This window comes from Euleptes europaea, chromosome 18 (assembly GCF_029931775.1).
Source record: "Euleptes europaea isolate rEulEur1 chromosome 18, rEulEur1.hap1, whole genome shotgun sequence".
In the NCBI taxonomy this organism is placed as follows: Eukaryota; Metazoa; Chordata; class Lepidosauria; order Squamata; family Sphaerodactylidae; genus Euleptes; species Euleptes europaea.
This window is the reverse complement of record NC_079329.1, coordinates 11,438,286-11,509,272: the sequence shown is the minus strand read 5'-3', so window position 1 is coordinate 11,509,272 and position 70,987 is coordinate 11,438,286. Positions and strand designations below refer to the sequence as shown.

Genomic DNA, 70,987 nt, shown 5'->3' with positions numbered 1-70,987 from the left:
AGTTGCCGATCTCTAGATGCACGTTTTCCCCATCCAAATTCTCAAAACTCTTCATGGGCTCTTATTTTTGATTGTTTAATTCAAGACCTTTATTGGCATACAATACAGTAAGTGATCCATACAAATGATGAATAGCTATAGGAAAACAAGGAATATTGGACCCCATCAATCATTAATCTTATCCAATCTCTTTTTGATTACTGAACTTAAAAAAAACCAGCTACTTTTTCAGTTCTGTTGGTTGACAAGTCATTGAGAAGACAATAAACTTTCAGGGCCTCCGAGTGTCCTGACATATTAGTTAAAATAGGATCGAGTAGATTGTGACGAATAACATCAAACTGAGGACAATAAAGAAAGATATGGGAAACCGACTCAATTGAATTTGAGTTGCCGGGACAGCCTCGCCGAATGACTGGTTTGGTTATATCGTCCAAAGTAACAGCTTTTGATTGTTGAGAATTCGGATGGGGAAAATGTGCATCTAGAGAGCAGCAAATCCAAGGCAAAACCTGCCATGCACAAATGTCCTACCTTTACTCTTTTAAAACGTCTGCTTGGATTTGAGTCTTTCCAAAGGGAAGGAGCTCCCGACGTGTAAAATGGTCACTGAAAACAGCGGTGACTGTAGGTACCATTATTCCTAATTTCTCTTAACAGTAAGTGTACATAAGAATATAAGAAATTCCCTGGTGGATCAGACCAAGGTCCATCAAGTCCAGCAGTCTGATCACACAGTGGCCAACCAGGGGCCTCCAGGAAGCCCCCAAACAAGACAACTGCAGCAGCAGCATCCTGCCTGTGCTCGACAGCACCTAATATAATAGGCCTGATCCTGGAGAGAATAGGTCTGCATCACAACTAGTATCCATTTTTACTAGTAGCCATGAATAGCCCATGAATGTAATGATCTGGGACCTTTCAGCAGGATGGTAGCACCTGGGTTCTCACAAAAGAGATTTCTCCATACTTGATAGGACTTCTAAGTAGGGTTGCCAGCTCTGGGTTGGGAAATACCTAGAGATTTTGGGGCTGGAGCCTGAAGAGTAGGGTTACCAGGTCCCTCTTTGCCACCGGCGGGAGGTTTTTGGGATGCAGCCTGAGGAGGGCGGGGTTTGGGGAGGGGAGGGACTTCAATGCCATAGAGTCCAATCGCCAAAGCAGTCATTTTCTCCAGGTGAACTGATCTCTATTGTCTGGAGGTCAGTTGTAATAGCAGGAGATCCCCAGCTAGTACCTGGAGGTTGGCAACCCTACTGAGGAGGGAGGGGTTTGGGGAGGGGAGGGACTTCAATGGGGTGTAATGCCATAGAGATCACCTTCGAAAGCGGCCATTTTCTCCAGGTGAACTGATCTCTGTCACCTGGAGACCAGTTGTAATAATAGGAGATCTCCGCACACAGAAGGAAAGGGAGGGTATAAATAGTTTAATAAATAGGTTGAGATGGTTGAGGCCTTCTTTTCAACATGCACCTTGGGTCTTAGGCCTCGACCATCTCTCTCTTCCCAATTAGTTGGTGTTACTCATCCCTGGACTCCCCAAAGGTGTAAGGGCTCGTTCTTCCTGTTCAGATTATTCCTTTCTGTACCTGTGATGGTTCACGTTGCTGTAGAAGAAGTGGGAGGAGGACTCAACCCCCCTTTCTGCTCCCCCCTCCCTGTGAAACATCAGAAGAGCTCTCCAAGATGCGCATTTTATTGCAGCTTTTTTTGCCCAGAGATGTTCTCTGCCTCTTAATTGAAACTATCACTGTCCCTTGCTCCCTGAGAACAAAGCAGGTGTGGTGCATAGCGGGACATTGTTCTGTATGCACACCTTCACCTGCCCGCCTAAGACGTAGTGGGTTCCTTCCTTCCCCCATCACCTGATACCTTACTTTGCAACACAGCATACGCACCCCATTTGTTTTCTTCATTTCCTCAGGACTGGGTGATTTATTTCTTGGCCTTTGCAACTTTTGTTCTGCTTTCTTGATTAGTTTTTTTTTTTAATGTCACCTTGAGCCTGGCCGTTTCCCGCTCCCTCCCAGTAATCTTTCACACCTCCTCAACTGCTTCTCCTGCGTCTCCCTCGATCCCCCACGTCGTTCCCTCTTCCATGTAACTCTTCCACACTGTAATTTATGTTTTTTTTAAAAAACATTTCTGGATGCGTCCCCCTCATAACTCTCCTCTGAACTAATTTCGCACTTCCCTTTGCAAATGCTCGTCCTGCAAATTGGTTTGCTTGTTTGGTCTGTTTGTTCTCTAGGACGTTGGCCTAAAGCAAACTTGTTACATCTGTGGGCCCATTTGGGATTCTGAAAACGGAGTGGGTGGTGTAGCAAAATGGCTAATGTGGTGGAGGGGGTAGGGTTGCCAACCTCCAGGTACGTAGCAAAAAAGAATGGCACTTATGGCTAATAAATACAGAGCACTGCTCAAGATATAACCATCAATCTTTGTACTAGTAATATAAGAACATCAAAGAATATATTTCAAGAGCAACAACAATGGAGCATCGTTACTGTTACAAAATCAATAGAATTGTCCAAGAATGCCAAGAATAAGATAGGTTTCCGGTAGTAAATCCTATTTCGCCCAGGCTTTTTCAATTCCGGCAGTCCCGCGACGATCAACGTGCATTCCTCAGAACATGTGTTCTGTAAAGTACACATGTCCGTATATTGTGATTAAAATCAACAAACAAACATACCCGGGGGATACCTATACAAGTCAAACATAGCAAGCCCATAAGTAAATTAACAATATGCATACATGCCTAGGTATGTATGCATATTGTTTGTTGATTTGTTGACAGACAACAGGGTTGCCAGCTCTGGGTTTGGAAATACCTGGAGATTTAAGGGTAGAGATTAAGGGAAGGGAGGGACCTTGGGATGGTGTAATGCCATACAGTCCACCTTCCAAAGCAGCCATTTTCTCCAGGAGAAGTGGGATAAATGTTTTAAATAATAAATAAGCAATGTATCCTGCAGATCAGCTGTAGCTCTTGGAGATCTCTAGCCCCACCTGGAAGCTGGCAACCCCAAGAGACAAAGATGATGTTCCCCGTGCTTTTCCTGTTCCAGTTAAGTGGAGGATATCCAGATTTGGCTCATTGCTTTGAGGAAGAGATACTTTTTTTGTGGGGCGGGGAGAAGCAATTGGGCAGCAGGAAACAGTGTGGTGGATTCCAGTAGCACCCATGGGCACCACATGGGGGACCACTGGCTTGGTTGTCACACGTCCAATATTTAGGCCCTGAACACTGGACATGTGACGACCAGATGCTTTTGCTGCAACAAATTTTGCTTTGTTCTGCTGATACCTGCCGAAGGGAGACTTGGTGCCCTTCTCCTTCCTTGGGTCCCTCTGGAGCACCACTGGTCATATAGGGGAGGGGGAAAATAGGTGTGTAGCTGTAGTCCTTGCAGGACTCTGTCTAGGGTATTTGAAATATTTATGTACTGCTTTTCTGACAAGCACGTTGCCACTCTCTGGCCGTTACCGCACTAGGTATTCCCAGCGATGTATCAAGAGTTTGGAAATGTTATAAAAAACATCGCTTTAAAAGGGTTTTTGGATGCCACGGCTAAAAAATGGTTGGAAGACGTCTTCACAGCTAAAGGGGCCAAACAAAGTGTGAATAGTATTTTTTTTTATAACAGTTTCAAACTCTTAATACATCGCTGGGAATACCTAGTGTGGTAACAGCCAAGTCCCTTAACCGTGGACTTCCATCAGCCTATGTTTCTGAGTTCTCAGGGGCCAGGATAGCCTGTGTGCTGGCTAGCTGCCAATGCTCAGGTCTCCACTTGCATTGTCTCTGAGATACTGCTCCAGGCGGTTGGCAACAGCAGGGAGAGGGTAAAGCAGAGTCCAAAGAACAAGTCCGTTTGTCAAAGCCAGAAATCAGAGTCCAGTACTTGCCAAATCAGAGTTACAGTTCGTAGTCCAGGTAGCCGGTCCAAGGTTGAGGGTCACGGAGAGTCAGAGGTCCAAATAGCCAGTCCAAGGTCTAAAGGCACAGAGAGTTGTTCCAGCGTGGGAGGTAGCGGGTTGCTCAGGTATGCACTGTGTTGCTTCCTCGACCCTGGGCTGTTCAGCTGAGGCTTTTCTGGCACCTGACTTTTCTTCCAGCCGGGCACTATGTCTTTTAGCCACCAGTGCCTTTCTCTGCTGCTGCCTCCACCGGTCAGCCTTTGCTGCCTTAGTAGCTTGAGGCTCCCAGCTGGGCCACTGGGTCCAGGCTCTGAGCAGGACGGGATTAGTTCTGCCATGGCTTCTGACTGTAAGTCTTGCGCCTGCTCTGGAGAGCCACCAGCTTCAGGGCTGTCAGCCTCCTCTCCAGGTTGTGCTGAACCAGGCTCCACTTCAGGCTGCGAGGTCAGAGGCAGCTCCGTTGGGGCTGAATTCTCCTGGTAGAGTTCCTCCGAGGAGGAGGACCCGTTCTCCAGGGACTGCCCCATGGCAGCCTGTCCGTTTTTCTGATTGTGGGTCAGTAAGCACGGACGTCATTAACAAGCGATCGATCGCCCAAGCGGATGGATCGATTTGGCAGGGAAAGCAGGCTGCGCTGGGCACGCGCCCTCAGAGTGAGGACTGTCAAAAGGGTGCGATGCAAATGGCGTTGATTTTGTGCCTGCTGCTGTCCCTTTTCTGGGGCCAGGGGCGGCCCTTCGAGCTGCAGGAGGCGATCCAGGAGTTGCAGGTGGAGAACACGCAACTGCAGGGGAAAATTGAGAACCTCACAGAGGCCCTGAGCGAACTCCAGGTCTTCGTATGGAACCAGTCGCAGGGTGAGGCCCCCTATATCTCGATCCCACCTCAGTCCTCAACCCCCACCCTCCGGCTCTCGTCCCTAATTCCTGACCCCAGCCCCCCTGTTTATAAAGCAGGCTGGTTTTGTAGCTTTAACAGCATTATAGGTTCTTGTAGGTTATCCGGGCTGTGTGACCGTGGTCTTGGTATTTTCTTCCCTGACGTTTCGCCAGCAGCTGTAGCCGGCATCTTCAGAGGAGTAACACCAGTGTGTTAGGGCATCCTCTGAAGATGCCTGCCACAGCTGCTGGCGAAACGTCAGGGAAGAACATACCAAGACCACGGTCACACAGCCCGGATAACCTACAAGAACCAATGAACTCTGACCGTGAAAGCCTTCGACAATATTTAGTTGTCAGTGTTATTTGCTTATATTTTACTGAAGCTTTTATACCCCACCTTTCCTTGCGGTTCAAGGTGGCTTGGAATAATACTTTAAAACATTTTCAGTTAAAAACAATAAAATAGCAAGCCCCAGTCTCTCCCCCCGCCCTTAAAAGATGCATGTAGGGCAGCCAGTAGGGTTGCCAGGTCCCTCTTCACCACCGGCGGGAGGTTTTTGGGGCAGAGCCTGAGGTGGGCGGGGTTTGGGGAAGGACTTCAATGCCATAGAGTCCAATTGCCAAAGCAGCCATTTTCGCCAGGTGAACTGATTTATATCAGTTGTAATAGCAGGAGATCTCCAGCTAGTACCTGGAGGTTGGCAACCTTAGCTGCCAGCTCCAGGTTGGGAAATCCCTGGAGGTTTTGGGGTTGGAGCCTGAGGAGGGCAGGGTTTGGAAAGGGGAGGGACTTCAATGGGGTATAATGCCATAGAGTCCACCTTCCAAAGCGGCCATTTTCTCCAGGTGATCTGATCTCTGTCAACAATTTTTTTTCAGACAGTCACTAAGTAGATTACAAGATGTGATAACCTTTGAATCTAACCATTAAGATTTCCAATGAAACAAAATAATGAAGGTGGCCAAAGTTGTAGGCAATACTGGGTAAAATATAATGAGCAGGGGCAGAGGGAGCACAAGAAGATACCCAGGGATTGGAATGGCAAAGACAGAATTTCATCTGTTGCTTCTTCCCGTGATTAGCTGATGAAAAAATGATCTATGGGTTTTTTTAAACATACGCACACACATATTATGGTACTACCTTCTGTGTGTAAATGTATACGTTCCCTCATCTAAAGATACTAACAGTGCAAACCAGATATTATGGTACTATTATGTTTGCATGTGTGTGAAAATGTGCTTGTTATGTATAGTTTAGATGTGCTGCAGAATTCTGATAACCTTGGGACAATTTTACCCCGGAACATCTCCCCTATTAATGTCCCCATGAGAATGAGCACCATTTTCTCGCTCTCTTCGCACAGCATTCCATAGCATGGTACAACATGCTTACCCATCCATTCTGCCTGTCGAGATGAGGACGGGGACATCTTGCAAAGATTATAGGGTGTACCAGGATTTCGAAATCCTGAAAATGTTCCTGTTTCCAGGAGTGGTGTGTGTGATAATAAACAGACTCATTTTAGATATGAAAATACAGATGGATAAGGAAGAAATAGCTGTCATGTTACTGTACCCATGCAACCTCTAATATTTTGCAGGTGGGTTTGCTAAGCAAAATAAGAGGACTTATGGATAAGCAGTAGCCGGATTCCGAGGAACTTCTGTTGTGCCCAAACAACATTTGATTCAAAATATACCTTTTCCTTCAGGTTCTGAGTCTGCTGCGGAACACCTTCATCCTGAGCATCTGCAGTGCCCCCCAAATGCCCACTGGCGCAATGCTGCTGCTGCCACTATCTTGGCACCCTCTGTGATATGGCTCCTTGCTCTGATGTCCTTGATGGCGATGTTGACAAATGGTTGAGAAACGCACCCTCCGTTGTGGATGTGGTGGGATCATGGTTCAATACTTCTCTTCCTCTGCAGGGGAAGCTCTGACATTTGCAAGGCCTCCTTGTGGATCCTACCCCATGCGCCATGAAAACCTCCCGGTGGCATCTTGTGGCATCTGTTCCTCTTTCCTGCTCCGCCGCAGATTCTGATGGGCTCATTTCCGCTAATAGCGAAGGATCACGAGTTCAAATTCTTTTTATGCTAGCTTGCCTCCTAATTCTGGATTGCCTTTTATCTAAGGAGTAGGTTTTGGCTTTAGCATGTTTTGGTACTAAAAGAACAGAATCAGATGTTAACAATCTATGAAAGAAGGGCTGGCATGGGGATAGTATACATTCCACATGCATTCCTCAGGTATATCCATCAATTGCATTTTTATCACCCACCCCGCCCCCGTTTCCCAAGAAGCTCTGGACCATGTACATGATTATAATCTTCCTTCACTTCACAACGACCTTGTGAGGCAGGTTGAGCTGAGAGAGTGGTTGAAGTCCAGCACTCTACACTGTACTAGCACACGGGTCGCTTATAAAGTGGCCAGATTTCTAATTTTTTTTTAAAAATCTTGTTTAATTTAGCCAACGGACAAATTAACTGCCACAAACATGTAATTGAATATATGCAAATATGTAATGGCTGTTGGCTATTTCACAAGCTCTCCTCATTTTATGTGTGTGTATGGCAGGGAAGGTTTAGCAGTCTCTCGACTGAGAAACTTCAAGAGAGGAGTTTGAATGAAGTCTCTGAGAAGAACTCTGCCTCCGTGCGTTCTTATTAAATCTTATTAAATAATAAATAATGATTAATTATAATACTGAGCATTTTTAAAGCGCTGGGTTGAGGCTTCAAAGCACTTTGCTTACATTATCCTAGTCATTATTTAACAGAAAGGGAGCTGTCGCTAATCACAATTTTTTTTTATCTCGGGGAAGGTGACTGAGGTGTAGATCAAGATCTCTTAGCAATTATGGATCCACTTTTTATCCAATTATGAATCCACTTTCCCCCTCTCTGCTAGTTCTTGGGATATGTATTTGAATCTCTCTCAAAGCTCTTCCGAAATTTAACAGACACAAATGCCTGTTTCTGGATCCTTCAGCGTGGAGGGGAAGAGAATTTTTCACAGATTCTTAATTTGTCAGATCCACGCATTACCTAAAAGGCGAGGATCTAGCATGGGTTGACTTGTAGGGTTGCCAGATTTTTGCTAGCACTGCTTATGTGCCTTTGTTTCCTATTACAGTTTTATCCTATTCTCCTACCAAGTAGCCCACCATTTCATCCTCAAAACAACCCTGTGAGGTACTTCAGTCTGAGAGAGAATGACCATTCCCATGCCATCTAGTAAGCTTTATGGCTGGCTAGAGATTCGAATTCAGGTTGTCCCAATCCAAGTAGAATCCTAGTAGTAGGCGCTGATATCAGCGCCTTAAAATAAATATATTTCTATACATAATTGAGTCTTTTTTCCACCCAACCTTTGGGTACCCAGCTTCGGTTTTAGGTTGGGTCTTTCCTTCCCCTTTTTGTTTGTTTTTTGTCAGTTTTTTTCTCCTCCACTTCAGAAACAGCCGCATCTCAGCACCAATTAAAGGGAGATCTCTGTAGGATCAGTCTTTTGTCCCTCCATCACCCCCCCCCACACACACACACACTGACCTGTCCTTGAAACAGCTACTGCCCATGAGTTTTTCAAAGCGGCTGTGGGTGATAGCGGCAATGAGGCAAATGTGGGTCGCTCAATGGTCTTTTTTTTCCATCACGTAGGCCCTGCCCCCAAACTGTTTGTCCTTGCAGGCCACACCACAACCTCCTCCAGTGGTGGTGTAGTGGTTAAGAGCGGTTTGGAGCGGTGGACTCTGATCTGGAGAACCTAGTTCAATTCCCTGCTCCTCCACATGAACGGCGGAGGCTAATCTGGTGAACTGGATTTGTTTCCCCGCTCCTACACTTGAAGCCAGTTGGGTGACCTTGGGCAAGTCACAGTTCTATTAAGAGCTCTCTCAGCCCCACCTACCTCACAGGGTGTCTGTTGAGGGGAGGGGAAGGGAAAGGTGATTGTAAGCCGGTTTGAGTCTCCCTTAAGTTGGAGAGAAAGTTGGCATATAAAAACCAACTCTTCTTCTCCCCACGCAAGCCCTGGGACAGGTCGTCCCCAAAACAGCTGGAAAAGAGAAAGAGACGGAGTGACCCGTAAGTCACAATGAATATACTATGGATATTTGTAACAGCATGGTGTGATGAGAGAACACCAATCGGCTGTCTGGAGTCTGGACTCCCAGACCCTCCCTGTTCTAAACCATTTGATGACCCAAGAATCCTGGGTTATGTAGAAGAGGGGATTTTGGCAGAGGTTGCTTCTCTGGCCCCTGCGGCACTGTGATATGACACGCTACGCCTCAAAAGAGCCATCTTGCGTGACACTATGGCTGCTGCACCAAGCCCTCTGACTTGTTGTTCCATGGATCCTCTGGCCGGATCCTTCTCTCCCTTCACAGATTCCAAGAGACACCCCCCCCCATTTTAGAGCTGAGGCTCCCATCCCATCCCATCCTGCAAGATCTTATGTTCTAATTCCTTTGTGGTGTTTAAGACTGTGGCAGCTATCCTCTAACATCAGCGAAAGGAATACACCCAAAAAAGGTCACCTTGGTGCCAGTTGGTTGTTAACCCCAAGAGGTGCGGGTCCCGACAGTGAGGTCTGCAAACCCCCAAAGGGGGGGGTGTGTGCACGAGGGATGTGGAGTCACATCCAGAGTTAACATCTGTAAGGACCCAGAACATAGCATGTGCGAGAAGAGAAAACCGCGTCAGACGGATGTAAATAATTCATCTCTCCATGCTGTCCGCCTGCCATCCCGCAATCCACACTTCCATCTCCATGTCTTCTTTTGCTGGGGGAGGGGGGGGAGGAAATGGTGGTGAAAACAAACCGGCAAAAGGCTACAGCCCTTGCCAAACCTCCCAACTTGTTGCTGTCTTTGGTAATGTCATCACTGCCGACCCCAGAAACAGCAAGCTGAGGCATCTGAGGAAGCATCCCTATGGGGAAGCATTTTTGGGAGGTGGCGATGATCGATCCTCCCGTCCTTTGTCTCTCCCACTGGCTGTCTAGCAATCTCCCATGATCTAGCCTCAGTTATCTGTCACTCCGTCCCCTCGGCCGTTTCTCTTTTCTGCCTCTCCATCCCTTCCTCTCTCCCTCTTCTCAGCCCTCTGCCTCGGCCCACTCCATCCCCTCTGACCCCAGCTGCTCCCTCGCCTCTGCCTCCAATCCCTCTTCCTCTCCTGGGAGCCAGCCGACCGCCAAGGGAAACCCAGCAGCAGCTCCCTGGTGCTCTCCCCCTCCCCTTCATTAGATGCTAATCCTCCACAGCGCTTGGCACCGGTGCCCCCTTGGCACTAATGAAGAAGGGCTTTTTTTAATCAGCGGCAGCCGTGCATCTGCGCCTGATGCCTCTCCCCCAGGGACCGTGCTGGGCTGGAGGGTGCCGGAGCTCTCTGCCGCCTGATCATTTATCGCACAGCGTCTGCCACCTTTCCGCTCCGCACAGCCGGCTTTGAGGAAAGCGCCTGATTCTCCGGCTGTGCAGCGGCGGTGGAGCATTGCTGCGGTGCGCACAGTTTAGCCCTTGGGGAGTGGCTCTTTTCCTTTGCGGCTCCCTGCAGAAGGATCCCTGGCGCTTCTCCGAAACCTCGGCAAAGGCATCTGGTAACATTTTAACTACCAGTTTGTCACTGGGAATAGACTTCGGGCCCATTCGTATCGGGATGGTTGTGAGTCCAGATGTTTTTGGGTGGTCTCCATCCATCTGATGGACTGAGGGGCTTGGAACAGCAGCTGTGGTGCGAATGTTTGAGAAGTCTTCTGGGATCTGTTGGGCAACTCATCATTCAAAGACATGGAATTAAAACTTCCTAGGTGTTGAATATTTGACGTGGGCAAATTGGAACTGAATTGGACACATGTTGTGATTGGATGCACGTTTCAAACTCTTCTCCGAATTTGCTCTTCTCTCAAGTAACAAGTCAAAAGGCCCGCCCATTCTGTAGGAACGTCAACTTGTTTTTGAAGAATTGCTGGACTACTTTGGCAAAATACTCAACCTCCAATAATAATTCCGTTCTCTATCTCGGCTTTTAAAGCACTCTCGTTTTTCATCTCGGCGCAAACTTTGCATTTTGTTGGTCCTTTTCGGGGAGCTGTTTGAGACTCCATAGATCCAAAGCCGCTAAAGAGATCTGACACGACAAACTGCATACTTGTCAAAAACAGTTGTGCAGTTTTTAATTCTGTGACTCGGTGGGAAAGAGTCGAGGTAATCTGTGACGGGGAAGCAGCGATGGATTTGGGACAGAAGGGGAGAGTTTGGATTCCTTCGCAGCAGGGAAAGTGGATCAGAATATAATTCTTAAAGGAGGACAAAGGAACAGCTTTCTGAGCCGTCTGATCCCGAAGGACCACAGCTGTGTGGGTCAGTCATGACCCCACTGAGAGAGGCTGACACTGAAGACCATTTCTAGTAGCATCGGTGGGTCAACATCGGTGGGTCTTTAGCCCCAATCCCAACAGAAGTGACAATGTTGTTTGAAAGGAAATTGAGGAGCCCTGCTTAGAGTGAACAGCACCTAGAACTATCTCTGCCCCAAGGGACGAAAGCCTTGTGGATGATTAGAAGGCATTCAGGATCAGCAACTGGAGGACCCTTGGCCAAATCTGGCCTATGAAGGAGCCATTCTAGAGGCAAAGGAGGGGTGTGGTCCTTGCCGCAAAGCAAGGAGATTTTGGGGCCTCGGCTTCCTGCAATCTCCAAGAAAAATAGTTGCTGACCAGGGTTGTATACAACAGAATTCTTCTGGAGAATGGGGCCCTTGAAATATCCCTGAGGCCTTCCTTTCAGCACAAGGGCCGAATTGACATACCCCCCAAATCATGCGTGGCGGCCAACTCTGAGTATTTCACTCAGCCCTTTCAACCGCAGGACCATGCTACCTTCCATGTTTTCAAAAAGAATATTTGAGAACATGTAAAAAGCAGTTGGAACTATTTTGACTCTCTTGCTTCCGACAAACTCCCTTCAGGGTCTCTTTTGCTTTTTGGTGAGAGGGATGGATTTCAAGGGAGGGGTCGTGTCAAAATGTTAGTTCGAAATAGATGTTGCTGGTCGAGAAGATGAACTAAAGAAATCGCAAGGGTTTGTGACTAGCTGGGGATTCGGAAAGACTTTTTTTTACATCTGCTTTCGACTGGCTGCCGCTCTTAAAATCTTCAGGGATTTAGGGTTTTAATTAGAAAGATTGCTTAGCGTGGGCAAATGACTTGTAACTGTGCGCAAACAAGACTTTGAAAGATTTCTTTTGCAGTAATATAGCTGTGAAAGGGGAAAGGATTAAGGATTAGAGGGTGTGTCTAAAAAGACCTCTTGAAAGCACACAGAAGATATATTGCCCATCAGCAATTTTTATCTCCGGTGGTATCCAGGAGAGCCTGGCTGTAGCTCTCTAGCTCTTCCTCTTTCTACCTTTCCCAGAGAACCTGATTCCCTTAGTCTTAAACTTCACTCCTTTCTAGGGTTGCCAACTCCAGCTGGGAAAATTCCTGGCGCAGTATCTGAGGAGAAGTACCAGAGGTGGGTGAAATTTGGGGAGGGAGCTTGGTGGGGATGCAACGCCACAGAGTCTGGTCTCCGAAGCTGCCAATTTCCTCCAGGGAAAGGAATTTCCGGTGCCCAGAGACCAGTTGTAACCCTGGAAAACCTGCAGGCCCCACCAGGAGATTGGCAACCCTATTCCTTTCCTAAGGAAAGTTTCTGTGAGACAGGTAAATAGGTAAAGTAAGTAGATAAATAATACCTTAAGTTCCCACCTCCTTGCAGTCCCATGTAAAAAGTCACTAATAAGAACAGTACCCCAGCAGAATTTAAGTTCAAATACAATTTTCCTTTCCTTTTGTGCTTTGTTGCTTTTGAGAAGCAGCGGCCGTACTCGATGGATGGCCCACAGCTTATTAGCAAGAAAGAGAAAACAATTGCCAGAAGAGAGACATTCTTTATAAGCGGAGGTTTGTTCAGAACTGGTTTCTATCTGCCGAAAGAAGAAAACACCAGAATTATCCTTCAGAACATCAGTTTCTGAAACTTTGGGGGAATCCGGACACGTGAATCGGTTTCTGGCACCGAAACCCCCCCCCCGCCCCCACCTTTCTTGGCAAACTGGGACCATGATTAAACTGAGCCGAAAGGGCCGCTCGATGCTCTCCTTGGGCCTCAATTCTCTCGCTCTCTGCTTTTCGGTGTCTGCCTTCTGCACCAGCTACTGGTGCGAGGGGACCCACAAGGTGGTGAAGCCCCCCTGCCTCTCGGCAGTCAAGAAAGGGAACTGCGTCCCCATCAACAGCAATGAGACGATGGATGGAAACGTGACCATGGACCCGCACGTAGTCCAGTACATCTGGGAGACGGGAGAAGACAAGTACGCTTTTCGATATTTCCACACGGGCTTCTGGCTGTCCTGTGAGGAACATCATGGAGGTATGTAATTGGAACAAGTTTCAGAGTTAGGTGCTAGTACAGAGGGCCAGGTCCTTCTCCAGGAGTTTCACAGTCTTGTTAGGTCTTTTATGCATGGCTGTTTCGCTCACGGTCACCCCTCCGATGACTAGGGTTGCCAGCTCCGGGTGGGGAAACCCCTAGAGATTTTGGGGGTGGAGCCTGAGGAGGGCGGGGTTTGGAGAGGGGAGGGACTTCAATGCCGTAGAGTCCAATTGCCAAAGCGGCCATTTTCTCCAGGGGAACTGATCTCTGTGGCCTGGAGATCAGTTGTAATAGCGGGAGCTCTCCAGCCACCACCTGGAGGTTGGCAACCCTACCTATGACTTCACGTGTCTTTGTGTTGATTATGCATGCCATTTCCAACCGTCAGAGGTCGCCTCGCTCTCCCCCTGCGTTTCCCCATGTTTTGCCCTCGTTTTCAGAGACCTGTTTTATTTCGAATTTTAAAACCCAGGGAAACGCAGGGGGAGAGCCAGGTGACCTCTGACAGTTGGAAACGGCATGCATAATCAACACAAAGACCCGAAGTCGTGGGAGGTGTGACGGTGAGGGAAACAAACCTGCATAAAAGACCTTAGAGGCACAAGACAGAGATGGGGAAGAGGTTGGGGGACTAGCAAGGAGCAACGAGATAGGGAAGAGGAAAGTCCAAGAGCAGCACAGGAGCAGAGTAAGAGGAGGCTACCGTTTAGGGCCAGTCCATATGCTGTGGCCATCACATGTAAGACCCTGCTGTCATCAGGTCTGGCTTCAGCGTACCTTGAGGTGGGGCATCTGCCAGTGCCCAGGGTTTCTGGCAGGGCCTACTGACCCTGACCTAGGGTTGCCAGGCCCCTCTTCGCCACCGGCGGGAGGTTTTTGGGGAGGAGCCTGAGGAGGGCAGGGTTTGGGGAGGGGAGGGACTTCAATGCCATAATTGTCAAAGCAGCCATTTTCTCCAGGTGAACTGCTCTCTATTGGCTGGAGATTGGTTGTAGTAGAAGGAGATCTCCAGCTAGTACCTGGAGGTTGGCAACCCTACCCTGACCCCTACCTGCACACCACCCCTGCCATCTGCCTGTGCACCCTTCCCTCACCCACTCAACAGGATAACAGGCGCCAACCTGGAGCAGCCTGTGATAGCTATAGGGTTGCCAACCTCCAGGTACTAGCTGGAGATCTGCTATTACAACTGATCTCCAGCCGATAGAGATCAGTTCCCCTGGAGAAAAATGGCCGCTTTGGCCATTGAACTCTATGGCATTGAAGAGTCTCCCCTCCCCAAACCCCACCCTCCTCAGGCTCCGCTCCAAAAACCTCCCGCTGGTGGCAAAGAGGGACCTGGCAACCCTAGATAGCTATATTGTATAAACCAGCCATCAGGTAATTTAGGAAAGGCTTTATGAAAACAGTGGGGTCTTGAGAACGGAGGGGAGGCAGGCAAAAATGACAGGCCTGGCCCAAGGTTGTTGTTTTTTAATAACCTGGAGAAGAATATCCAACAGGCACACACACACGAGAGCTCATATTTAATAATATCACGGATCGCTGCCTGTTCAGCAACCTTTAATAGCAAGCCAGGGCTCTGCCGCCGGAGGCCATCTACCCACTCCGCTTAATGGGAAGGTCGGGCTGGAAGAGAGTTTGACAAATTGCACGGAGGGAATGCATTTTCGGGTGGAGTGAAAAAGCCTTGAGGCGCAGATGAAGAAACGGATAAGGAAATTGATGGGGCCGCGAGGAAATGAACTCGGGAAGGAGGGAGGGCTGAAAAACAGGCCAAGAAATATGAGCCAAGATTTCATATTATCTCCCTGGCCCGGCTGCCCGCCAAATCCCCGACAACATGGATGTCTAACCTCACGCTTGTGTGAGGTTCCTGTGCCGTACTAACGATCCCAAGAAACATCCTCAAGATAGAATCATAGAGTTGGAAGGGACCACCAGGGTCATCTAGTCCAACCCCCTGCACAATGCAGGAAATTCACAACTGCCTCCCCCCCCCCACACACCCCAGTGACCCCTACTCCATGCCCAGAAGATGGCCAAAGTGCCCTCCCTCTCATGATCCGCCTAAGGTCATAGACTCAGCATTGCTGACAGATGGCCATCTAGCCTCTGCTTAAAAACCTCCAGGGAAGGAGAGCTCACCATCTCCTGAGGAAGCCTGTTCCACTGAGGAACTGCTCTTAGAAAGCTCTTCTTAAAGATAAAGAGTTTCCACGGCACATTTAGAGTTACCCTGAAGAAAATAGCTAGATAGTGGTAATGTTTGGTACATCTCTCTCCAGAGCAACTACTGAGTTATCAAAACTCCTGAATAGCCTTTTATCTCTGCAAGTTTGGCGGGGTGGGGGGTGGGGTCTTGCTTCAGGTTTCCTTGATCTGCAGGGTGCAATTGCAAGACTTCCATGCTGGCCATCATTAGACGAGGAATAGAGAATAAAACTGCTGCTATCATACTGCCCTTGTACAAATCTGTGGTGAGACCACACTTGGACTACTGTGTACAGTTCTGGTCACCACACCTAAAAAAGGCTATTACAGAGCTTGAGAAGGTGAAGAAAAGAGCAACCCAAATGATCAGGGGGCTAGAGCAACTGTCCTATGGGGAGCGGTTAAGATGCTTAGGGCTGTTTAGCTTGGAAAGAAGGCAGTTAAGGGGTCATGATAGAGGTCTGTAAAATATGCATGGTTTGGAAAGAGTGGAAAGGGAGAAGCTTTTCTTCTTCTCTCATAATACCAGAACACGGGGTCATCTGCTGAAGCTGGAGGGTGAGAGATTCAAAACTGATAAAAGGAAATATTTCTTCACACAACTCATAGTTAAATCGTGGAACTCCCTGCCCCAGGATGTAGTGATGGCTGCCAACTTGGAAGGCTTTGAGAGGGGAGTGGACGTGTTCATGGAGGAGAGGGGTATCCATGGCTACTAGTCGAAATGAATACTAGTCACGAAGCGTACCCACTCTCTCCAGGATCAGAGGGGCATGCCTATTATCTTAGGTGCTGTGGAACACCGGCAGGGTAGTGCTGTTGCAGTAGTCTTGCTTGTGGGCTTCCTAGAGGCACCTGGTTGGCCACGGTGTGAACAGACTGCTGGACTTGATGGGCCTTGGTCTGATCCAGCATGGCTTTTTCTTATGAGACCAGGTGCAAGGCCCATAGGTTGCAGCCTCTGCTCTTCCTTTGCAAGGGATTCTGGGCTGCAGTTATCTCAATTGGTTGGTTGCATGACGTCACGTTGCCGTGGCCGGCCGCTCCTCAAATGTGACTGGCGCCCTTTGTTCAGCTGGCTGGCTCTGCCCCCACCCCACGTGTGGTCTTAATGATTCCAGAGCCCTGTGCAAATGTCTTGGATGGGGCTCTTCAGTCTCTGCCACCCCACAGCTGGCCTTCCTGCTGTGACCAAGCAAGGAGGGCCATCACCCCATCAGTGGGGGTGGGACCTGCAGCCACCACCACAAGACTGCTGCCCGAGCCTCAGATAAGGCAGCCATGAGGGGTGGCAGGAGTCTCTTTGCCACCGGCGGGAGGTTTTTGGGGCGGAGCCTTAAGAGGTCAGGGTTTGGGGAGGGACTTTAGTGCCATAGAGTCCAATTGCCAAAGCGGCCATTTTTCTCCAGGTGATCTGATCTCTTATCGGCTGGAGATCAGTTGTAATAGCAGGAGATCTCCAGCTAGTACCTGGAGGCTTGGTAAACAAAAGTTAGCCTGCTGTCCAAGTATTGTGAAAAAATCACAGCAGTAACAGAGCCAGAAAATTTCTTATCATAAGAAATTATGATGTTCTATTTAGAACAGGTGTTTTCAATTTTGCTACAGTATTTAAATTGTTATAATGTTGTAATATATAACATCTCCTATAACAACAATAAACAGAACATAAGAAAAGGCTGCATGAATCAGTTGGACTCGTTCTTCCTAGTCGTTATTATATGTCCAAATACATTTACTTGGATAGTTTGTAGCCTTGGGGTTCTGGCGGTTCCAAGAACGCGGAAAGGGGAACCGGCAGAACCACAAGGCTACAAACGAAGAAATCGGTAACAAGCTTTACTGAAATTGACCAACACGGAGGACTTTGTTGAACTATCCAAGTAAATGTATTTGGACATACAATAAGTCTAGGAATAACAAGTCCAACTGATTCATGTAGCCTTTTCTTATGTTCTGTTTATTGTTGTTATAGATGTTATATATTACAATATTATTATTATTATTATTATATTATTATTATTATAATATTATAATAATATTATTATTATAACAATTTAAATACTGTAGCAAAATTGAAAACACCTGTTCTAAATAGAACAACTTTATGATAAGAAATTTTCTGGCTCTGTTACGGCTGTGATTTTTTCACAGTACCTGGAGGTTGGCAACCCTAGGGAGCCATGAGAGGTGGAAGGAGCCTCTTCTGCCTTGTCTTTTCCCTCTTCCTATGGGGAAGGGCATGGGCGGTTGGGGGCCCCTTTCCAGTCAGAGGCCCAAGGCGAGGGTTGCCAATCTCCAGGTGGTGGCCGGAGATCTCCTGCTATTACAACAGATCTCCAGGCCACGGAGATCAATTCACCTGGAGAAAATGGTCGCTTTGGAAGGCGGACTCGATGGCATCGTACCCCATTGAAGTCGCTCCCCTCCCCAAACCTTGCCTTCCTCAGGCTCCACCCCCCAAATCTCCAGGGATTTCCCAACCCAGAGCTGGCAACCCTACCCATGGCAGCTGCCCCTTTTGCCCATTGGCTAAGACCAGCTCTGCCACTCCAAAGGTTTTGGGGGGTGCATCGCAGCTCAGATGAAACCAAAGCGGCTCACACTCCAAAGCCAACTGCATTTCCAAGTTGGGAAGAGGATAGCGATGGAAAGTTTTTCTTCTTGGGAGGGGAGACAAGCATGGTGCCTTTTTCACCACCAGTTTTGGCTAAACTGGACTCTCTCTGCTTTTGTTGTTCCTTCTGTTGCCAGAAGAGAAGTGCCGGAGCTTCATAGAGCTGCCCCCAGAGTCAGAAAAAGGTGAGTCTTTGGAAGGCATTTGAGGCAAGGCAGGCCCATTTGTTTAAATTTATTTGAGAGCCAGCGTGGTGTAGTAGTGAAGTGTGGTGGTTTGGAGTGGAGGACTCTGATCTGGAGAACCGGTTTTGATTCCCCACTCCACAAGAGCGGTGGATGCTAATCTGGTGAACTGGATTTGTTTCCCCGCTCCTGCACATGAAGCCAGCTGGGTGACCTTGGGCTAGTCACACTCTCTCAGCCTCACCTACCTCACAGGGTGTCCATTGTGGGGAGGGGAAGGGAAAGTGATTTTAAGCCGGTTTGATTCTGCCTTAAGTGGTACAGAAAGTCGGCATATAAAAACCAGCTCCTCCTTCTCCTTCTCCTTCTCTTCCTCCTCCTCCTCCTCCTCCTTCTCCTCCTCCTCCTCCTCCTCCTCCTCCTCCTCCCCAAATGGGTGGAGACTAGGGTTGCCAACCTCCAGGTACTAGCTGGAGATCTCTTGCTATTACAAATGATCTCCAGCCGATCTCTATTCTGGAATTATAACTGACCTCCAGACTACAGAGACCAGTTCCTTTGGAGAAAACGGCTGCTTTGAAGGGCGGACTCTGTTGTATTTTAATCTGGGTATTTATTCTCACAGTGGGCTATGAACGCTATACAGCAACTCTTTCAGAAGCCGTTGAGGCAGGGACTGTCTAAAATCCCAAGTGCCCCTGCTTTGTCTCCAAAAATTCTGAACACCGCCCTACATTTGAGGCGCCTGTTAAGAATCACCCTGTTAGACAGATAGCCGCTCTGAAGGTTTTCTGCAGCCGATGGCAGGGGCGTTGACGGCTCCATCTCCTTCCTCACCCCCCTCACCTTTGCTTTCTAGGTGTACTGTGGCTGTCGGTTGCCTCGGAATTCCTCTATATCATCCTGCTGAGCGTGGGGTTCTTGCTGATGTGCTTAGATGCCATTTACTACGCCAACTTCATTGACGGACTCAAGATCAACGCTTTTGCTGCCGTGATCACTGTTCTTTCAGGTATCCCGGTCTCATCTTCTCCTCCGCCAAACGCCTGTGCCCTGATCCATCCGTAGGGTTGCCAACCTCCGGGTACTAGCTGGAGATCTCCTGCTATTACAACTGATGTCCAGCCAACAGAGATCAGTTCCCCTGGAGAAAATGGCTGCTTTGGGGATTGGACTTTATGGCATTGAAGTCCCTCCCCTCCCAAAACCCTGCCCTCCTCAGGCTCCTCCCCAAAAATCTCCCACCGGGGGCGAAGAGGTCCTTGGCAACCCTATCCACCCCTGAGTGGCCACTATTCTAAGGGCACTGGACAAAAAATGAGACACCAGAGGGGTCTTATAGCAGGAAGCCTCCCATGCTCCTCTGAGAAACAGGAGAAAAGGCTCAGCCTGGAAATAACACCTGATGTCACATCCACCCCAAAACCTAAATGTGGCATAAGCTCATCAGGTGATGCTCTGGCTGTCCCCGAAGCCCCCATGCTAAGTACCAGTGAGTTTTCAAGGATGGCCAAAGTGAGAAAGCTGCTTCCTCTACCCTGTCCTGCTATTCCACTGATCGATATTGCAGTCTCCCAGGGCTGCTTTTCAATTAAAAATAAATATCTAGTTCTATGATCATAGCTGTGGTTTAATGGCCTTGTGCGTTCTTGTAATGGACAACTGGCCTACAAATGCACTAAATAAATAAGAAGTGGGAGTGTCATAACATGCATCTGCCCTGGAAAGATTAGTGCATATACCCGGATTCTTATGATGGTGAAGTACACCAGCCAGCCACTTGTATCTCAGCAATCCAAGGTAGGTGTTCATTGCCCACAGCATGAATGTGGAATGCTATAGTCATCAGCCAGGCTGAGCAAGCTGCCAGGCAGAGGCTGGGTTAGCCAGAACCTAGAGAGAAAACTTTATCTTAAAAGTGCCATTTAACGGGGCAGCGGCGGAAGATATAACATTCGAATGCTTCCTCGTGGGGAAAAAATACCCGACATGTTAAAAATCTACAGCAGCTTGTAAGGGACAAGGCTAGGCTGCACTCTTTCCTCTAAATTATCAGCTCTGCAAACAGGGCTAGATTGAGATTTAAAGGTAAAGGTAAAGGTCCCCTGTGCAAGCACCGGGTCATTCCTGACCCATGGGGTGACATCACATCCCGACGTTTCCAAGGCAGACTTTGTTTGCGGGGTGGTTTGCCAGTGCCTTCCCCAGTCATTTTCCCTTTACCCCCAGCAAGCTGGGTACTCATTTCACCGACCTCGGAAGGATGGAAGGCTGAGTCAACCTTGAGCCGGCCGCCTCAAACCAGCTTCCGTTGGGATCGAACTCAGGTTGTGAGCAGAGTTTTGGACTGCAGTACTGCAGCTTACCACTCTGCGCCACGGGGCTCCTCAGACTGAGGTGTACCAAGGTCCTAAACCGGGGGTCTCCAACCTTTTTTTGAGCCCCCGTTAGGGCTGCCAACCTTCAGGTGGTAGCTGGAGATCTCCTGCTATTATGACTAATCTCCAGGCGATAGAGATCAGTTCCCCTGGAGAAAATGGCCGCTTTGGCAATTGAACTCTATGGCATTGAAGTCCCTCCCCTCTCCAAACCCCACCCTCCTCAGACTCCACCCCCAAAATCTCCAGGTATTTCCCAACCCGGAGCTGGCCACCTTAGGTATGCCATAGAGTTTAGCCTCCAAAGCAGCCATTTTCTCCAGGGGAACTGATATGTATCGTCTGGAGATCAGCTGTAATTCTGCTTAATCTCCAGACCCTACCTGGAGGTTGGCAAGACTGTGGCCCTAGAGGGCACTCCTATGGTGGGGCAAACTCTGAAATACCTTACTTCTCTCTCCCTACCCAACAGGGCTCCTGGGCATGGTTGCCCATATGATGTACATGACCGTCTTTCAGGTGGCGGTGAACCTGGGACCGAAAGACTGGAGGCCCCAGACGTGGTATTACGGGTGGTCATTTGGGTGAGTGACCGGTAGCCATTCCCTAGCCAAGGAGCCCCAGCAGGGAATGGCCACAAATAACCTCCTCTCGTGTGGTTTGGTCCCATGGAAGAGAACCATCCCTCGCAATATAAGCAGGGACAGGACTTGTGTGAGGAGATTCGGTCTCCCAGATATGTGGGTCCTAGGCTATAAAGGCCTTTAAAGGGGGAGAACCGAGACCTTGACTTTGGGCCAAGAAGCTACCGTATTTATCTGAAAGTACGATGATCCTGAATGTAAGATGATCCCCCTCAAAAAAGATTATAGGCAAAAGATATTTTTAATTACTGTGTTTAATGTTTGTGGTCCCCATTATATCTTGGGGAACTGTGGATTTGGCGTGTCCCTTTATTGTATTGTATAGTTACTTTAACACGATCCCTTGAAGAAAAACTATTGATCACCAGTGAAATATTTGCTCAGCAGGTTGGGTATGTACTCTCCTGCCAATCTCTACCAACAGGTGGGCACCAGAATTCTGCATCAGTTGAAACTTGTGGATTGCCTTCAAGCACAACCACATGTCCCTGCAGTTTATTCCCATTGTGAGAGATAAGATTTGCTGTTGTTTTCATGATTTGGTGGGCCACATTTACTTATTCCCTTTTTGTCCTGCTCTTCAAAGACTTCAGGATGGAATAAACAGCTCTTCCCCCTCCCTTGCCCCTTTTATCATTACAACAACCCTGTCAAGTAGGCTCAGCTGAGAGACAGTGACCGGCCCGAGGTCACCCACTTCTTCCGTCAGCTGCCTTTCCACCTATTCTGCATCAGAGGGACAGATGAAATAGGGATAGGGTTGCCAGGCATGCTGTTGTGGTCCATCCATTCCTTCTTCTTGTTTGTTTAAAGAATGGTTAGAATGATGGGGAGGGGGCGTGGCTCAGTGGAAGAGCATCTGCTTGGCATGCAGCAGGTCCCAGGTTCAATCCCCGGCATCTCCAGTTAAAGGGATTAGCCAGGTAGGTGATGTGAAAGACCCTTCCTGAGACCCTGGAGAGCCAGAAAGAGGGGCCATGGCTCAGTGGTAGAGCATCTGCTTGGCATGCAGCAGGTCCCAGGTTCAATCCCCGGCATCTCCAGTTAAAGGGACTAGGCAGGTAGGTGATGTGAAAGACCTCTGCTTGAGACCCAGGAGAGCCACTGCCCGTCTGAGTGACAATACTGACTTTGATGACCCAAGGGTCTGGTTCACTATAAGGCAGCTTCATGGGTTCATGTGATTATGTGCTTAAACAATCCTACAACACCATATTTGAAAAAACAACAACCCTAAAGGTTGTTCTTCCAAGCTGAAAAACTGCTCTGGGGAGTGAGGGTGGGTTCTTCATGATGATGCAGGTGTTCAGCCAATCAGAGGTCGGCATGGCCTCTTGCTTTAAAGAGTGGGAGGCGTTCCCTCTCAGCTCAGCCCTCAAGAGACGACTACATGCGATAATAGTGTGTGATGTGGGAAACTTACTCAGAGGGGTATGGATGGCTCTTGTTTTAATATACATGTAGACTTTGCTTCTCTCAGTCACAATTTGGGCCTTGCAGGCTCTGTTCTGATAACTACGTAGCAAATAAAAGATGGTTGCGTGGTTAGGAGTGGTGGTGTACTATCGATGGAAGGAGAAAATGGCGCCAGTTGAGAGGACCGGAGTAAGGGTTGCCATCCTCCAGGTAGTGGCTGGAGATCTATGATTCTATGACCTTAGGCAGTTCATGAGAGGGAGGGCTTCTTGGCCATCTTGTGGGCATGGAGTAGGGGTCACTGGGTGTGTGTGGGGGAGATAGTTGTGAATTTCCTGCATTGTGCAGGGGGTTGGACTAGATGACCCTGGTGGTCCCTTCCAACTCTATGATTCTATGATCTCCTGCTATTACAATTTATCTCCAGCCGATAGAGGCGAGTACACCTGGAGAAAATGGCCGCTTTGGAAATTGGGCTCTTTGGCATTGAAGTCCCTCCCCTCACAAACTCCCCCCTCCTAAGGCCCCCCCAAAAAACCTCCCACCGGGGGCAAAGAGGGACCTGGCAACCCTAGACCGGAGTGATGTGGTAATGGAAAAATGGACTTGACTCGACTGTCCCTTCCCTGTTTTTTCTGCTCGGCAGGATGGCCTGGCTCTCCTTCACGCTCTGCATGTCTTCCTCTGTGCTGACCCTCAACACCTACACTAAGACCATCCTGGAGTTCAAGTACCGCCGGCGGATTTTCGAGAAGCACACCGCGTCGGCGGGGAGCGGTGGAGGCCCTGGCTCGCCCACCCTAGCGCCCGACCTCGAACGTTTCCTGTGGGACAAATATATCTTCAGCGTTAGTGACTCTCTGGACTTCTCCCCCAGCCCGCCAGGCCCGATGGCTCCCAGTGCGGGACGCAAATCCTACGTGGGGGGCTATGCCGGGCTGGCAGGGGGGCGCAGTGGGGATGCCGGGGATGAGGACGATGGCGAGCCGTGCTAGAGAAAGGCCCACCCTTCTTCACAGCCCTGCTCTCCTGTTCTTGAATTGCCTCACTCACCTTGCTAGAACCATTCACCTCTACAGATACATCCCCTTCCCCACTCCTTTTAGGCAGTGTAGGGTGGTTTTAGAACCCAAAGCAAAGTTGCTTCTGAGAGGGTCCCAGGTAGTTTAGCAGATTTCCAGCCAGATAAAATGGAAAGATTGAGACCTACGGCAAGGAGTTGCTCCTGCCCCCCTCAAGTTGCCTTGTGACCCCTGCAGTTTACTTGGGGGCAGCAATCTTTTTGGGGTGCTAAGAACACAGCATGCCAGCTGCATGTGCAATCTGAGTGCGCCCCGGCAGAGGCAGCCCTTTATTTATTTGTGTGTTAAGTGCTGTCAAGTCGCTTCCGACTCATGGCGACCCTATGAATCAAAGTCCTCCAGAATGGCCTATCTTTGACAGCCTTGCTCAGATCTTGCAAGTTGAAGGCTGTGGCTTCCTTTATTGAGTCAATCCATCTCTTGTTGGGTCTTCCTCTTTTCCTGCTGCCCTCAACTTTTCCTAGCATGACTGTCTTTTCCAGTGACTCTTGCCTTCTCATAATGTGACCAAAATACGATAGCCTCAGTTTAGTCATTTTAACCTCTAGGGTCAGTTCAGGCTTGATTTGATCTAGAACCCACTGATTTGATTTTTTGGCAGTCCACGATATCGGTAACACTCTCCTCCAACACCACATTTCAAAGGAATCTACTTTCTTCCTATCAGCTTTCTTGATTGTCCAGTTTTCACACCCATACATAGTAATAGGGAATACGATGACATGAATTAACTTAAATCTTGGTGGCCAGTGACACATCCTTACACTTCAGAATCTTTTCTAGCTCCTTCATGGCTTCCCTTCATTTACTTCATTTATACCCAGCCTTTCCCTCCAAAGTGGTTCTCCTCTCCTCCTTTTTATCCTCCCAACAATCCTGTGAGGCAGGTTAGTCTGAGAGTATGTGACTGGCCCAAGTTCACCCAGGGAGCTCCCATGGTGGAGTGGGGATTCGAACCTGTCTCAACCAGATCCTAGTCCGACACCTTAATGCAAGTTTTCCCTCACGTGATGGATAGGGTTGCCAGGTCCCTCTTCGCCACCAGCGGGAGGTTTTTGGGTCGGAGCCTAAGGAGGGTGGGGGTTTGGGGAGAGGAGGTACTTCAATGCCATAAAGTCCGATTGCCAAAGCGGCCATTTTCTCCAGGGGAACTGATCTCTATCTGCTGGAGATCGGTTGTAATAGCAGGAGATCTCCAGCTAGTACCTGCAGGTTGGAGCAACCCAAAACAGCACTATAACACTATAAAGCAAATAAGTGAATTTTATAAAGTGCAAAGTGAATAAATATATACAGCATATACAAAGGGAGTACAAACAGATACAAAATTTACAATAACAATCCAATAAACATGACTTATCAAGAGGATGCCAAAGATCCTGATTCAACAGGTAAGTTCAAGTAATCAACCAATTAAGGTATCATTTGATATTAGAATTTTTTTGAATCTTTCAAATTCTTTTTAGGTTGCAGTTATTGGAACAAAGCCACAGGAAAAAAGATGTCAGACGTGTTGTCTAGATCGGGACCACGTTTCGCATATGGCTTCATATGCGAAACGTGGTCCCGATCTAGACAACACGTCTGACATCTTTTTTCCTGTGGCTTTGTTCCAATAACTGCAACCTAAAAAGAATTTGAAAGATTCAAAAAAATTCTAATATCAAATGATACCTTAATTGGTTGATTACTTGAACTTACCTGTTGAATCAGGATCTTTGGCATCCTCTTGATAAGTCATGTTTATTGGATTGTTATTGTAAATTTTGTATCTGTTTGTACTCCCTTTGTATATGCTGTATATATTTATTCACTTTGCACTTTATAAAATTCACTTATTTGCTTTATAGTGTTATAGTGCTGTTTTGGGTTGCTCCAATTATCCTTACAGCACTGAGCCTTCTTTTCTTGTGTAGTACCTGCAGGTTGGCAACCCTAGATCCCGCAATATCGTGGACAACCACACATACTGGCCTCCTCTCCTCTGTCAAATCGAAAGGGAGGTGCAGCTTGCAGATTATACAGTACAAATGTTAGGGGTGTCTTGGGCTGGAATGCCAAAGAGCCTCATCTGCCTTCTGAAGCAGGCCGTTTATCCGTTTAGTTGAAGCCTGCAGCTGGTTGGCTCTCAGCCCCGTGGAACTAGCGGCTGAGACAATCTTTCTGCCTTGTTATTTAAGAGTTACGGAATCGCTTAGCGTTGGGGGATAACAACAGACTTCTTCCTGCGTGCTGGATGCTCTGCTAATCCCTTGATCACCCAACATCTGTTAATACGTATCAGAGGATCTCTCTCTGTATTACGTATCTCTCTCTGTAATACCTATCAGAGGATCACGTACACGAGTGGCGGAGGCTAATCTGGTGAACTCGATTTGTTTCCCCACTCCTACACACAAAGCCAGCTGGGTGACCTTGGGCTAGTCACAGCTCTCTCAGCCCCACCTACCTCACAGGGTGTCTGTTGTGGGGAGGGGAAGGGAAGTTGATTGTAAGCCTGTTTGATTCTCCCTTAAGTGGGAGAGAAAGTCGGCATATAAAAAACAACTCCTCTTCCTCTCCCTCTCCCTCTCTCTCTCATCAGGTTACATTTCTATGTACAGACACTTGGGAAGAAGAAGGGTTGGTTTTTATATGCCGACTTTCTCTACCACTTAAGGAAGAATCAAACCGGCTTACAATCTCCTTCCCTTCCTCTCCCCACAACAGACACCTTGTGACGTAGGTGGGGCTGAGAGAGCTCTAAGAGAACTGTGACTAGCCCAAGGTCACTCAGCTGGCTTCATGTGGAGGAGTGAGGAAACCAACCCAGTTCACCAGATTAGAGTCCACTGCTCATGTGGAGGGGCGGGGGAATCAAACCCGGTTCTCCAGAACAGAGTCCACCGCTCCAAACCACCACTCTTAACCACTACACCACGCTGGCTCTCACTGAATCCCACTGAACTCACAAACCATGGCATAAACCTGTATGACGGTGGTTCACAACCTTTTTTGCTCCATTCCCCCTTTTCACCATTGTTCAGAATATAATCCCCCCCCTTCCCAAAATACTCTACCTCAAAAGGTGCATTCCAAATAATATGCACTTTGTTGAATAGTGGTCCCAATTCCCCCCAAGAACCCTAAAATTCCCCCAGGAGGGGGGGAATTCTCCCCCTTGTTGAGAACCCCTACTGTATGAGACCCATCTGTAAGGGCCAAACTAGACACTATGGGTGGGACATGTGGATGCTGTAACATCACATGAACACATGAAGCTGCCTTATACTGAATCAGACCCTTGGTCCATCAAAGTCAGCATTGTCTACTCAGACTGGCAGCGGCTCGCTCCAGGATCACATCTACTTTGACCCTCAGATTCCTAGTCAGTGCAGCTTGCGTTCTGATAACATAGTTACCTTCTTGGCTGCCGTTGTGAACCTGCTCTCCAGCACATGCATTGTTTAAGTATATTGAGAAGGAGATGCCCACACTCCTCCCTTCCGTCGCATACGTGGCTTGTCCTGTCTTTCAGAGGTGTGCTCCTGGCCGCCGCTGCTAATCACCTGCCCCTTCCTCCCCCTCCTCGGTCAGAGGCTGGATCCGGTGCATGAGAGGCCGCTTCAGTCTACTGCATGCGTGGCTTGCCCTCGCTATTAGGAGGAGTTTTAAACAAGCGGTGTGTTGTTTTCAGACTTGTCCGAGAGTACACATGAACCAACATTCAGCTTTCTGTCTGTCGTGAAAATAGTCTTAACAATATGATAGCCTCCTTCCCACCCCGCACCATCCCATTTGGTGAGAGAGTCTACTATTGAGTGCCCAAGTATCTTTATGTATATGGTACATATACTAATATGATTGTTGTAGTGGTATAATATATAGAGGCCTTCCTTGCGTGTTCATGCAACGACCTTTATTCATTTTGACCATGTACTGAGCCCCCCTCTGTCTCCTCCTCTTTTCAAGGCTCTAGGCCTAATAGGATTTCCAACTCCAGATTGGGAAGTACCTGGAGATTTTTGGGGTGGAGCCTGAGGAGGGTGGGGTTTGGGGAGGGGAGGGACTTCAACGGAATATAATGCCGTAGAGTCCACCTTCCAGAGCTGCCATTTTTCCCAGGGGAAGTGATCTCCGTCGCCTGGAGATCGGTTGTAATAGTGGGACATCTCCAGCCACCGCCTGGAGGTTGGCAACCCTAAGGCTTTCTTCTGAACCCCCTTGCCCACCCCACCCTCATGTGCTTCTTCCACACCAAATCCCCTTCTGCAGATGATTTATCGCTTCCGTTTTGCTTTGTATAATTCCCCCCATCTGTGGGAAATCAGAAGTTCAAGAGTTGTTAATTTCTGGCTGATTAAAGAAATTAAAGAATTAATCAGTGTCAGTCTGCTTCCTTTCATCAGACTTTGGGGGCGGGGAGGATGACGGGGAAGAGGGTTATGAGAAAGTAATGTGCTATTTCCAAGCCTTCTAGAAATAAAGGCGGATGGAGGGGCTAGTGGTTTAAACCCCACAGCAGATGGCAGGATCCTAATTTACCAACACCATCCAAGGGGAAGGGGGTGGCGACAGTCTTTGCATAAGAATCCTGTTCATATCCTGTGGGCTGGAGGAAACACCCAGAATGCCAGGGCTTTCTAGAATTGCTGCCGGTTCCTGGAATCAAAAGATCCCCTCAGTGCATGAGCTAAGCCATGCATAGTTATAAGTGGGGCCCATTTGTGCTTTTATGCTATGCATGAGTGCGCATGTGCATTACCAGGTAAGCTAGGCTTGGAATCAAAAGATCCCCTCAGTGCATGAGCTAAGCCATGCATAGTTATAAGTGGTGCCCATTTGTGCTTTTATGCTATGCCTGCATGCGCATGTGCATTAAAAGGTAACCTTGGCTTGGAATCAAAAGATCCCCTCAGTGCATGAGCTAAACCATGCATAGTTATAAGTGGTGCCCATTTGTGCTTTTATGCTATGCATGAGTGCGCATGTGCATTACCAGGTAACCTAGGCTTGGAATCAAAAGATCCTCTCAGTGCATGAGCTAAGCCATGCATAGTTATAAGTGGTGCCAATTTGTGCTTTTATGCTATGCCTGAGTGCGCATGTGCATTAAAAGGTAACCTAGGCTTGCTAACTTCCAGGTGGGGTCTGGCAATCTCTCAGAATCACAGCTGATCTCTGGACTACAGTCCACCTTCCAAATGTGGGGAAACATCCCTGCATAAAAGGCCAAAATATTTATCCCAGCCTTTGGTTAGGTGGACTATTTGAACAACTGTTCCCCCACCCACCCACCCACTAACAGAGAGAGACACATTCTTTATTCTGATCCATTTAATTTTTTTATTTCAAATTTATTTTTTCCATCCTTTTTTTAAAAACCTTTTTTTATTACAAAAAGAAAAGAAGAAAGAAGAGACAAAAGCTGATCAATAAATACTTGGGAGATGCTCAAAATAAAATAATGTTCATAAAATAATAATAATAATATAATAATAATGACCACAATTGCAACAACAATAAAACAAACCAGACTTGGAACAGATCATAAATTAAAAAAATAATAACTTACAAGGAAGAAACCTAACGGTTTTATAAATAACCAGGAGCAAGATACGTTCATGATAAATACCTGAAACTCGGGAGTGGGGTTAACTACAGCCATCAAAGAGCATTAAACATGAGATGTTCTTCTCCACTGAAAAAGAAGAAGCCAGCCTTTCTCAAGCAGACGCTGAACACATCTCCATGTTATTACCTGGTATTGCATGAAGCCATTTGGCCAACATTAAACATGGACAAATCAACTGTAGAACTAGGTGGGTAGTCGTCTTCATTCCAATGAACTTTCAAATTTGAAATACTTAAAAAAATACTGTTATGGTACTGTCTGTAGGGTTGCCAACCTCCAGGCATAGCCTGGAGTCTTCCTGGAATTATAACTGATCCCCAGACTGCAGAGATCAGTTCCCGTGGAAGAAACAGCAGCTTCAGAAAGTGGATTATGTGGCATCCCATCCCTTTCCTCCCCCAAACTCTGCCCTCACCAGGCACTGCTCCGACCTGGAGAAAGGCAACCCTTTCTGTTGTTTGAACATGTGATCCAACATTAGTGGAGCAAATGAATACTCAAAAATAACCCACTAGGGGGCGCTGCTGGAAAAGGAAAGCAGAATTTACCTTGAGTTGGTAGATAGTTGGGTAATTTCTTTCTGAATTAAATTAACATAATCCAGATTTTTAAAAAAATTGTTAAAAACAAATCTTAGTGACTAAATTTTACTACAGAAATGTTTCTAAACTTCTGATGTCTTCCTTCAAGTTCTTCAGACTCAAGGAGGCATTCCCCTCCATGTGTGAGTGGAAGGTAAATGTCTCTTCTGGGGTCTAATACAAACATGCAGCAGAATCCGTCTGTGGCATTTGCGGGGGGGGGGGGGTAGAATAGACTGTGCTGTGATCTGGATGGCCCCGGTTAGCTGGATCTTGTTAGATCTCGGAAGCTAAGCAGGGTCAGTCCTGGTTAGTAATTGAATGGGAGACCACCAAGGAATGCCAGGGTTGCTGTGCAGAGGAAGGCACTGGCAAACCACCTCTGTTAGTCTCTTGCCATGAAAACCCCAAAAAGGGGTCGCCATAAGTCGGCTGCGACTTGATGTCACTTTACACACACACACACACACACACACACACACACACACACACACACATTTTTAAAAACTTGCAATTACTACATAGGGTAGCAAAAGCAAATCACCGAGAAAGTTTTAGTATATCCTTCATATCGATTTTGAAAACAACAACAACAGGGCAGTCTTTTCCCAATTTATGACCAGTAAAAATAGCATTTCTCGCCTGCATTCTGACATGGTAAAGTGTATAATTATATCGCCTCGGTCTGGCCCTTTGCTTTGCCGCATGTGTAGACCAGGCCTTTTAAGAAAGAGTACCACTTTTTGGCTTTTGGTAACTTCTCTTGATTAAAAAAAAAAAATCTTTTCAAAAGTGTTGCCCAATTAGTCAGAGATTCCCTGGTAATCGATCACATCGTACAGTCTTAGACAGAGCTAGTTAGTTAGGAAGGCCATTCGTTCTATGCCGGACTGGGGCCACAGTTTCAGTTGTGTTCTGAATTTTCGACAGACGGCAAGGGAGAGAAAAATGGGCAAAGGTGATGACTGAAATCAGGCCAGGAGAGGGCGCTGCTGCTGCTGCTTAGTTAAGCCAAGACGCATCTTCCAACCTTCGAGGCATCCTTTCGTCCTCGGCCCAGGCACCCCAGAGGATTCCTGAGCCGCTCTTGAGCACGTGCCCCAATTTGTGCGTATTTATCAGGGGATGGCTGGAAACGGGGCTTGAGCAGACTGGCCGCCGTTACTGGTCGTTCGTAGCCAATTTCCCAGTAGCCACAGATTGATTCCACCACCCTATACTAAGAAGGGCATCCTTCACGTTCGACACAGACCAGCCCGTACAATCCAGATTATAGTGATCCGTGAACAGGAGAGCAAGAGAGGGCAGAAACACGCCCCTTTCCCGGCTACTTTCCCATGCTTGCCGGCACCCCTTAGGAAGGATGGGGAGATGAGATGGTTGTTCCGAGATTTAAAAGAGTCCCCTCTCATCCCACAATGTCCCCCAAGTGTAGGAAAGGTATGATTGGGCCAAACGTCTCCGCCCCTCCCACCCTGCAGCACCCCTCGGAGGAGGAACACTGTGGCGCCTCGTCTCACGGACTCGCTTTTCCTTCCTTGCATCCCCCTCCTCCTCCTCTGGAGCGGCAACGAACAGTTCCAGGTCTGCGGGGAGGCTTTCCAAAATACCCGTGGCACTTCCGTTCCTCAGCGGTTCACAGCTTGTTCCGAATCAGAACCAGCACGCGGGCTGCCCAGTCCAAGTAGAGGTGGAACGAGTGGACGATGGCGTGTCCGGCTTGGACCACGGACCAATGAGTGCCGTGGGACGGGAGGGTGGGCAGAGGGGCATCGGTCCGCGGGAGGCTCAGCTTCACCATCTGGGGAGAAAGAGACACGGGTTACGTTTTTTTTAAAAAAATTATATTTATACATATCCTGCTTTTCTCCTCAGTGAGGGACCTGGCGAACACATGAAGCTGCCTTCTACTGAAACAGACCCTCGGTCCATCCAAGTCAGTATTGTCTACTCAGACCAGCAGCGGCTCTCCAGGGTCTCAGGCAGAGGTCTTTCACATCATTTCCTTGCCTAGTCCCTTTAACTGGAGATGCCGGGGATTGAACCTGGGACCTTCTGTGTGCTAAGCAGAGGCTCTGCTATTGAGCCACAGCCCCTCCCCTCAAGTGGCTTACAACCATATTCTCCAATTTGTCCTCACAACAATGGTAACCTTGTGAGATTGGTTCGGCTGAGAGACAGTGACTGGCCCAAGTAGAGTTGTCAGGTCCTTCCTGGCAAACAGTGTGAGGGAGTAGACTTACCAGCCTAGGCTGACGTCACTTCTGGCATGCACCAGAAGTGATGTCATCATGTCACTGGTGATACAGGATGCTCGATGTTTGGGCAAAAGCTCTATGGTAGATGCCTTGTAACCATAGAGTTTTTCCCCAAATACCAGAGCATCCAATGTTGCCAGCGACATGATTATGTCACTTCCGGTGTGTGCCAAAAGTGATGACACTGGGTGATGTCGCTGCTTTGCCAGCCTAGGACTCCCTCCCTGCTGCTGGTAAGTCCTCCTGCTAGCCAGCTGGTCGCCAGTGGAGGGTGGCAGATGGGGGTAGAGCAGGGTTGCCAAGCCCCAGGTAATAGCTGGAGATCTCTCGCTATTACGACTGATCTCCAGCCGATAGAGATCAGATCAGCTGGAGAAAATGGCCGCTTTGGCCATTGGACTCTATGGCATTGAAGTCCCTCCCCTCCCCTCCCCAAACCTCGCCCTCCTCAGGCTCCATCCCAAAAACCTCCTGCCGGTGGCGAAGAGGTACCTGGAAACCCTAGGCTAGAGGGGTGGCAGCCCTGGCCTAAGATCATCCAGCCAACTTCTATGGCAGAGTGGGGATTTGAAGCTGGGTCTCCCAGATCCTAGTCTGCCACTCTAAACAATACACTCTATGCTCGGTCTCACAAGTAGGGTTGCCAACCTCCAGGTACTGGAAATCACAGGCACTTATGGCAAAAATTATATACAAACTCAGTGTTGCATTTGCAAGTTGTATAATGTGAGCATAAACATGAACACATACAAAACAATCCAATTGATGCTATAACATGATTATACACGTGTAGAGTCCATCTGGAGTCGCATCAACAGTCCATTTGACTGAAAAGTCCTGAAAGCTGTATAGTGAACGCCAAAATAGGTCTCCGGTAAGTGTCCTATTTCGCAAGCCGCTTTTTCATCATTAGCAGTCCACAAAGATAATTTCCTCAGAACTGTTGTTCCGAGTGTACAGGCTCATAGGCTCCCTGTAGTAATGGATGACGAATCTGCGTCACCTACACGCATATAATCATGTTATAGCATCAATTGGATTGTTTTGTATGCGTTCATGTTTATGCTCACATTATACAACTTGCAAATGCAACATTGAGTTGGTATATAAATTTTTGCCATAAGCGTCTGTGATTTCCATAACCTATATTCGGGGCACTCGTCTTCGTTTTGATTGCTCAACCCTCCAGGTACTAGCTGGAGATCTCCTGCTATCACAACTCTTCTCCAGCTGATAGAGATCAGTTCCCCTGGAGAAAATGGCCACTTTGGCAATTGGACTCTGTGGCAATGAAGCCCATCCCCAAACCCCGCCCTCCTCAGGCTCTGCCCCCAAACCTCCCGCCAGTGGTGAAGAGGGACCCGCCAACCGTACTCACAAAGGAAAGTAAGAATGACTTTGTGGAGAGAGGACCATGAGTCCACTGTAAACCTGCCTTTGTAATATCAGCTCCTCTGCTAGGACCGTTTGGGGAATGCTTCTCCCTCTCAGAGCCTTACCAGGTGCTCCAGCCTCTTCAGCAGGCGTTCCAGTCGGACATGCACCGTGCCAATGTCATGCTCCATAGGCCGCAGTAGTGGCGCGGCTTTGCGCAGCCACTCAAAGTGGCGCTGGTAGCACTGCAGGTCAGAGCTGAGCCGGGCCAGACCGCCAGAGACCTGACGGGAAGGAAGAGGAGAGGAAGATGTTAGAGGGGAGGAACTGAGAGGGAAAAAGAAAACCACGGAGACCCGTCGGTTTGCACATAGTTTATGGGATGTACAGGTGACGCCTCTTCTTATTCCAACCCACAGAGAAAACTGAATTCACGGTGGAGAACTGGGAGAGATTTTGGAACGACAGCAGCTGAGGAGAAAGCAAGGCGGCTCGGTTGGAGTCTCTGGAGAGAAGGTGGAGACTCCAGAACCAAACTGGGAGGCAGGCGAGGGCGCCAAAACGTGAGCTGCTATGGTAAAGCCCTAAGTAACACGGCAGGAATTCAGAACTGATCATTAAGGGGGAAAGGGGACTCCCTGTGAGGGATCTGAAGCCACCAGGTAGCAATGGGAAGTCAGTGTGCCTTCAGGTGACCATTGTATTCCTGCCAGATGAAGAAGAGAGATGTTGTGTAGAAGAAGAAGAAGAAGAAGGAGGAGGAGGAGGAGGAGGAGGAGAGGAAGAAGAAGCAGAGGAAGAAGAAGAGGAGGAGTAATTGGTTTTTATTTGCTGACTTTCTCTTCCACTTAAGGATGATTCAAACCGGCTTACAATCACCTCCCCTCCCCTCAACAGACACCCTGTGAGGTAGGTGGGGCTGAGAGAGTGTGACTAGCCCAAGGTCACCCAGCTGGCTTCGTGTGTAGGAGTGGGGAAACCAACCCGGTTCACCTGATTAGCATCCATCGCTCATGTGGAGGAGTGGGGAATCAAACCCGGTTCTCCAGATTAGAGTCCACCTCTCCAAACCACCGCTCTTAACCACGACACCACGCTGGCTAGGAAGCAAGGCGTGGTCGAAAGGAGGGCTTCAGAGGGCTGGGGGTGGTGGTGGGAGAAGATGAGGCCTCTCACCTGGATGTTGGCAAGTTCCACGGCATTCATGGACAAAACGGGGAGGGTCTCCAGCTTGTGTTCTCCCTCAGCTGGATAGCGGTTTTTCTGTGCAGGGGGAAAAACGGGAGGGTGTGTGTCAGATAATGGCAGGCACAACAGCCCAGGGCCCCCTCCTCTGGCCCCCTCCAGGCCTCCCTCTCATGCCTCCCGTTCCACCCGCTGACGTGCATGCCTGCGCATCTTTCCCCTCCCCTTCACAAGACCTCTCATCACCTGCATAGGGGCAGCAGGGAGGCATCAATGGCAGTGGGCCCCACCAGAAACCCTGAGCCCCGGCAGCTGCCCCACTTCAGGTAGGGTTGCCATCCACCAGGTACTAGCTGGAAATCTCCCACTGTTAGAACTGATCTCCTGCTGATAGAGATCAGTTCCCCTGGAGAAAATGGCCGCTTTGGCAACTGGACTCTATGGCATTGAAGTCCCTCCCCTCCCCAAACCTCGCCCTCCTCATGCTCTGCCCCCAAAACCTCCCGCCAGTGGCAAAAAGGGACCTGGCAACCCTAGCCATACAGTTCAATTGCCAAAGTGGCCATTTTCTCCCGGTGAACTGATCTCTATCAGCTGGAGATCAGTTGTAATAGCAGGAGATCTCCAGCTACTACCTGGAGGTTGGCAACCCTAATGAGGGGTCAGCCAAAGCAGCGTTACAGAGTCCTTCTTCCAAGCCCCAATGACGTTACTGGGTCAAATCACTAGGGTTGCCAACCTCCAGGTAAATAGCTGGAGATCTCCTACTATTACAACTGATCTCCAGCCGATAGAGATCAGTTCCCCTGGAGAAAATGGCCGCTTTGGCAACTGGACTCTATGGCATTGAAGTCCCTCCCCTCCCCAAACCCCGCCCTCCTCAGGCTCCACCCCAAAAACCTCCCTTCGGTGGCGAAGAGGGACCTGGCAACCCTAACCTCAGGGTATGCTGACACCGGCCCTGCCTGGCTCTGTTTTGATAGGTTTGAGCGGAGGTGGCGGGACTTACAAAGTGATTGAAGAGGTTCTTGGTGTCGCTCAGCAGGTTTCTTGCCAGGTGGACGATGGAATCGAACTCGGCTCGGGGATCCGAAGGCCGTAGCCGGGGGCCGGGCACAGCCCAGAAACCCTCACACAGGCTCAGCAGCGTCACCAACACTCGGCACAACCAGTCTGCAAAGAGAGAAAAATCGCAGTTAGGCCTGGCCTTCCAAGTCTGTGCCGACCATGTGCAAGGCAGACAGCAACATGCGCTCCAGTTGCCCTCATGTGTCAGGGTCTCTGTCCTCGTTTTTGCCCTTTGCTAGTCTTGTCTGTTGTCAAGGTTCGTCCTCCTACCTGGAGTCTCTAGAAGTTAAATCTCCAGCTCTTGGGTGGTTGCATCCTGCCCCTAGCACCTATGTAAATAAATGCATGCGCATGAACACTAAACGCATGGTCGCTTTGGCCTCCTTTATTCCCTGTTTCAGCCAGGATTGAACACATGTGTTTCGCCAAATGTGGGTTCGATCCTGGCTGAAACAGGGAATAAAGGAGGCTACAGCGACCGTGCGTTTTCGCCCTAAGACACCGTACGGCGCACACCCTGCTGCTCCACACACGGCAGAGGCCGAGATACACCCAGAGCACTTGATAAGACTATCGCAGAATACGTGAATGCAACACGCACAATGGAGTCGTCACCAGACTTCAACAGTCAATCAAGTATCCCTTCCTAAGGCCTGCATTTATGAGAACTGCTTCCTTTCTCTGGGACAAGAAGGCTGAATCTGCACATCATAAAGAGACAGGGATGAGTTAGTGGACCCTTTAGAGATAGGGAGAAAGGAGGTTGGGAGACAGGGTCTCTGTCCTTGTTTTTGCCCTTTGCTAGTCTTGTCTGTGGTCAAGGTAGGCGTGTAGGTGTGAACGCTGACCACGCAGCGGAGTAAGCAAAAGTTTAAAACTCAACTGTGCCCCTGAACCGGTCTCAAGTTTGCATTCCCCTTGGTGGGGAGGCCCCAAACGGCGCTTCTTGAGCATTCGGGCGCAAGAAAACCCTGGGTTTGTCGCAGAGGGACCTTGAGGGGAGGGAGGAATGGCCCAGAGGTGCCCCTGAAAAGCAGTTGGCACGAGTACTGAGCACAGGCTGGTTGGCAGAGAGACGGGGAAGGAGGGGCCGGTCGGTTAGGGAATTCCTGCCCAGTGACAGAGCCATCTCGGCGCCTTCGCTGTGAGGTAAGGAAAAAAAGAAGCCGGCCGGTATTCGGAAATAGTGATGCTGTCGAAGGAGGGAGGGGTGAAGGAGGGGGTGAGTCAAGGTGTTTTCATGGAAAAGCCATCCGATGTTGTCTTAGAGAGCGGGCTACATATTTTTCCCTTTGCCAGGAGCCGAGGCCTGCCTTTCAAAGGAGGGCTTTTTCGCCTCCAGAATCGAGGGGGGGGGGGGAACGTTCGCCGATTCACTGGTGTGACCAAATGGGCCGATTTCTTAGATGTGTATATAAAACCTCTGGCTTTTCGTTGGCTGACCCTTGCGAAAAGGGAATTTGGAAGAGGGCAGCCAACTTTTCTTTTTTTACCGACCTCGCTACTGTGCATTGAACGGTTGCCTGGCCTGCAGTAATTAACGGGCGATCGTCTTCATGTGCACATGAACACATGAAGTAGTCCTAGCTATAGGGTTGCCAAACTCCAGGTACTCGCTGGAGATCTCCCGCTATTACAACTGATCTCCAGCCAATAGAGATCAGTTCGCCTGGAGGAAATGGCCGCTTTGGCAATTGGACTCTATGGCATTGAAGTCCCTCCTCTCCCCAAACCCCGCCCTCCTCAGGCTTCGCCCCAAAAACCTCCAGGTATTTCCCAACCCAGAGCTGGCAACCCTACCTATCTATCTCCTCAGGATTTCCCCTGTCACATGAACACATGCCTTCTACTGAATCAGACCCTTGGTCCATCAAAGTCAGTCTTGTCTACTCAGACCGGCAGCGGCTCTCCTGGGTCTCAGGCTGAGGTCTTTCACATCACCTACTTGCCTGGTTCCTGGAGACGCCGGGGACTGAACCTGGGACCTTCTGCATACCAAGGCATTAGGAAGAATTTTCTAACAGAGCGGTTCCTCAGTGGAACCGGCTTCCTGGGGAGGTGGTAAGTCTTCCTTCCCTGGAGGTTTTTAAGCAGAGGCTAGATGGCCATCTGTCAGCAATGCTGATTCTATGAACTTAGGCAGTTAATGAGCGGGAGGGCATCTTGGCCATCTTCTGGGCATGGAGTAGGGGTCACTGGGGGTGTGTGGGGGAGGTAGTTGTGAAATTCCTGCATTGTGCAGGGGGCTAGACTAGATGACCCTGGTGGTCCCTTCCAACTCTATGATTCTATAAGCAGATGCTCTACCACTGAGCCACACATTGTGAACAAAGCTACACCTGCTGGAACCTGCAGATCAAGATGCTACGGAAGGCACAGGGGTGCTGCAGTTTGGCTTTGTTTTGGTCATGTGGCAACCGTGGTTTGATACCAGTATTCGGAGCCATCTATGGACAGCGCTTCACCGCTAACACGGAGTGTTGTTTTCATTCTTTGAAGCTTAAGCTTCCTTTTTCATTGCTCACATAGGAAATTAAAATACAGTACCAACACTGGCTGGACCAGTGATTCTTCGTGGGGTCCACAGAGCTCCCATGGGGGCAATCTAGAAATTGGCAGGGCATTCAGAACTTTGTGGGGGGGGGGAGGGCAGCAGAGGGGAGCTCTTTTACCCCACATACCCTGCCCTGAGGATGAAATCCCAGATCCTAGATTCCTCCCGCAGGCCCTTTAAAAAGAGGCACCGAGCAAACAAGAAATCAAGCTGAACATTAAGGAGTTGGCGGCCGGCCCTCCGGCACAAGGGCCTCATTGAACGCATGCCTGAGATCTGTGTATCGTATGCATATATCATAAATATACCTAAATACATAAAGTTGCCTTGTCTGGAATGCTGGGGTTATGTTCTCATTTTTGGACTTGTGGTTTGTGGGGCATTCGATGATAATGCAGAGTACTTGGGTAGGCTGCGGTGGATTCAGAGTGAAGAGTCACTGCAGATTTTCAACCAGCTCTTGCCTCTTTCCTGCGTCATTCACACGTACACCCAAACAGCAAAAAAAAAAAAAAGGGGGGGGGTGAAATGTGGAAAGACCCTCAGGGCTGCGATCTGAGAACTCAGAGGGACTTTTGAGTAAACATGCACCATCTGGTACCATCTGGTACCGTGCATTGGCTTTACAGACAATGAGGAGTCAGCCTCGGGTTGCCAGTTCCCTCTTTGCCACTGGCGGGAGGTTTTGGGGGCGGAGCCTGAGGAGGGCAGGGTTTGGGGAGGGGAAGGACTTTAATGCCATAGAGTCCAACTGCCAAAGCGGCCATTTTTGCCAGGTGAACTGATCTCTATCGGCTGGAGATCAGTTGTAATAGCAGGAGATCTCCAGCTAGTACCTGGAGGTTGGCAACCCTAGGTCAGCCAAAGCAGCGTTACAGAGTCATTCTTCCAAGCACCAATAATGTTACTGGGTCGAATCACCCATAAAGCAAAACAGTTAACTGACAAGCCGGTTTCCCCTCGTTTTTTCTCCCATGAAATCAAGCATTCCTCCAGATATAGCTTTCCTCGTCACTAGGGTTGCCAGGTCCCTCTTCACAACCATTGGGAGGTTTTTGGGGCAGAGCCTGAGGAGGGCGGGGTTTGGGGAGGGGAGGGACTTCAATGCCATAGAGTCCAATTGCCAAAGTGGCCATTTTCTCCAGGTGAGCTGATCTCTATCGGCTGGAGATCAGTTGTAATAGCAAGAGATTTCCAGCTAGTACCTGGAGGTTGGCAACCCTACCCGTCACATTTGATCCAACAGGTTGTCCCTGGCAGACTTTCCCCTTTTTGGGGGGGCTGGTGGTCTGGACATGATTGCCTTATGAAGAGGCTGGCTGGTAGGATTGCCAACTGCAGTTATTTATGGGGGGGGGAGGAACCCCCTACCACGTTTCTGTTTATTATGCAGCTCAGAAGCCCAGCTAGAAAATAGTTGGAAACCCTGCCGCTGAAGTAATACAGAGGTGATGCTTTTGTGCATGTGCAGAATGCCTTTACTTCACCACTCTGGAGCAGGAGGCCAGCTTCTATCCATCTGGGGGAGGTTCTGGGCAGGCATGAACCCTTTCATTATTTATAAATTAAACCCTGTTGCTGTCTCTCCTGAATCCCGGAAACCCTTTCCCCTGCCTGCCCCCCCCCCTGCCTATTTGTCTTTTATATTCCCAGATCTGACACCATGGCTTGATGGTGTAGAACTTGCGTGCATGGCCCCCCGAGTCCCGGCTTCAACCTCTGGTATCTCCTGTCGAAAGACCTGCAGGGCTGGTCAAGACGCTTCTCGACCCGAGATGTCGGAGAACTCCTGTTGACTAGAGGAGGGTGCAGAGCACATGAAGCTGCTTTACACTGAATACCCTCAGGCTATCACTATCAGACTTGCCTACTCCGACTGGTAGCTGCTCTCCAGGGTCTCAGGTGGGGTTGCCAACCTCCAGGAACTAGCTTGAGATCTCCTGCAATGACCACTGATCTCCATCCGATAGAGATCAGTTCACCTGGAGAAAATGGCCACTTTGCCGATTGGACTCGATGGCATTGAAGTCCCTCCCCTCCCCAAACCCCGCCTTCCTCAGGCTCTGCCCCCCAAAACTTCCCGCCGGTGGCAAAGAGGGACCTGGCAACCCTAGTCTCAGGTAGAGGTCTTTCACACCACCTGCTACCTGGCCCTTTTAACTGGAATTGCCAGGGATTGAACCTAAGCTTCCTGCATGCCAAGCCACTAAGCCACGGCCTCTCAAAAGACAGAGCAACGGGCTAGACAGACCGACGATCTAAAGAGGCCGCTTCAGCTGTCCCTGTTCGCTCAAGCTAAGCCTTTCCTCCTTGGCCCAAGAAGAAACCGAGGCAAAGCACAAGACATTATAGTCGGATCAACAGCAACCGAGAGATGGAATGAAAACAAAGCGTTGGACATTATTAGAAGAATAAAATCTTACAATATTTACAACCATGAGGCTGGTTCACATAATCCCAGTTCCAGAAATGTTGAATGTTCAAGGAGCATGTAGGTTCACACACGCACACATGGTGCCTCCCCCCACCCCCCAAACCAGGATATTGGACTATATGGATCTTGGGCTGATCCAGCGAAGGCCTTCTCTGTATTGTTCATGTGTGATTGCTTTTGCAGTTAAGGGAGCTGGGACTTTAGAACTGCTGTAATCTGCCTTGATTGTCTTGTGAAGAAACAAGGGATAAAAGAAGAGAAAACTAATACATATTCCAGTGGTAATAAGTGTGAACCCGTCCACCCACCTAGTCGATGTAACTTCTCTGCATACTCAGAGCAGAGGGGACAGAGAAGGGTCCGGTTCTCCTGCTCCATTACCTCGTAAAGCAGTGAACTGGGGCTCTATTCAATAGCCCTTTCCCCAAACAACCCCACCATGAAACCACTGACCCCTAGAATCATAGAGTTGGAAGGGACCACCAGGGTCATCTAGTCCAACCCCCTGCATAATGCAGGAAATTCACAACTACCTCCCCCCCCACACCACCAGTGACCCCTACTCCATGCCCAGAAGATGGCCAAGATGCCCTCCCTCTCATGATCTGCCTAAGGTCATAGAATCAGCATTGCTGACAGATGGCCGTCTAGTCTCTGTTTAAAAACCTCCAGGGAAAGAGAGCTCAGCACTTCCCAAGGAAGCCCGTTCCACTGAGGAACTGCTCTGTTAGAAAATTCTTCCTAATGTCTAGATGGAAACACTTTTGATTTAATTCCAACCAGTTGGTTCTGGTCTGACCTTCTGGGGCAACAGAAAACAACTCGGCACCCTCCTCTATATGACAGCCCTTCAAGTACTTGAAGATGGTTATCATATCCCCTCTCAGTCTTCTCCTCTTCTCCCTGAGCTGCTCCATCTCCTGGCATGACAAATGGAGCCAGAGATCAATAGAAGTGAGACAGCGCTGAATCTACCAAGGGATACCTTCCTTTGCCTGTCATGGAGACTTATGCACACACGCATCAGGGGATCGATAGGCAAGGCTCCCGGGGAGGGAGACAAAGAGAAGGGGCTGGAGAAAAGGATGAAGAGTGGGTCAGGCAGATAAGGTTCTAGTCCACTGAGTCAGATAGACAGATTGATAGACAGGGTGGAAGAGAGTCTGCATGACCATGAAGGATGCATATAGTAAACCTTTCTAGGCAGTCTGTACCTGAGATTAAATCAAGCCTGAGCTATCCCTAGGAGCTAAAATGACTAAACTGAGGCTTTGATACTTTGGTCACATCATGAGAAGACAAGAGCCGCTGGAAAAGGCAATAACGCTAGGAAAAGTTTAATGCAGCAGGAAAAGAGGGAGACCCAACCTGAGATGGATTGACTCTATAAAGGAAGCCATGGCCCTCAGTTTGCAAGACCTGAGCAAGGCTATCAAAGGACATTTTGGAGGACATAGATTCATAGGGTCGCCATGAGTAGGAAGTGACTTGACGGCACTTAACACACCCATGAATATGAGGTCTGATGGACAAATAAATAGTTAGGGTTGCTTTGCACATAGCACAGTGGCAAAAGGGGTTTTTCTGCCCCGGGTACGGATGGCCAAGCGGCACAGCCCATCTTGGCTCCCTGGATAGGGCAGCCAACTTCCAGGTACTAGCTGGAGATGTCCTGCTATTACAACTGATCTCCAGTGGCAAAGGGGGACCTGGCAACCCTCTCCCTGGACCAGAAAACTCCATTTGCGCACTCCACTGAAAACTGCCTGTTGCATGCAATGTTATGTTTGTAGGTGTGCACTTCAAAGTGTGCCTTGAAAAGGTAACACTGAAATGGCCCTTGAAGCAGACATCAGCTGAGGAAGGTTGAATGGAGAGCAGTGCTTGAATTATTGGGCCCCAGAGACCCTGGCACCCCGAATATGGGGATGGAGAGATTAGCAGATGGAGAAATAAAAGAAAGAAAGATTGTGTTTGTACTGATATTCTGGCTAGATCAAAGTGATGCCCAGATGAAAGTGATTTTTTTTTTTTTTGCTGGAAGTTCTGCCCCCGACTTCTTCCCAGCCAGAACAGACACCGGGATTGAACTGCGGGAGACAGAACAAGACGGCGTCTCGTGGAGCACCACAGAGTCCCCCAGGGGGGTGGTTGGTTTCACAGCTCTGGGATTTACGGGCCTGACTTGGCAGGACGGAGTCTCGTAAAGTGGCTCAAAGCGAGAGAGAGCGAGGGAAGGCGTGAGTCGCAGACAGTCAGGTTGGCTGCACCAGCCGTGCAGGCGACCTCTGCAAACGCTTGCGCGCACACAACCGTGCCACCGTTGCATCTCACATCCACGGAGCGCCACATGGCTGCAGGTGTGAAGATGCACATTGCACATATACAACAACAAGTATAAAAGCACACACTTCCAAACACACACAGAGAAAGGCATGAGGCTTAGGCGGCAAATCAACTACCGAGAAATACACGGAGAAACGGGCAGCACACTCCAGAACACAAAGAGGAGGAGGAGGAGGAGAAGAAGAAGAAGAGGAAGAAGAGGAAGAGGAGGAAGAAGAAGAATTGTTTTTTATCTGCCGACTTTCTCTACCACTTAAGGGAGACTCAAACCGGCTTACAATCACCTTCCCTTCTCCTCCCCACAACAGACACCCTGTGAGGTAGGTGGAATGGAGAGCGCTCTAACAGAGCTGTAACTTGCCCAAGGTCACCCATCTGGCTTCGTGTGTCGGAGTGGGGAAACAAATCCAGTTCACCAGATTAGCCTCTGCCGCTCATGTGGAGGAGTGGGGAATCAAACCGGTTCTCCAGATCAGAGTCCACCACTCCAAACCACCGCTCTTAACCATGACACCATGCTTAACTACATGTCCAACTTGAGCTACCTGGGCAGGTGACAAGCAGCTGCCACCAGACAACCATATGTAACTGCTCACCTGTGGCTGAACCCCCACTCGAGCTACCAACCAGCCTGGAGAAAAATGTCTTGTCTCATGAACAAAGGCTATGCGGGATGTTAGTTCCCAGGTGATGTTATTTCCCTGCATGCCAAGAAAAGCTTCACCTGCCCATTTCCACACTCTGCTAAAGGGACAGGATGTTTTTTCTCCAAGCCAGGTGGCCTCCCTACAATGCGGATGCTCCCAAAACTAGAACTGTTCCCACACAGGTACACATAGGGTTGCCAGGTGCCTCTTAGCAACTGGCGGGAGGTTTTTGGGGTGAAGGTTTTTGGGGTGGAGCCTGAGGAGGGCGGGGATTGGGGAGGGGAGGGACTTCAATGCCATGGAGTCCAATTGCCAAAGCGGCCATTTTCTCCAGGTGAACTGATCTCTATCGGCTGGAGATCAGGTGTAATAGCGGGAGATCTCCAGCTAGTACCCGGAGGCTGGAAACCCTAGGTGACAGACAAAGGTGACTTTATTTGGAGGGGGTCATCTCAAGCAACAGATTTCACGCACCATGAAGGGCAAAGGATTTTGTACATATTTAAAAACAAAACACACTTTCTTACTATCACATGCTTTGGAAGGCGGGCTCTATGGCACCATACCCTATTGAAGTCCCTCCTCTCCTCAAACCCCACCCTCCTCTGGCTCCACCCCCAACATCTCCAGGTATTTCCCAGCCCAGAGCTGGCGGCCTTATGGCCACCCTAGAATCCCCGGAGCGTGGTTGCCAGCCACATGAGATCACAGCCACGCTGAAGCAGAACGGATCCGGATCTAGTCAGAGCCTGGATCGTAGCCCTTGTAGGGACCCTGTGCACACCATCTTGACTTCCATGTTGGAAGAAAGGCAGAAGAAAAAAAGTAATAAATAAATACATACTGCAAAGGTGAGAGAAACGTCTCTGCCATGCTTGAAAGAGTTTGGAATCTTGATGAAGCACAAGGTGTGGATTTGCCACTCAAGTTTTCGCAGGCTGGGATCCCAAGATTTCAGCATTTCTTTCTTGGGGGGGGGGGGTAGAATGGTGCAAAATGTCATGCTGTCATGCCCCCCACCCCAATCTGGTTCCTAATGATCTGAAAAGCTGGGGGAGGGAAATGAAGCCAAGCCAAGCTGGTATATATACAACATACTACCTTTGCATCACTTATTTTGACAGCTGAGCTCAGTAGGATGATACTTTTGCAATGGGTAGAAAAAAATAGTCAGAGCTTGAAAGCGAAGCAGGGTCGGCCAGGGTTAGCACTTGGATGGGAGGCCACCAAGGAAGAGTGGGGTCGCTATTCAGAGGAAGGCAAGAGCAAACCACCTCTGTTCATCTCTTGCCTTGAAAACCCCATGGTCCTGGGGGTCGGTTGTGATGGCACACAATTATTATTACTAACTGGGGGTGGGGGGGAGAACAGATACACCTTTAAATGCAGCCACCAGGGTGCTGTTTGATGCCCTCAATCCTTCTGGTGAAAATGGCAGGGTTGTTAATTCAGTCTTGCATAGAGAAGAAGAAACATCCTGGGAACCTGATTTTTTAAAAAATTGTCTACCCTTAACACTCTGCAGATAGCCAGGACGAGAAACCCTTTCCACTTTTAGCTGGATCAACCCCCTTCCATTATGTGTGGCTTAAAACTTCCTTTTCAATCTGGACCTGAGAAGGATCTGGCCCCTTCCTTGGGCAGCCCATTTCAGGAGCGGCTAGGCTTGTCAGCCCTGGGTTAGGAAATACCTGGAGCTTTTGGGGAAGGTGGGGTTTGGGGAGGGGGCGGGACTTCAATGTGGTATAATGCCATAGAATCTACCTTCCAAAGCAGCCATTTCCTCCAGGTGAACTGATCTCTGTTGCCTGGAGATCGGAATAGTGGGAGATCTCCAGCTTCCACCTGGAGGTTGGCAACCCTAGGATTGGTCCAGGACACTTTGAAGACCCTTCAACCAACATCTTTGCACACAGTGGATCTGTCACCCTCCCCAAAACAGATGGTGCCTGCAAATCCATCTATGATGCTATGACAACGTAGACTATTAAATTTAGTTAGTTACATTGCACCCTTTCTCCATCACCTTTACACAACCAAAAATCAGTTTTTATAACCCAAATCAGCCGCCCGAGGCAGCCGCTACACTCTACCTCATAGCAGGGCCATTTAATTACTTAATTTTCTTCCCCGCTATTAAAAAAAAAAGTAGCATCTTGCCTCTCATTTTATCCTGCTTGGCTATAACTTCATTCGTGGCCCGTCTCACTCTGGCAGATTTGATGGCTGACACTGTCTCCCCATAAAGAAAGGTTTGTACCCCGTAATCAAGTTTACCTTCCATCTCCAAATATTACTCAAAGTTTATAGAGCACTTTGAATTCGTAAATTGCTTCACAATCCTTAGCTCATTCATCCTTGAAAGAACACTCTGAGATAGCCGTACCCTTACCTACCTCCCAGGGCTGTTGTGAGGGCAGATGAGATAAGGGGTCGTAAAAGTCCACTGCCTGCAAAACACTGTCTATAAATACTTATCATGACTGGATACAGACAGCTGGTGCCAGAAAATGAGAAAGACAACTGAGATAAGTTGATTTGTTTTGGTTCAGCTTTTGTTTTTGTTTTTTAGGGGAGAGGTTGGTTGGTATCAAAGTGTGCCAGCTTTTGAGTCACACAGAACTCTTCAGCCGCTTGATTAAGATTTCTATGTGAGATGACAGGGAAGAGGTAACCTTATAGAAAAAATTAAATTATGCAATCCTGGTGCAAGTTTGACATATCCCAAAAGGAACACAGAAAGAGCCAGAGAGGAGAGTGGGAACGGGGGAAACGTTCAACCCATTTGCCAAGAATGGGGCAAGACACTCTGACCGTAAAACTATAGGAAGGTAAATGTTAAGTGAGTCATTGGGGGTGCATCCATGTGACTATGATCTTTTTGTGCTGCTGATTCTTTTTCTGCATTCAGCTGCAAGGGGGGGTTTCTACACAACACTTAATATTGCATTATATTCCCCATAAAATTCCATCCCCATAGGCCTATTCTTGCTGTGTGTCTACTGGGAAGTTCCCTTCAGCAGAGCTCCTGTTCTCCCAATACTTTAGCTTTTGTTCCTTTGTTTCCTTAATTATTTATTTCCTTCCCCCCCCCCCTTGCCCAGTTCTCCTGCCATTCACGAATAAATGCTTAAACGTCGCTTCTTTCCTTGGAGGTAGGTGGGTTGAATGCTGCTTTTTACTTTGTAGCAAGCCAAAGTCACTGCTCATTTCTTTAAAAACCTTTTGCTTGTTAGCTAGTATCATAATTACAATATAACACCGATAAAACATTTTTTTGGGTTTGGCTTTGTATGATTTAAAAGTCCAAACTGGTACCTAATCTCCTCCGCCCTCCAAAAAACCAAGAAATGATAATTTTGCAATTGTTTCATAAATGCTTCCCAACCACCTTCTGTACGAGATCAGGAAGTAATCAATGAAGCTGGAAGGAGAAGGAGGAGGGGAAACTTTAAAGAGACAGTAGCCCTGAACAGCCTCAGTGTTTTGATGGCCCACACAAGAGACCACAACACTGGAATTGCTTCATACGTTTTTTTTTTTTTAATCACCACAAATCAAGTCTGGACAAAAAACCAGAAACCCCACACAGAAAACATTGGAATGTAGTGGGTTGATTACAATGTCACCTGGATTTTCTCTAAAAACTGAGTGATCACATTGTGGCAATTCCAGTCTAAACAATTAGTATGGAGCAACAGAGGATGAAGATCACTTTGGGTCAGAAATACTGAAAGTATAAGCCACACTCTCCCCCGTTTATCTTTTCACATGGTGGGTAATTTCCTTCCATATTAATTTCAGCCGTAATGCGCTGGCATTCTTCAGCACAGAGTCAATTATTCCTCTTTCACTAGGGTTGCCAACCTCCAGGTGGTAGTTGGAGATCTCCTGCTATGACAACTGATCTCCAGCCGATAGAGATCAGTTCCCCTGGAGAAAATGGCTGCTCTGGCCATTGGACTCTATGACATTGAAGTCCCTCCCCTCCCCAAACCACGCTCTCCTTGGGCCCTGCCCCCAAAACCTCCCACTGGTTGCGAAGAGGGACCTGGCAACCCTATGTTTCACTCCCTTTGGTACTCGGGCCGAGAAGGAAACAGAAGCGATTCCATAATCCTTTGCAATAATTAAAGGGGACTAGAGATGAACTGGCCTGTCCAAAGGTCACTTGACTCAACTATTTCTATCGAGGTGGACAGCATGCCTTATGTCTATATTGTTCATAGTTTCCCCACCCCCACCCCGCAAGCTGTCTGGTTTAACAGCAATAACCCACAGCCTCATCTTCCCACGGTAGCAGAGTAACATGCAAATCCATCCCATGTTACTGAAATGTCAGGGCATTTTTTTTACTTCTCAAAAGAGCGCCCCCTGAAGGAGGGACTTGTGTTGCCCTTGCCGTGGCGGCACAGGCACTAGCCAATAGGAGCTTGCGACATCAGCAAAACCATATAGACAACAACGATCGCCCCCTCTAGGCCTGTTCACATGTTACATTGAATGCAGACACATCCTGCATGTATAGGGTTGCCAGGTCCCTCTTCACCACCGGCGAGAGGTTTTTGGGGCGGAGCCTGAGGAGGGCGGGGTTTGGGAAGGGGAGGGACTTCAATGCCATAGAGTCCAATGGCCAATGCGGCCATTTTCTCCAGGTGAACGGATCTCTATCGGCTGGAGATCAGCTATCGGCAGGAGATAGCTATCAGCTATCGGCAGGAGATCTCCAGCTAGTACCTGGAGGTTGGCAACCCTATGCACGTATGCACACACATCTGTTAGGTAGGAAAGAGCCAACACACGTTCACTTTACAAATGAAACTGGGGACTAGCAGCTGGACAAATGTGGGGTTTCAATCGCATGTCAAAGGTAACGTGACAATTACTGAACACACGTATAAAGAAAAATCAAGGGTACTCTGTACACGGATTGTAAGCGCATGCACCGTAACTTGTGAACAGGGCTATGATTGCAAAGGTGAGCCTAACATTTACTTAGCATTTTCCTCATTCTGGCTAAAAAGCAGGGAAAGCCCCCCATTTTCAAGAGATGGACACATGAAGGGAGGGGGCATTCAACTGTGCAAAAGCAGTGTGCAAAAAAGGAAGAAAAAGCCCAGTGGCATCTGCAGGGTTGCCAACCTCCAGGTACTAGCTGGAGATCTCCTGCTATTACAACTGATCTCCAGCCGATAGAGATCAGTTCCCCTGGAGAAAATGGCCGCTTTGGCAATTGGACTCTATGGCATCGAAGTCCCTCCCCTCCCCAAACTCCACCCTCCTCAGGCTCTGCCCCAAAAATCTCCAGGAATTTTTCAACTCAGAGCAGGCAACCCTAGGCATCTGAGAGCTCTTTTAGCCATGGTTACTTAGAATCAGAATCACAGAGTTGGAAGGGACCACCAGGGTCATCTAGTCCAACCCCCTGCACAACGAAGGAAATTCACCACTACCTCCCCCACACACACCCAGTGCCCAGAAGATGGCCAAGATGCCCTCCCTCTCATGAACTGCCTAAGGTCATAGAATCAGCATTGCTGACAGATGGCCATCTAGCGGCGCCTCTGCTTAAAAACCTCCAGGGAAGGAGCACTTACCACCTCCCGAGGAAGCCTGTTCCACTGAGGAACCACTCAGTTCTGTTAGAAAATTCTCCCTAATGCCTAGATGGAAACTTCTGATTTAATTTCAACCCGTTGGTTCTGGTCCAACCTTCTTGGGCAACAGAAAACAACTCGGCACCCTCCTCTCTATGACAGCCCTTCAAGTACTTGAAGAGGGTTATCATATCCCCTCTCAGTCTTCTCTTCAGGCTAAACACGCCTAGCTCCTTCAACCTTTCCTCATAGGACTTGGTCTCCAGACCCCTCACCATCTTTGTTGCCCTTCTCTGGACACATTCCAGCTTGTCTACATCTTTCTTAAATTGTGGTGCCCAAAACTGAACGCAGTACTCTAGGTGAGGTCTAACCAGAGCAGAGTAAAGCAAAAGGGGTGCACCCCGGCGGGGGGGGGGGCGACTGGTGGGTTTGCAGCTGTCCCACTTTGATCCTAAATGCATTACTTGGAAGTCAACTTAATTAACTGGGGATGTGGGTTGATTCACACACATGTGCTCATCGCTTGCACACTTACGGCATGAAGTGATGACCTGCATGTGCCAATGAGCCATCAGAGATCCAGAGTGTTTCCCAGCACCCCCGTGGTGTCAGTTCGCACATTTCAGCTGCAAGTCATCAAGGGATGAACAATCAAGCGATGAGCCGTCCTGCCAAACCCATGCCCTGAGCAGCCGACTATCATTCCCATGTTTGGCTAGTCCACGCATGCAAGACCACTGTTCACCAGATTAGCGTCCACTGCTCCAAACCACCGCTCTTAACTACGACACCAAACTGGAAGGTAGATCGCTGTTAAATGCCACACGAGTCTTCAGAAGAACAAATCAAGATAATACGATGTGTGTGTGTGTGTGTGTGTGTGTGTGTGTGTGAGAGAGAGAGAGAGAGAGAGAGAGAGAGAGAGAGAGAGAGAGAGAGAGGTTCAAATGAGGGATATTTCTCCCAATCACGGACACTTGAGAAGCAGGGAAAACTGGATGGAGAAGGGAGGTTGTGAGAACCTGTCATGCCTACTTGCACACACCATGTGCGGTTGCTTCACTTCTGGTGTGGTCTGCGCTAGGAAGTCTCTGGTTCAAATCTCACCTCAGCCATAAATTCACTAGGCGGTCTTTGGAAAGACTCAAAGACTCATTTCCCTCTTCCCAGTCATACTGGCCTACCTCACTTGCCCAAAGAGGGGTTCGTTCCATAGGTGAGAGGGAAGAGCTATGATTGCTGGGAAAATGTACTGAAGACTCTAAGATCAGTGCTAGAGATCTGACTGATCATTACAATGGGTTGCTGCTTGGCCAGCTCTCATGGTAAGCGCCCGTGCAGTCACCACCCTTGCCTGGAGCTGGTGTTGAATGGGAACTTAGCACAATTTAGCAGACCCACCTGGGGAGCCGACTGATACCTTCCGGCAGCCATGTGATTCCCTGACCATGCTGACGTAACATTTGACAGCAGCCACACCACTGAACTTTCTTCTTGTGAACGAGAGCAGCAATTTGAACATTGTGAGCAACTGGCTCACACATGTAAGAACATCACTTGAATTCTTATCGCTTGATAGATAATTCATCCCTTGTGAACATTTTCTCTCTCTCACAAATGCCCAGGGTCGGAAGTGATAATAACAAAGGTTCTGTCCTTCTGTTCATTCACACATGCAAATGGCAGTGTCACCCAGGGGTTGACATGTATGTGTGAATCCTCCCTAGCTGATGTGTAGCTAATAATTATTTTATTTGCTTCATTGATACCCCCACCTTTCTCTCCAATGGGAACTCAGAGGGGTTTACATCATTCCCCTCTTCTTCGGGTTATTTTCGCAACAACCCAGAGAGGTAGGTTAGATTGAGAGGGGGAGACTGGCCCCAGGTCTCCCAGAAAGCTTCCATGGCAGAGTGGGAATTCGAAGCTGGGTCTTCCAGATCCTAGAGTGACACTCTAGTCACTACACAATCCTGGCCCCTGTGTATCACTGACATGATATTCATGTATCAAGCTATCATGGAACCTCTGCACTTAAAGAAAAAACAGGTGTCTCTGTGTGGTGTGAAGAGCACACTGGTAGCAGCCAAGTGATGTGAACAAAAATACTCAGGCGAGTACACGCAACCTGGTATAAGATGCTGGCTATGATAGGGGAGGCAGGGGTAGGGTTGCCAGGTCCCTCTTCACCACCGGCAGGAGGTTTTTGGGGCAGAGCCTGAGGAGGGCAAGGTTTGGGGAGGGGAGGTACTTCAATGCCATAGAGTCCAATTGCCAAAGCGGCCATTTTCTCCAGGTGAACTGATCTCTATCGGCTGGAGATCAGTTGTAATAGCATGAGATCTCCAGCTAGTACCTGGAGGTTGGCTACCCTACTCTAAATGCATATTCGGACTTGATGTCTTTTGGTCTTTACTTCTCTTGCGCCCCCCCAGACTTGCCCTTTGCCCTGCCAGCTTCATCCTTGGAAATAAATCTCACTGATAGCAATGGAGCTTAATGATTGCCCGGGAAGACGCTGCAATCCTGGGCCAGCTTACTGTACCTCAGACCAACTGGGCTGCTGATGTCCTTTAGTGACAGGGAATGAACACTATACCCCCCCTCACCTTTATTACAGCATTTCCCCAAAAGGAAGACGACCATGAATGTAAGATGAACCCCCCACCCCCAAAAAGTTATACAGACACAAAAAATATCTCTGGATATAATTGTAACTTGTATTCCACTGGTTCCCAAACTTTTCAGGCCACCACCCCTTGGTCCCACAAACTCAACCCCAGCGCCCCCTACCCTATCCCATAAAAAGTATTATTCAAAATAGGGGTTTGCATGACTCACTAAAGAAGATAATAACAATAAAATTTCAAAACAGTAACAATTAATTGCTCACCTATTCAAAATCAAATTAAAACTTTTTTAGTTGAAATTTATTCAACAAAACTGATTAACTTGATCCAGTGGTCCCAGCTCGCTGGAAAAAAAATTCGGAGAGTTTCCACCAAATTTGCCAGCATGGTGCCAGAGCTTGATCCATTGTAAATTAGTGAACAACACAGTTGAAGGGGCTCACCTCTAGCACTCCCCTGCTGCCTTCTTGCCTCTTAGTGCCCCCCTAGGTAATCCCACCGCCCCCCCAGGAGGTGATACTGCTCACTTTGGGAACCACTGTTGTATACGAACATAGGATGGCTTGTATGCGAACTCTAGTCTTGCATATGAGTAAATACAGTAAGACATAGTTTGAGGAGGGAAAAGAGTCATGGGGAGAAAGAAAGAAAGAAAGAAAGAAAGAAAGAAAGAAAGAAAGAAAGAAAGAAAGAAAGAAAGAAAGAAAGAAAGAAAGAAAGAAAGAAAGAAAGAAAGAAAGAAAGAAAATCTGCATGGATCCATCCATGTTTGAGAGAAATAAAAAGGCATTAGGAGTCCAAATTCCATCTCCTCCCCCCCACCCCCCACCTCAAGAAGCTGAGAGAGCTACTCAAACAGAGAAGTGGATAAGGTCTAGGCGAAAAGACAAACTGACACCATTCCATCAGAATTAAGCCCATGTACTTCAGCGGAGAAAGCGGAATTATCTCTCCGCTGAAATCAGTGGGATGTAAAAGAGCTTAACTTTGAAGGGATTGCACCCAAGGTGAGGAGGCAGCAATAAATTCTTAACCAAGGTGTGTAGAAAGGGAGCCAGGCTTCCCAGCAGAGAAGGTACCCAGCCGGAGGTCTGTTTATACCCCTGTGCGTGTTCACCACTGAGAGATGTCTTAAAACCAGCTAAGACTAGTAACCACATGCCTGCCCCCTAAACCTCAGCCCCAGAACCAGAAAGAGCATCAATATGTCCCAAATATTAAAGACTCCAGAAGTTCCATCCATAAGCAATGTTATATAAGTCAACCCGTCTGTATAGCCAAGCCAAAAATCGACCGCTCCACAGAAAAGCAATAAACCTGATATAGGAGACCATAAATCATGCAAAGTGCACAAGGCACGTACATTATCTGTGAATTTGTACATTTTGAGACAGATTGCGCTGCCAAGCCGGGGTTTTTTAACAAGGCAGCGGGACATTAATTTACTCAGCAGCAAAAAAGTGGTTTTTAATTATTATTTTTTGCCTAAACAAAATAAAAAGTTAAAAGAAGAGTAAAACTTACTTTTCATGTTTTTGGGAGGATTTGAGGGTTTCTTTTCCCTGAGTTTAAATTCCCTCTTCTCTGACGTCAAAGAAAAAAAAAAAACAGTCCTCTGTTGGATTGAGTTTGGTGTGATTCTTGTAGGGTTTTAATTGGGAAGTTGCATGTTTTGGGGGTCAGGATTCCCCCCTCCCTTTTCTTTAAAAAAAAAAAAGTTTTCTCTGGGCTGCAAACTTCTTCCACACCTGCTGCCTGCTTTCTTTGCAAGAGGTTTGAGGTAGATGAGTTCACACACACATGTGCGCACTCCAAAGAGAGAGAGAGAGAGAGAGAAGACAATAGCCTCCAGGACAGGTAAATAAATAAATAGATAAATAGGCTGATAAATAAGTAAATAAATAAATAAATAACAAATTTAAAAATTGACAGCCACCCACCCTCCACCAACAAAAATCCTGATTTTGTTAGGGGGGGAAATCTAGAATCTCCCCAGTTTGCCCTTCGTCCAGTTGAAAAAAAAGGGAGGGGGAGGAACACCCAAATTAATTTTAAAAAATCGTCCAGAGCAGCTTTTAACTGTTCAGTATTTGTATATGTGCGTGTGTGTTTTAAATCACTACAAATTGGTCTTTATATACAGCCGGGCTCTTGTCTGGGCGAGCGTGTGTTTTTTCAAACTGTGACACATCTTGACTCACACACTTTTCCATTCAAAAAAAAAAAAAAAAACCAGAAAGAAAGAAAGAAAAAAAATCACAGGCCACAGAAAAACTCTTTCCTTAACCTTGCGTTTTTGAAGTGGGCAGCTCAGGATGACACACAATCTCTGCAATGCTGCGCTCTGTCCCTTTAAGATGGATTTCAAGGGTGTGTGTATGTGTGTGAGAGAGAGAGAGACTGTATGGGGGGGCTGGGAGCTGGGTGTGTGATGAGATCATGTCCTAATCCCCCCTCCTTTCAAAACTCCACAAATTCTGCACAGACTCCGATTGGGGGGGGATACCCTTCCCCCCTCCTCAAAATCCACAGCCCTCCTGAACCTGGGCAAAGAGAGATCTGCATTTTAAGTTGGGAAAAGTAAAAGGTGTAGTGGTTTGGAATGGAGAGAGCCCAGGAGGCAGGGATCAAGAGAAATTTATTTTTGGGGGGGACTGATGCAAAGCATAAAATCTAGGGGACCCCTCTCACATAGTCCTGTTTTTTGGAAGATGGACTAATAGTGAGTTGGCATTTACAAAATCAGCCTTATAAATTTTGTACTTTAAGGTACAACAGGGTTCCTGTTTTGTTCAGCCTCTCTAGAACTGCCCAGACACCAGAGAGCTTTTTCAGAACTAGGTACAGAGTAAGGGAGGGAGGATTGGAACCCAGAGCCATGTTCCTATTAAAGCATAACTATTGCCACCCGGTGTCAGACCACAAAGGTCCATCAGGCACAGCACTCTGTCTCCAATAATGACCCATCAGATTCCACCCACCCCCGGTGAATTTACAAGATTATGGCAACATTCCCTGTTAATTCATCCCTTATCAGTAGGGTTGCCAACCTCCAGGTACTAGCTGGATATCTCCTGCTGTTACAATTGATCTCCAGGTGACAGAGATCAGTTCACCTGGAGAAAATGGCCGCTTCAGCAATTGGACTCTATGGCATTGAAGTCCCCCCTCCCCAAATCCCACCCTCCTCAGGCTCCGCCCCAAAAACCTCCTGCCGGTGGCGAGGAGGGACCTGGCAACCATAGCTGTCAGAGGCAGGCTGGTTCTGAACATGAGGCTTCATCTCTAGTTGACGGGCACATCTCTCCACGATTTTTTGATCCACTGAGCCGCAGTGAGTTCCACTGGTAAACTATACATTGCATGATAAAGCATTTTGTCCTGAATCAATCAGCTCTCTCAGGATGGTCCAAACCTCTAGTGTTTTAACAGAGAGGTTGTAATCTAGCCAAAATGAAGGCAATTTTCAGCTGAGTGCTAATTACATTTACTCGGAAGGAAGTCCCTTTATTTTCCTGTTCATTCCCAAATGAGCATATTGGCCTGCAGATTTCCAGTGTGTGTTGTGTTTTTCTTCCATTTGGAATTTTTGTGTATAATGGGAGTGTGAGCATGTTGTGTGATTGCATTCATCTTGGATTTTTATGCCTTTGATATGTATAAACCACTTTGAGTCTGTGTTCTAGGAGAAAAGCAACATATAAACAAACAAACAAATTCATACAATCACAACCTTTTCCCATTGGTTATAGTGGGACAGCTAAGGACACGCTTAAAACTCACCACTAAAATCAATGTGACATTAAAAATATTTAACCATAGGTTAGATAAGAATTAATATTTTCCTTCCATCATGTTAGGACATCATGTTCCCAACCAAATTCTAACAACCCATGTTGCTTTATCCCCCCCCCAACAAAAATCATTCATGCTCCACTGTTAATTTTCATTATCCTTTTTTGTTACTCCATCTTTGCTACAAAATGTATAAAAAGGGTTCAACTGTACTGCATGAAAAACACAAAAGCCGCCATAATGTCACTATTGTATTTACTGCCAGTACTTTCTGTTTTCATCTGAATGCTTTCATTCTGCCTTTGGGCTGAATGTCACAGAACTCTTCTTTCTCCCTAAAGAAGACTTCAGTGATGCCCCAAAACCTGCATAGCCCAACTCCAGTCAAAGCTGATTCAGTGACATGAATCTGTTATTTGTAGGGTTGCCAACCTCCAGGTAATAGCGGAAGATCTCCTGCTATTACAACTGATCTCCAGCCGATAGAGATCACATCACCTGGAGAAAATGGTTGCTCTGATCTAGAGGCACCACTGCATCCAGGAATGTGGGAAAGGAGGATCCAGCGTTGCACATGCTAATACAGACGGTGCAAACTGTGACCACTGAGCTGAATGGGGCCACAGCCATGTATGGCAGCTGGATAAAATTCTTGTTTTGCATGTGTGAGAGAATCTGGCAGGCCCCAGTGCAGCCAACTGCCTGACTCTACGGATCGTGTCTTGTACAGGTGAGTGTTCATTTATTATCCTACATAGTTGCCTGGCACTCAGGCTGAGATTTTTTTTCTAAAAGTCTAGCCAGGTAAATCCAGCCTCAACCAGGTGGTGACATTGCGTGCTCAGAGAAGTAAACAGACCCCCGCTGTAGCTTTCTCCAGGGTGAGGCTCATTAGAAGAAGGAAATCTGGGCCCTACACTCGACAGAAGGAAACACGGGCAGGCGATTCATAAAAGGCTGCTTCTTACGAAATGTTTGTGCTCTTGTTTCCATTGATACCAAAGGTAAAAGCGCACACCTATTGTGCCCATTATGAAGGGTGCGCTTCTGTATAATTCATGGGTTTTTCCTTTTGAAAGACTTGCAAGGAGGGGCCCGATTCTTTTTTCCAAGCCAGTGGGGTGGAAAAAAGCCTGTGCCTATGATAAATGGTAAATTTTGTGCCCAAGATAGGGTTGCCAAATTCCAGGTGGAGCTCGCCTAGAATTACAACTGATCTCCAGCCTATAGAGATACAACTGATCTCCAGGAGAAAATGGCTGTTTGGGAGGGTGGGCTCTATGGCATTATAACTCTGCTGAGGTAGCTCACCTTTCCAAAGCCGACCCTTCCAGGCTCCACCCCCAAATCCCCAGGAATTTCCCAAACTCAGAGCTGAAGACCCTAACCCAAGATTCAGGACCATGTACAAATAGGGTTGCCAGGTCCCTCTTTTCCGCCGGTGGGAGGTTTTTGGGGTGGAGCCTGAGGAGGGCGGAGTTTGGGGAGGGGAGAGACTTCAATGCCATAGAGTCCAATTGCCAAAGCAGCCCTTTTTCTCCAGGTGAACTGATCTCTGTTATCTGGAGATCAGTTGTAATAGCAGGAGATCTCCAGCTAGTACCTGGAGGTTGGCAACCCTATGTACAGAACATAAGGTTGCCAACCTCCAGGTAGTAGCTGGAGATCTCCTGCTATTGCAACTGATCTCCAGTCGATAGAGATCAGTTCACCTGGAGAAAATGGCCTCTTTGGCAAGTGGACTCTACGGCATTGACTTCCCTCCCCAAACCCCGCCCTCCTCAGGCCCCACCCCAAAAACCTCCTGCCGGTGGCGAAGAGGGACCTGGAAACCCTAATCCAGGTAGTAGCTGGAGATCTCCTGCTATTGCAACTGATCTCCAGTCAATAGAGATCAGTTCACCTGGAGAAAATGGCCACTTTGGCAATTGGACTCTATGGCATTGAAGCCCCTCCCCTCCCCAAATCCCTCCCTCCCCAGACTCCGCCCAAAAAACCTCCCGCCGGGAGCGAAGAGGGACCCGGGGACCCTAACAAAACACGCTGTTACAAATCCGCCCTGTTGAACCCAATGAGGATGCGGGGGGGGGGGAGCTTCCCAGTGTGGTATACAGTGAGGAAGTCTGTCCCACCCTTCTATCTGAAGAAGTGAGCTGTGGCTCATGAAAGCTCATACCCTGCCAGAAAATATTTTTGTTAGTCTTTAAGGTACTACTGGACTCTTGCTCTTTTCTACTACTGCAGACAGACTAACATGGCTACCCACTGTGAATTGTCCCACCCTTATCACTGTGGCCAAATGTGAGCCAGGGGAAGAGCTGATCCAGTGCAAAAAACTAGAGTGTATCCCTTGGATTGGGGCTGGCCAAGAGGTGAGGGCAAACGGCAGTTCCCACAGCCCAATGGCTTGAGCAGCCCCTCCTTCCTTTTCCTGCCTCCTTCACTTACACCTGAAGGAATTTCATAGGGGAAAGAGTTTCCTCGTCTTCATCAAGTCAGGACCCGCCACTGAATCTCCCACGTGAATCTCCCAAACCTGGCCGACGAGGTCCCACTGCCAGCCTGCTCATGCGGGGCATGAGGCGGAGGAGTCAAAGGGCCATATCTGCCCATCTGCTGACTTCTCAACCACATCCACACACCTTGCGCATTCCAGAAGAGGTTTCCTTCCAATATACAGCCGCCTCAGGGTGGTGGTGCCAACAGCCCTTTAGACAGGAATCTCTGGCCTCAGCTTGAATGGCAGCTGGCTGTGGAGAAGAAGCAACATTTGTGTGAAATGAGAGGATTTCCCTTTCTTGCTTACTTCCTTATTTAGCCTCACCACAACCCTGTGAGGTAGGTTCATCTGAGTGCATGACAGGCCCCTGTTCACCCAGCAAGCTTCGAGGGCAGCGTGGGGATTTGAACCGGGGTCTCTCAGGTCCTATTTCCAGACTCTAACCGTGACACTACACTGTTAGAAGTCTTACTCTTCCAGGGAGCGGACATGGCTGATCAGTGGGAAGGTAAAGGCATTCCACACATGCTCAGAAGCATCCTCTTCTTGACTACTGCTTCACATGTTCCCCTCCCATCCACCTAGGGAAAGGTTGGATGGAAAGTGGGGTTTAGGAATGTTGACGTCTGAATTCAGCCCACTGTTTGGTCAATAAAGACAGACATTTCAATCTGGCTGTCATGGGGGAAACGATGGGGTAGTGAGAATGTCAGAGCACTCTTCTGGGGGGTGGGGAGGAAAGTTTCCCCAATTGTGGCTCAGTGGTAGAACATCTGCTTGGCATGCAGAAGGTCCCAGGTTCAATCCCCAGCATCTCCAGTTAAAGGGACTAGGCAAGTAGTGATGTGAAAGACCTCTGCCTGAGACCCTGGAGAGCCGCTGCTGGTCTGAGTAGACAATACTGACTTTGATGGACCAAGGGTCCGATTCAGTATGTGGTAGCTTCATGTGTTCCCTGCCAGGACCATCAAATTCTGCTGGTCCCTCAGCTAGCTGATATAAACAAAATTAGGACCAGTATGAGTGGTCCTGTGTGAAAGTGTGATAGCATACCTCTGAGGGAATAATGCCAGCGTAGCTTTTCTAGGGTTGCCAACTCTGGGTTGGAAAATTCCTGGAGATTTTGGGGTGGAGACTGGGGAGAGTGGGATTAGGGGAGGCGAGAGAGCTCAGTGGGGTATAAAGCCACCCTCCAAAGCAGACATTTTCTCCAGGGGAACTGATCTCTGCAGCCTGAAGATTGGTTCTAATTCTGGAGATCTCCAGACACCACCTGGGAGGTTGAGGAGAAGAAGAAGAAGAAGAGGAGGAGGAGGAAGAGGAGAGTTGGTTTTTATATGCCATCTTTCTCTACCACTTACGGCAGAATCAAACCGGCTTACAATCACCTTCCCTTCCCCTCCCCACAACAGACACTCTGTGAGGTAGGTGGGGCCGAGAGAGCTCTAAGAGAACTGTGACTAGCCCAAGGCCACCCAGCTGGCCTCATGGGTAGGAGTGGGGAAACAAATCCAGTTCACCAGACTAGCCTCCGCCACTCATGTGGAGGAGTGGGGAATCAAACCCCATATCAGAGTCTACCACTCCAAACCACAGCTCTTAACCACTACACCACGCTGGCTCTCTAACCCTAAGCTTCCCCATACTTCTGATTTCAGATCAGGAATTGGGGAAGCAGCTGAACTGCTCCCTATTTGTCAAACATATATATATATTTTAATTGTAAGAACTATAACCATTATGTCTTCTGTCGAAAGTGTTTAAGTATGTTATTAGGGTTTCGGTCCTATGCATGTTTGTTTTCTAGGTTTACTGAATTCTGAGGCACCACGGAATAATAGATAAGCCCATGGCCACAGCACATGTTTTGCATGCAGAAGGTCTTAGGTTCAATCCCAGGCATCTCCAGTGACACACAAAAGCAAAACCAAGGAGGGCTTATGCCTGAGACCTCCAAGAGCTCCTTCCAGTCAGAGAACAACACTGGGCTAGATTTGCCAAAGGACTGGTGTATAAGGCAGTATGCCTGGGTTATGTGATTCTTTGTGTGGGGCTGAGTGGCAGCTGTCTCTGGGGTGGAGGAAGCACTGAACCTTCAGCCGTTAGGAATGAGATAAAACTGAGAGGAGTTGTGGCTCAGTGGTAGAGCATCTGCTCGGCATGCAGAAGATCCCAGGTTCAATCCCCGGCATCTCCAGTCAAAGGGACCAGGCAAGCAGCTGATGTGAAAGACCTCTGCCTGAGACCCTGGAGAGAAGAAGAAGGGTTGGTTTTTATATGCCAACTTTCTCTACCACTTAAGGGAGACTCAAACCGGCTTACAATCACCTTCCCTTCCCCTCCCCACAACAGACACCGTGTGAGGTAGATGGGGCTGAGAGAGCTGTGATTTGCCCAAGGTCACCCAGCTGGCTTCGTGTGTCCGAGTGGGGAAACCAATCCAGTTCACCAGATTAGCCTCTGCCACTCAGGTGGAGGAGTGGGGAATCAAACCCAGTTCTCCAGACTCCACAGCTCCAAACCACCGTTCTTAACCACTACACCACACTGGCTCTCCGCTGCCGGTCTGAGTAGACAATACGGACTTTGATGGACCAAGGGTCTGGTTCAGTAGGAGGCAGCTTCATGTGTCCGTGTGTTCAATCATGAAATCCCAGGAAGGTTTTAAGGTACATAGGGTTAAGGCTTGCATCAAGTCCACAGTAATAGAACTCATGGGGCACAGCCCACTTTACAAGGAATTTTTGAAGGACAAGAGCATACCTCAGAACAGGAATATATACTCCTAGGAATGTATACTTTGGTCCCACTTACCCACTTGAGTGTTTAGATGGCAAAGTTCCTACTCCACCCTGCTCTCTACAGAGCAGTGCATTCCGAGAGCCAGGGTTTTAAAAAATAGCATGTCAGAACAGGAAGCTCGCAACCTAGGCAGAAGGGAAGTGGGATTGCAGTGGTCCCCAGACTGGGGAAGGGAGGGCCCGCTTGGATCACGGCTCTCTTGCAATGGGTTGTGAGGCCAGCTGAGCTGGGAGAGGCAGCTCTGGGCGGTTCATGGCAAATCTGGGTTTGCCAGTGCGTAATGTGTGAACGAGCTGTGGAACACAGCCTGTCTGTCAGCGATGCTACATATTTATAAATGCTAACATTGAAAAACAAAGTACTATTCAGTGTTAACTGATGTGAGATTCTTGTTTTTTTTAAAAAAAATGGGGAGGGGGAAAGCAGAATAGAGTTAGTTTGCAAGTGGGTTACCAAAAAGTACAGAATTTTTTAACAGTCAGAGCGGTTCCTCAGTGGAGCAGGCTTCCTCGGGAGGTGGTGAGCTCTCCTTCCCTGGAGGTTTTTAAGAAGAGGTTAGATGGCCATCTGTCAGCAATGCTGATTCTATGACCTTAAGCAGACGATGCGAGGGAGGGCATCTTGGCCATCTTCTGGGCATGAAGTAGGGGTCACTAGGGGTGTGGGGGGGAGGTGGGGAGGTAGTTGTGAATTTCCTGCATTGTGCAGGGGGTTGGACTAGATGACCCTGGTGGTCCCTTCCAACTCTATGATTCTACAGTAAATTTTGAAGAGGGTCTCGCTTCAAAAAGTTTGAGAAGTCCTAATTTAGCAGGTTGGGAGCTGAGGTTTCAGGGAGTAGGTGGGAGTTCTTCTGATAGAAGTGGAAATTGCTGGGGTGGTGGTGAGGGTGGGCCGTTAGTTGCAGGGGCCCTGTGGACTCAACATTACCAGCCATTTTATCCCTTTTTACAGTGAGGCCAAGAAGCTCATGAATTCAAGAATCTCCCCCCACTGCCAAATCTTTTCTGATTAAATAAGTTCCCTGCTCAGGGGCTCAAAAATCCTGAAGAACTGCCAAACTTTGCACATGCTCAGGGGCCCTTGTGGAAGGAACCCGACACAAGAATTCTTTCAAAGTCAACCAACACCTAATTAGTTACAGCAAGCAAAGGAGTGGGGGAACCTGCATCCTCTGGTAGAAACCCTGGGACCCAGTGAGATCTAGCAAGGGACGTTTGGAAGACAAGATGTCCATATTCTCCGGGAAGAATGAAAAATGTAATCCTTGTTTCATTTGTACAATGAAAAGTATCACAATTTAAACCAGGGGTGTCGAACTCAATTGTTATGAGGGCTGGGTATGACATGTCACTTGGTCGGGCTGGGCCATGCCTTGCCGGCCCAGATTGATAACTGTGGTGGTGGTGGCTGGCTTGTGCTCTGGATAAGAACTCTCAAGGGGCTGGATCTGGCCCCTGGGCCTTATGTTTGACCTGATTTAAATTGTTCCCTAGTTCAGTATATGTCAGAACATATTGCCTTTATTCAGTGCTACATAGGGACTGTACTCTGCACATGGTGAAAGCCACTCTCTCTCAAACTGGTATCAAGTTCCCAACAGATAATGCTTGTGTTACTTAAATAACAACACCATTTTGGAAACAGTTTCTGGGGATAGGGTTGCCAGGGGTTTGGGGAGGGGAGGGACTTCAATGCCATAGAGTCCAGTGGCCAAAGCAGCCATTTTTTCCAGGGGAACTGATCTCTCTCGGCTGGAGATCAATCGTAATAGCAGGAGATCTCTAGCTAGTACCTAGAGGTTGACAACCCTAGATACAGCTAGAATGTGATTCCATCTATCCTTAAACAAAGAGTGAATTAGACACACAATGGCAATGTTAGTGTTGCCAGGTCTCTCTTCGCCACCGGCAGGTGGTTTTTGGGGTGGAGCCTGAGGAGGGTCGGGTTTTGGAGGGGAGGGACTTCAATGCCATAGAGTCCAATTGCCAAAGCAGCCACTTTCTCCAGGTGAACCGATCTCCATCAGCTGGAGATCAGTCGCAATAGCAGGAGCTCTCCAGCTAGTACCTGGAGGTTGGCAACCCTACCTGGAGACTATATCCTGGCAAGCAAACTAAGACTAATTACTACTTTAATTAGTGAGTTATAGAAACTAGTTTTAATATTTTTATATTTTACTGTTAATAGAGGTTTTTAAAACTGTTAAGACACTTCTTCGGAAGTCGGGTGATGGGTCACTTTTTTAAGGTGGGTGGAGGGGTGAAGGGGTATCTCTTTGGTTTTTATAATTTTGCAACTAAAGGTAAAGGTCCCCTGTGCAAGCACCGGGTCATTCCTGACCCATGGGGTGGCGTCACATCCTGACGTTTCCTAGGCAGACTTTGTTTACGGGGTGGTTTGCCAGGGCCTTCCCCAGTCATCTCCCCTTTACCCCCAGCAAGCTGGGTCCTCATTTTGCCGACCTCGGAAGGATGGAAGGCTGAGTCGACCTCAGGTACCTGAAACCGACGTCCGTCGGGATCGAACTCAGGTCGTGAGCAGAGCTTGGACTGCAGCACTGCAGCTTAACACTCTGCGCCACGGGGCTCCTAATTTTGCAACCACGAATGTATTAATCAACATTTAGAGATACTCTTTTGTATTTTTTCATGTTAATTTTCTTTTTTGCTATTATTATTTTTATATTATTTTATTGCATTTGTGTTATGTTATAAAAATTAACAAAAATTTATAAAGAAAAAAAAGAAAGAAAGAAAAAGAGCCAGGCAGGGGCCAGGATGCCCAGAACCTTCTGGGGGGGGGGGGGAGACCGGGACGCAGAAGGGGAAGTCTGGTCGCCCAAAACTCATGAATTTCGTAGGTGCCACTCAGTCCCTGACTCAGCCCAGAGCAGGGAGACGGAGCAGGGAGGTCAGCCCCCCTGCGCCCACGGCCAAAGCTGCGGTTTTCGAGGCCGGGGAGATGAAAGTTTGTGATCGGAGGCGCTGAATCCCCAGCTCTGACTCTCCTTTCCAGCCGGGTTGCACAAGCTGCCCCCCCCCCCCCCAGCCAGCCAGCCAGGGTCCCTCCAGCCCTCTGAGTCAAAGCCGCCATCCCTTTGCACACCCTCGTTACGCGGAGCCACCCGCCGCCCTCGACTCCCCTCCTTGGCGCAAGGAGCCCCGGCGCTTTGCAGAGGCCACGATGCGTCACCCGCGCGGGACCCCCCGCACCCCACGCCTGCGTCACGGCTCGGGGGGCCCCGGACCCACGTCACGCCGCCGGCACCACGGCCGGGGACCGCGCGCTCCCCGGGGCAGGGCGCAGGCGCGCAAGGGAGGGGGGGGGAACCAAAGCGAGGGGGGACCCGGGGCGGGGGTCGCGGGGGCTTCCGGGCCCAGTTCCGGACGGACGCGCCCCTCTCCTCCTCCCCTAGCCACGCTTTGCAGGTGCCTCTCGGCTCCCCGCTGTGCCTGGCAGGGATGAGAAGACCTGGGGACGGAGGGAGGGAGGGAGCCAGCCAGGCGGGCGGGGAGGGAGGGGATGGGGAGAGGGTCGTAATTGGGGGAGACGGTGACACAAGCCCCACACACTCCCACGCACACACGCACAAAGTGTGCGGTCATCGCCCTGTGCAGCCCGTCTGGGAAGGCAGGCTACGGTGGATGGGAAGGCTGGCCTCTTCCCAGAATCCTCTGCTCCAACCCGCTCCCCGCACGGAGAGACCCAGGAGTCCTGGCTCCTTGCAAGCCCCCTTTGCAAGGCTGTCTGTTGCGGGGGGGGGGGGATAAGAAAAGGGCAAGAGTCCAGTAGCACCTTAAAGACGAACAAAAATATTTTCTGGTAGGGTAGGAGCTTTTGTGAGCCACAGATCACTTCTTCAGGTATCTGAATGTATCTGAATGTATCTGAATGTAGAAAAGGGCAAGAGTCCAGTAGCACCTTCAAGACGAACAAAAATATTTTCTGGTAGGGTATGAGCTTTTGTGAGCCACAGCTCACTTCTTCAGGTATCTGAATGTATCTAAATGTAGAAAAGGGCAAGAGTCCAGTAGCACCTTCAAGACTAACAAAAATATTTTCTGGTAGGGTATGAGCTTTTGTGAGCCACAGCTCACTTCTTCAGGTATCTGAATGTATCTAAATGTAGAAAAGGGCAAGAGTCCAGTAGCACCTTAAAGACTAACAAAAATATTTTCTGGTAGAGTATGAGCATTTGTGAGCCATAGCTCACTTCTTCAGGTATCTGAATGTATCTAAATGTATCTAAATGTAGAAAAGGGCAAGAGTCCAGTAGCACCTTCAAGACTAACAAAAATATTTTCTGGTAGGGTATGAGCTTGCGTGAGCCACAGCTCACTTCTTCAGGTATCTGAATGTATCTAAATGTATCTAAATGTAGAAAAGGGCAAGAGTCCAGTAGCACCTTAAAGACTAACAAAAATATTTTTTGGTAGGGTATGAGCTTGCGTGAGCCACAGCTCACTTCTTCAGATACAGCTAGAATGTGAATCCATCTGTCTTTAAGTAGAGTAGAGTGAATTCAGACAAGCATTAGTATGTAAATGTTAACAGTATGTCAATGTGAATAGCAGGCGTGATGGGATGAGGTGTGGTATGCAGAAGAGCCTGTGATGTCCAGGGGAGAGATGGGTGCGGAGAAATCAGCATTGGTAATGAGCCATGAATGCAAGGTCTTTATTCAGCCCAGGTAAATGCACTGACTTTATTGGTTCTTGTAGGTTGTCCGGGCTGTGTAACCGTGGTCTTGGTATTTTCTTTCCTGACGTTTCGCCAGCAGCTGTGGCAGGCATCTTCAGAGGAGTAACACTGAAGGACAGTGTCTCTCAGTGTCTCTTCAGTGTTACTCCTCTGAAGATGCCTGCCACAGCTGCTGGAGAAACGTCAGGAAAGAAAATACCAAGACCACGGTTACACAGCCCGGATAACCTACAAGAACCAGTGAACTCTGACCGTGAAAGCCTTCGACAATATTTTGCACTGACTTTAGTTTGAATATCAACTGTAATTCAGCAGTTTCTCTTTCCAATCTGCTTTGAAATTCCTTTGTAAGAGAACTGCTACTCTTAAATCTGCTACTCTTAAATCTGTTGTGGGGAGAGGAAGGGAAGGTGACTGCGAGCCGGTTTGATTCTTCGCCTGAAGTGGTATTGACCAGCAACAAGCCAAGCCATTTGCACGAACAGTTTGCCTTTGAAAATTTGTGGAAAATAGCAATTTTGGCTGTTTTTTTAATATAATTTTTATTAGTTTTCATAAAAAACATAACAAATTATAAATCACATAAACAAATAACTAAAAAGCAAAACAAAAATACAAAAAATACAAAAAGAGCACTTGTACTACATTTTTACATCTTCTATTATAATATTATAGAATAAACAGTGCCCAAATACCTACCACCCACCTTAAATGAGTGTCCCACCACCACTGGACTTCCGGAGAAGTATTCTGTCAGTATTAAAATTACCTTAAACTATCATTATATAAACTACATTACCATTTATCTCTTTAAACATTTGAAGGGCTGTCGCTTAGAGGAGGGCAGGGAAGCTCTTCCTGTTGGCAGAGGAGAATAGGACTGGCAACAGTGGGTATAAATTGTGGGAAGACAGGTACCGGCTGATATTAGGGAAAAACCTTTACGGTAAGAGTTGTTTGACAATGGAATCAGCAACCTGGGGAGGTGTTAAGCTCCCCTTCACTGGCAGTCTTTAAGGAGAGTCTGGACAAGCACTTGTCAGGGATGCTCTAGGCTGATCCTGCATTAAGCAGGGGGCTAGACTAGATGGCCTGTATGGCCCATTCCAATTCTATGATTCTAAGCCAGCTCCCTACCCAGAGATCACATTCTGGCAGTGGGAAACACCTGGGATCACAAGTCTACAGTGGTGATAGGAATAGTTTCCTTTTGCTGGGGGGGAACAGAGCAGGTTGTTGCCAGCTCCAGATTGGGAAACACCTGGAGATTTTAAGGGTGCAGCCTGAGGAGGGCAGGGTTTGGGGAGGTGAGGGACTTCAATGGGGTGTGGTGCCACACAGTCCACCTTCCAAAGCAGCCATTTTCTCCAGGGGAACTGCTCTCTGTCGCTAGGAGGTCTCCAGCTACCACCGTGAGGTTGGGAACCCTAAGTGGATACCAGGTTGGCTTTAGACCTGGGTTCAAATAATTGCTTAGGGTCAGTCACAGTCTCTCAGCCCAGTTACCTGTCATCAGGGCTAAGTTGCATGATCATTTTGAGTCAACAATACTAGAGTTTCTAGCAACGCAACCATAGTTTGCCAGCTGAATGGGTGTCTTACTTGCCACGCACTGAACTGAGCCCAGATTGCTTTCTGGCTCACTGCTGCAAAAACTTGCATTGTTGGAGTTTTGATCAAGTACTAAACATTTTCCTCGCTTATCTGAGTGTGCAGCAAGTGCGCACACAGCCAGAGACTGCAGCTGAAATCCTCTGTTCTGCAGGCTCGAAACTGTTCAGGCAAAGGACTGAGACTGTGAGAATAATTTTTAAAAAACCTCTAGTGTCCAGTCCTCTGACAAAACCCCTGATCATGGGTCAACAAAAAAACAACCCTGCAGGATCAAGAGGTCTTGTTGAAGTCCTGTATAGAGCTGCCAGCACTAGCAAGCGCCGTGTGTGCGCACACACACAATCTTTCTGGGCCTGTTTATTTGTTATGTTTTTATACTGTGTCCCCTCGCCTTCTTCTCCCAGTGAGCACAGGTGGTTCCCTCCCTGCTTACAGCAACTTTGCTTGCCTTTCTGCTTTTAACAGTGGTGTGACAAGCATAAATGGAAACAGTATTTCTTTCCCCCTGCTGGCTCCTCTGGTCTGTGCCAAGCGGCATCAGTTTAACTTCTGCCTGCAATTTGCTTTTAAAGCATGCATACTAACACATAAAGGAACAATGCTACCTGGGGAACGGTGTGTGTGTGTGTGGGATAGAGTTCCTGGACTTGCTTCATTCCCAGCCTTCACACCCAGTAGGAGGCACTGTTGATAGCATGGCTATGGGGGGCCCTACTGGGAGAAGTCACACAGCTGCAAGGGGCGGGGGGGGGGGAGGTCGCTCCCCCAGGGTCTCCAAAGGAAAGACAGCATAAACGCCAGGTCCTCGAAAGTGGCTTCAGCTCCGTGAATGGGGCCTGTGTGAGCTGATGGCGTCGTAAATGCTCTCCATAACAACGGCAGGGAAGCAACGGAAAACACAGGTCAGATACGTCTCTGCCGGGGAGCTGGAGGGGTGGGGGGAAGGGCAGGTGTTCAGCAGGAAGAAAGAACGAGAGTCCCACACATGTGTGCCTAGGCAGTTGTGAAGGCATGTTTCTCTTTCCCTTGCCCACTCTATTCCCTGTCTCGCTTTCCTGGCTTCCCCTCATACGCTCACCTACGCCAGGTGTCTGTGGTTTGGTGGAGCATCATTCTCAGAAGATATACCCATGTTTGCCACTAGGGTTGCTATTTTTCCTGTGTCACCAGTGGGTGTCTTTCCTTGCCGATTTCCTCTAGGAAATGCATGCCTAGGCTTGCCAGGCCCCTCTTTGCCACCAGTGGGAGTTTTTGGGCGGAGCCTGAGGAGGGCGTGGTTTGGGGAGGGGCTTCAATGCCATAGAGTCCAATTGCCAAAGCGGCCATTTCCTCCAGGGGAACTGATCTCTACTGGCTGGAGATCAGTTGTAATAGCAGATCTCCAGCTACAACCTGGAGGTTGGCAACCCTATGCATGCCATGCTATCCAAGATGGAATTGGGAACCAAAGCTTGAAGGCAAGAAGATTCTTCACCTCGCAGTATCAGTTCGTGCGAGGCCTTGTTTGCTGGGCCAGCTTTAAGCATGTCAGTGCCCGAGGCAGAAATCAACAATTAGCAACTCCCCGCCATTGTTGGCATTTTCCCCCTGAAAAAAAATCTCTTTCCTGAAGATGAACCTTCAAACCCACTTCTGAATTTCACTTTAAGCACAAGCTGATAGCAACAAGAGGCACAAACCGTACCACACAGGGCAACAAATTTTGTCTGCCTTATTATCAAATCTCCTTGGTCTTCCTTAACAGTACTTCTGCTGTTTTGCCTGAAAAGGAACTTTCACATTGGCTTTGGATTTTGTTTTTAATGAATAGTTTAGTAGCAATGCAGCAGGAAGCTCCCCTAACAATGCAAGCTTATTGAAATGGACAGGACTACCTGCTACACATGTGCAAGCAGGGGGCCTTCAGTGAGGTTTCACGCAAGTGGGGCTTTTGCAGGGAGACTCCCTGGTGGATTGAGCCCAATGGGGCTTAGTGATAGAGTATTTGCTTGGCATGCAGAAGGCCCCAGGTTCAGTCCCTAGCATCTCCGATTAATGAGGTCAGGTGGTAGAAGAAGAAGAGTTGGCTTTTATACGCCGACTTTATCTACCACTTAAGGCAGAATCAAACTGGCTTACAATCACCTTCCCTTCCCTTCCCACAAAAGACACCCAGCTGGCTTCATGTGAATGAGTTGGGAAACCAAACCGGTTCACCAGATTAGCATCCGCCACTCATATGGAAGAGTGGCGAATCAAACCTGGTTCTCCAGATCAGAGTCCACCGCTCCAAACCACCGCTCTTAACCACTACATCATGCTGGCTCTCATTACACTTACATTTATCTAAATTATTTTTATTAAGGTGACCTGAGTTCAAATCCCCCCGTCACTGTGAAAGCTCCTGGGTGTCCAAATGACTGTCTTTCAGCTTTGCTTCTTCCTCTGTAAAACTGAGGGATGTCTCAAAGGTGGATACATGCATAAATAAAGCACTTTTACATGTAAAAACAGCCATAGAAATTGGGTTGGTGGATATGAGTGGGCAAACAGTACACACAGATACATGAAACTTTCCGCTTTCTTTTCAAAACTGGAAAGCTGCCTCAGGAGGTTGCTAATGTATGGTGCGATCAGTAGATTGTATGAAGGGGTGATTAAAACTCTCTAAATGCATTAATTTGGCAATCCAGGGTGACTCCCCTCTAGAGGAAAAAGATATGCGGGGAAGCTTCTGGGGCTGATCTTAACAGGAAAATGAAGCACGGGGAAAGCATTAATCACCCCCCCAGAAGAGTAATTTTTAGAAAATACACTGGGAATAAGGGGAGAGAAAGAGAGAATAAAACCAACACTGTGGCATCATCTGCACAGCCAATCAGAAGCACTGCTGGGCAGGAGCCCCACCTGGCCCCACCCACTTTCTAAAAACACTTGGGCACCAGGAAAGGTGCTGGTGGGTACCATGGACCCTCTTGGAGACCCCTGCCCGACCATGTCTCTAGGTTGCCAGGTCCCTCTTCACCACTGGCAGGAGGTTTTGGGGGCGGAGCTTGAGGAGGGCGGGGTTTGGGGAGGGACTTCAATGCCATAGAGTCCAATGGCCCAAGTGGCCGTTTTCTCCAGGTGAACTGATCCCTATTGGCTGGAGATCAGCTATAATAGCAGGAGACCTTCTGCTAGTACCTGGAGGTTGGCAACCCTTTGAAAACTCAAGTTCCTGAGCCTTCTTTGGCCTCAGAGGGTAATGGGCGCCCAGCACCAGCCCTTGTGATTGGCAAGCTCTCTCAGTTGACCACCTGTCCTGCCACTCCCATCTAGTCAAAGCGAGATAGGCCATTTCAGGCAGCAGGTTTGCGGTGTCATTAACTGCCACTTATTTAATTATCATATTCTTACTGCTGTCAGGAGGGCATTTTGATTTTCCACCTCAGGTTTGAAAGCATCTCTAAGCAACCCTGCCCTCAGGACAGTATCTTCTTCTTGTTTGTGGCTTGTTTGTCTTGCTTGTGGGCTTCCCAGAGGCCCC

At 48.4% G+C, this 70,987-nt stretch overlaps 2 protein-coding genes across 2 annotated transcripts; one reads left to right on the top strand and one right to left on the bottom strand.

Moving 5' to 3' along the window:
• Positions 1-12,912: 12,912 nt before the first annotated feature.
• LOC130489370 (germ cell-specific gene 1-like protein) lies at positions 12,913-23,686 on the top strand. Its single transcript, XM_056863066.1, has 5 exons — positions 12,913-13,234; positions 18,206-18,253; positions 19,113-19,265; positions 21,104-21,215; positions 23,338-23,686. The coding sequence occupies exons 1-5, from the start codon at positions 12,925-12,927 to the stop codon at positions 23,684-23,686; spliced, it is 972 nt and encodes a 323-aa protein (XP_056719044.1). The 5' UTR covers positions 12,913-12,924.
• A 7,918-nt stretch (positions 23,687-31,604) lies between these two features.
• IL11 (interleukin 11) lies at positions 31,605-67,378 on the bottom strand. Its single transcript, XM_056864249.1, has 6 exons — positions 67,372-67,378; positions 64,279-64,635; positions 35,795-35,958; positions 34,777-34,863; positions 33,726-33,884; positions 31,605-31,769 (listed from the first exon to the last, which is right to left on the bottom strand). The coding sequence occupies exons 1-6, from the start codon at positions 67,376-67,378 to the stop codon at positions 31,605-31,607; spliced, it is 939 nt and encodes a 312-aa protein (XP_056720227.1).
• Between the last annotated feature and the right edge of the window lie 3,609 nt (positions 67,379-70,987).

Coding starts and splice junctions, on each gene's coding strand:
- LOC130489370 (XM_056863066.1), top strand. CDS start 12,925: ATGATTAAACTGAGCCGAAAGGGCCGCTCGATGCTCTCCTTGGGCCTC. Junction 18,254..19,112: donor GCCCCCAGAGTCAGAAAAAG/GTGAGTCTTTGG, acceptor TTTGCTTTCTAG/GTGTACTGTGGCTGTCGGTT. Junction 21,216..23,337: donor TATTACGGGTGGTCATTTGG/GTGAGTGACCGG, acceptor TCTGCTCGGCAG/GATGGCCTGGCTCTCCTTCA.
- IL11 (XM_056864249.1), bottom strand. Junction 34,864..35,794: donor AGAACCTCTTCAATCACTTT/GTAAGTCCCGCC, acceptor CCCCCTGCACAG/AAAAACCGCTATCCAGCTGA. Junction 31,770..33,725: donor TGAAGAGGCTGGAGCACCTG/GTAAGGCTCTGA, acceptor CTTTCTCCCCAG/ATGGTGAAGCTGAGCCTCCC.